Here is a 72,089-nt window from a genome sequence, read left to right on the forward strand (position 1 = left end):
TATTTGTTGCATACCACATTACAGTAGCCAGAGTGATGTTTGTGGCATCGGTTGCATAAAGGATTTTGTCCTTTATAACCAAAGCTTAAACCACTACCCGCACCTTGCGTGATTTCTTGTTTCTTAAAAGATTGTTGTTGGTTACCTCGATCATAATTTCCATTCCACTTTCTTTTGTTACCTGATACCTTCACATCAGTATTGGATACTTTCTTATCCATGATGACCCGATCCATTAGCTCGTTTGCCATGGTTATAGCTTCATGAATTGTCTTAGGTTTCGATGCTGTAACATTTGCCTTGACCTTTTTGGGCAAACCATCTTTGTACATTTCAATCTTCCGTTCTTCGGTTGGAACCAATTCAGGACATAGCAAAACTAATTCCATGAATCGCTGATTGTAGTTGGTGATTTCAGTACCAATAACCTTCAGACTTCGTAATTCATCTTCCAACTTCCTAACCTCATTCCTTGGACAATATTCGTTGATTAACATTGTTTTGAATTCTTCCCATGGAGTATCATAAGCTACATCTCCTCCTACAGCCTTCACAAAATTTTTCCACCACGTGAGTGCACTATCTTGTAAAGTGCACGATGCATACTTGGTCATGTCCTTTTCAACACAACCACTGATTTTAAACACAGTCTCCATCTTTTCTATCCACCGGGTTAAACTGATCGGTCCTTCCGTTCCACTGAATGATGAGGGCTTGCAAGCTTGAAAAGTCTTGTAGGTGCATCCTACACGAGGATTTGGGTTAACTGAAGGAGCTCTTGCAGCTTCGACCCATAACATTCTGTCGTTCACTCGCTGGTTGATGAATTCCTCGACTTCTTGTTCCGTCATTCGATTCAATCGCGCTATTTCCTAATGAAAGAAAATAATTATTCACATGGAATATTATAGATGTAGTGTATATTTACAGTACATTATAGCTTATTAATAATATGAACCAGGTATTATTATAAAAGCCTTTTCTTCTTATTAGCGTTTTATAATTATATCTAGGGTAGTACCTACCCGTTAATGTCCATACTTAATAGCTTAGTACAGAACCAATTACTACCATCTAAATATTACTTAGCCATGGAAAATTATTGCATTTCATACTTCACTATTTTACATATGCTTATCTTACATCGAACATTAAGCAAACCACACTAATAATATTATACAAAACATTATATGATCCCATGGTTTAATACGGCAGCGCATCGTTTGGTCTATTTTCTAGGACGTTTAGGTTCAAAGAATCGCTTAACGCTTATCCTGGCTGTCTGCCTATATTTTGGCTGTGGGGCTGAAGAACTAGATGCCGGGATAGAAAGAATAGGAATAGCGGGAATAGGGGTGGTAGTGTCTAGTGGAGTTGGTGCCACATCATCCTTACTAAACTCGGGATTTGAATTTTCTAATTCATTAGCCTTTCGTTTCTTTCCTAGTTCGAACTTGTCTTTTGTAATTTCCTGTATTTCTTCCTCGGGTTCACTTTCCTCCTCGGGTTCACTTTCCTCCTCGGGTTCACTTTCCGGGTTCCCTATAGTTGGTTCATCCGGAATTTGTGAGTCTTCCCCAAAGATATTATTTTCGTCATCGGATAGGTTAATGACTGAAACGCCATCTGAAGATTATGATTCGGAGTCGCTGAATGTGATAATAAGTTTCGAGCCCGACATCTATCACATAACAACTAACCCATTAGTACTACATAATATTTACATATAAATTTTAACCAACAATGATAAGCAATGGTTTTTAAATCAGACCCGGTCAAAGTCCAGACTTACTAATGTATCCTAACGACTTATCAGTTAGACACACTAATGCAAACCTGGTTCGCTAAGACCACCGCTCTGATACCACATGTCATAACCCGTCCTTAACCGTAAGAACGTGTTAGATAACGTATGATTTCATTGCGAGGTATTGACCTCTATATGCGACATTTTTAAAAGAAAAACTGCATATATTATACATTACAAACCATGATTCTTATTTTTGATACAAGCTCTGGACGAAATAAAGATGATTATCGTTTAGCGATAATCTTCGACTTACAAACTTTACAAATGATGATAACAACACGATTTCTAGCATATTTTACAACACAAGTTCTTGGATATGCAGTCTTATTTTTGACACAAATATGCGTACGCAAGATCCTGCTCAAATTCAACATAATGCAGCGGAAGCTTTTAGAAATCACCTGAGAATAGACATGTTTTAAAACGTCAACATAAAGTTGGTGAGATATAGGTTTAATGCCGGCAGAAATATATATATATAGACCACAAGATTTCATATATAAATGTTTTAATAAAAATATTCTAAGTGGTTGAGCACTTGGTAACCATACTTAACATTTAATCACGTCGCATATTCCCTTTATTATGAAATCTTACTACACCGTACCAAGTGTAGTCACAAAACGAAGTACTGTGCAACCGTTGAATACTGGTCGTCCAGTCGGGTTGGGGTTGTCAGGCCCGATAGATCTATCAACAGGATTCGCGTTTACAATACCGCTGTAAATAACAGTTACCAAGCTACAGGGAAGTATGCCAGTGGTACAACTCAACGTAGAATATATTTTTCAGTTACTTGTGTCCATATTGTAAAACATAAAATACATGTATTCTCATCCCGAAATATTTAGAGTTTAAAAGTGGGACTATATACTCACTTTCGTCTTGAAGATATATATATATAATTTGACTTGGTCTCCGGTTGATATCACGAACCTATCCATATATAATATATCAATACCTTTTCTTTTTAAACAAACGTCACATATATATACTTGTTATACTTTTAATACTTTGAATAATTCCTTAGTCCGTAGTTAGCAGTTCGTTGTTAGTAATTCAATTTTAATGGTTCATTTTTAGATGTTTAATATACCCGCAATGAAATAAATAAAACCCCCATCGTATATGTATTGGTCGAGATTAATCTTGACCCACGGTACCGGTGTTGTCAAATGACGTGTTGCGTACATAAAGTACCGGTGTTGTCAAATGACGTGTTGCGTACAAACATGGGATCTTATGATTAATCTTCTCGTAATGTTTACGGGTGATCCTGAACCATATAAAATTGAATTATAAGTACATATATATAAAATATCATGTTATCTTAGAAATATGTGATTTTATTTAATTTTTCCCAATTAATCCCGAAGTTAAACAAGTCTTGGATAACCAATTTTGTTTCGGTCATAGTTTCTTCGTTACAAATCCGTTTTCGTTGATTCAACTTGCCATCTCCTTGGATCGAGTTCCTCTTTAAGACTATGAACTGTAAATACCTTAGTTTGTATTCAAAATCACACGGCATAGGTGAAACTTTAGTGAAACCTATGAAGTTAAACATTTTCCTTTATTTAAACAACCTTAAATGATTATTTTTCTAAAAATACTTATACTTTGAATTAAATCATGAAATTTTTATGTGTTATCATATTCATAGTAAAAATTATTTTTCCAGAAAATAAACCTCCAATTCAAAGTTTAAGATGGTTTTTAATTATCCAACCTAAAACAGCCCCCGGTTGCACTCCGACGTCGTAAAAACAGTTTTTAAGGTGTTCTTTGAAAAACCAAGTTATACCTTGTTAAATTAGAATATATTTATGATATATTACAGGTCTTGAAGTATTTTAAAAGTTAAGTTAGAAGGATCTATTTAGTTTGCAAACAAGTTTGAAAACATTCAAACTATGTTCTTGTTGTTAAAATTTTATACCACAAAATAAGATAGCTATATATATATGAATCGAATAAGGTTATGAACATAGTTACTACCTCAAGTTCCTTGGACAAGATTGCTGTAAAAGAGGAGTAAGAAGCTAGAATCAAAAGGGTGATGGAAGTGGATGAAAGATTGGAAGTAAGTTTGTGTTCTTGGAAGGATTTCTTGAAGTGTTTTTGTATGGTTTTCTTATGGTGTTTAAGTAAGGTTTTTATGGCTAGATCTTTAAGGTTTCTTGCTGGATTGTTATGGAGTTCAAAGGTTAAGAAAGAGTGTGTGTTTAGCTTAAGAAATTTGAAGTTAAAATGAATGAAAATGATGATACATATATACTACATAAAAACGTGTTTCATAAGGATACATGGACAAAATTTTAGTTTGTATTTTTGTAATTAGTCTTACAATCATTCAAAAGCAATTACCTTATACCTAGGGTAGTAACAAGGGCTGGTTAGGTGGTGATTTGATGTGTATATACCAATAGTAAATACGTATAGAAGCTAGGTATGATACGAGTACAAATACTCTAGGTATACGTATAGAAATTTTGTGAAAAATGGAATGAGGATTCAAATATAGCTATCTTTTGTGAATACACTTATATGATTTTATGTATTTAAGTCTTTAAAAGTGATTAAATACATTACTTATACGATATATGTATAAACATTATATGTTATAAGTATTTATGTCAAATAACGTTACGTATGGTTATCGTTTTGAAAACTTAAGTTAGTAGTTTCAAAATATACTTATAACTTATTGTTATTAATACAAAATAAGATATTAAAACATTCTTAGATCATGTTAAATATGTATATATACATATATATACACAAACGTATAATTATCATATATTGTACAGTTCGTGATATCATCGGTCAAACTAGACGGTCAAACGTTGTGTAAAACTCTTTTCGAAAACATAAGTCTCAACAATTTGGATTGCTTATCATGTTGGTAAGGTTTAATTTATGTCAATATTAATCTTATAAGTATAGAGCGATCGAAAAAGTGCGGGTCGTTACAGTCTTCCTCTTTTAGCATTTGAAGTTCTTCTGTTGTTGGTTTATATTCATTAGCCATGAGTGTGGCTAACATTTCAGCTTCATCAATTGGTTCAGTTCCTTCTCCTAAAGAACATTCTCCTGTTCCTTGTAATTCTGGAAATTCTTCTAACAATTCTGCATGTGAATCTATAGTTTGAATATAATAACATGTATCATCTGCAGATTGCGGTCATTGCATGGCTCTATCAACAGAAAAGGTAACACTCTCGTCCTCTATACTTAAGGTCAGTTTCTTACCGAACACGTCTATTATTGAATGGTCTTCCTAATATGAGAGGAACTCGAGAATCTTCTTCCATGTCTAGAATAACAAAATCTACTGGAAATACTAAAGTACCAACTTTAACTAGCATGTTCTCCATTATCCCTCTAGGATATTTTACTGATCGATCGGCTAGTTGTATGCTTATTCGTGTTAGTTTCAATTCTCCAAGGTCTAGTTTAGTGTATAGTGAATACGGCATTAAATTTATACTAGCACCTAAATCTGCCAATGCTTCTATTGAACTAAGACTACCCATAAAACATGAAATTGTTAAACTTCCTGGATCTGATAATTTTTCTGGTATCTTATTCAACAGCACTGTTGAACAATTAGCATTTATTGTAACAGCGCAGAGTTCTTCCATTTTCTTTCTATTTGTGATTAGATCTTTCAAGAATTTAGCATATATTGGCATTCCTGATATCACATCAATAAAAGGAAGATTTACATTTATTTGTTTAAACATATCCAAGAATTTGGATTGCTCGGCTTCAAGTCTTTCTTTTCTCATTTTACTCGGGTAAGGAAGTGGTGGTTGGTATGGTTTAACATAAGGCTTTGCCTTAACTTTATTATCTTCATTAACCTTTTCAACTACCGGTTCTGTTTCCTTCACTTACTCAGGATGTGGTGCTTGTGTAGTAGGAATAGCGTCATCAGAAATTTCAGGCATTTCAAGTGGTTTAAGTGTAATACCACTTCTCGTGGTAATGGCTTTAGCTGTTTCATTCTGGGGGTTAGCATTTGTATCGCTAGGTAGACTTCCCGGTTTTCTTTCACCTATTAACCTTGCTAGGTTACTCACTTCTTGTTCCAGATTTTGAATAGAAGCTTGTTGATTTCTAAATGCTTGGGCATTTTGTTCATTCGTTTGTTTCTGAGATGTGAAAAATTGCGTTTGAGATTCAACTAGCTTTGACATCATGTCTTCTAGATTTGGCTTTTTATCATCGGTTTGTGGTGGTTTATTTTGAAAAATAGGTCTTTGCTGATTATAAGTATTATTGGATACTTGTTGATTGTTAGGACCTTGTTGGTTGTTGTATGGAACATTTCGGTTATAATTCTGATTTTGATTGTAGATTGGTCTTGGCGGTTGATAATTATTCTGATAATTATTTCCAGGCCTTTGGTTCATGTATGAAACATTCTCTCTTTGTTCCATTGTTTGTTCAATACTGAGACAATCTTTTGTCAAATGTGGTCCTCCACACTGCTCACAACTAATTCGTATTGAGTGAATATCCTTAGTCATCTTTTCCATTCGTCTTTCGACAGCATCTATCTTTGCGGAAATGGAATCAAAGTCATGGCTAGAATCGGCTCTAGCCGCTTTAGATGATCTAACGATGTCTTTTTCTTGGTACCACTCATGTGAGTAGGAAGCAGTGTTATCAATAATTTTGTAAGCTTCAGTTGCAGTTTTCTTCATAATGGAACCACCAGCTACTATATCGATGTCTTTTCATGTAGTGATGTCGCATCCTTGGTAGAATATTTGTACTATTTGATAAGTGTCTAAACCATGTTGCGGACATCCTCTCAATAACTTTCCAAATCTTGTCCACGCCTCATATAGAGTTTCATTTGACTTTTGCGCGAACATAACAATTTCTTCTTGAAGTCTTACGGCTTTAGATGCCGAAAAGAATTGTTTAAGAAATTTTTCAACTAAGACGTCCCATGTATCAATCGCCCCTTCAGGTAACGATTCTAACCAATATTTGGCTTCTCCCTTTAAAGTCCAGGGAAATAACATGAGATAGATTTGTTCATCCTCAACTTCTCGGATTTTAAATAGAGTACAGATCCTATTAAAGGTACGAAGATGTTCGTTTGGATCTTCCTTCGGCGCACCACTAAATTGGCATTGATTAGTTACCATGTGTAGGATTTGTCCTTTGATTTCATAATCTGGCGCATTAATGTCTGGTTGAGTAATTGCGTGACCTTGGCCAGTGCGTTTAGCTCTCATTCGGTCTTCCATACTTAGAGGTTCCAGATTTTCCATGATTGAATTTGTTGAATCTGAATCACTAAAGGATTCTAACTTAAAGGGTTCTTCCTCGACAATTTCTGGATGAGTGATTTGTGGTTGAGGAGGAATGATTAGTGGTTCAGGATCTCTGAATTGTCCTTGAATATCCTCCGGATTCTCAATTGTGAGGTCGGGTTCAAAAAATGGATTATCGGAAATTTGAATTGGAGTACTTGGTCGACTAGATGACGATTCTAAAGAAAAATCAACGGCGACAATATTGGCTAAATGTCTTGACCGAGTTACAGGTGGTGAACGTATGAAAGGTGGTGAACGTTTTGCTCGGTGCATTCACTGAATATCCTATTAGTTATAAAAATAAAAATTATATAAGTTATCAAATTAATAGACTTTTCTGATTTTGCCCACGTTTCGAATAGCCAATAGATACAGCAGGTAGCCAGGACCCTTTAAATCGGAAGCCCACAACTCGCCACTAACAAATCCAACTATTACTACAAACCAGAAAATTTTGGATGTCTATCAATTTAACTGCTTAAAATAATTTTTTCGTTTTGAAATTGTAGAGAAGAAATAGAAAATTCTATGTCCTAAAAACTAGAGCGTCGAGAAATAAGAAAGAAAAAGTGCGCGTCGAAAAATGTCGAAAAATAAAAGGTCGAAAAATAAAAATAAGAAAATAAAGCGTCGAAACTTAAAAATCTAAAAACTAAGAATTAAAAGTTACGTCTAAAGGTATTAAAGCTTAAAGGAATTCTATATCCAAAACGGAAATAACTTAAAAAGACACTAAAACTTAAAACGGCGTCGCAAAATTCTAAAGCACCTAAATCTTAGTCTAAAGAAAAAGCACTTAAGGGATTTTACGTCAAAGCCTAAAAATTTAGAAATATAAAATACTACGGCAAAATACTAGATTTAAAACTAAGTACGAACGATAAATTACAAATTACGAATTAAACGATAAAAATATACAAAATATAAAAATAAGCTTAAAGTTATAAAAATACAATTTTTATAAAAATATTATTTTTGTATTTTTTTTATAAAAGTATCAATTTTAAAACTAATTTAAACTAAATATTACAAATTAATTAAAACTAAAACTAAATATTAATAAATAAACCCTAATTAAGTAATTAGTTAATATTAATTATTATTAACCCTAACCCTAATCCGTACGTACTAGGATCAGAGCTGTCCAGTCACACCATGCAGTCGCATGGGTTATACGTATTAGGGTCATGCGATCGCATGGCCCAATATTTAAGATCAGATTTGAGCTTTGATCAGGTTCGACCCAGTTTTAGATTTTAAATTACTTTTTTTTCTGTTTTTAATTTATAAAATAAATAAAAACTTAAATAATTTTTTTTTTAGAAAACTAAAATAGAAATAGAAAAACTTTATAATTTTTATATATTTTAAACAAACTTTTAATAATATATATATATATCGTTTTTCTTTTTCTTTTTTTGTATTTTTAATATTTAAAACGTATTTTTACAAAAAGAAATTAAAACTTAATAAAAATCTTTTTTTTTATAGTGTTTCACTTTCGGATCCCCAGCAGCGGCGCCAAAAATACTTTATGTGTGCAGGGTAGTGTACGAAATAGTTATATTTTTATTACGAAATATTACTAAATACGATACAATTTTACACAAGTTATTTATTTATTTATAGAGTGGATATACCTAAATCTTGCTACAACACTTATAGGCACTGTACCTAATCGTACAGTAGTGTAGTTTTTAGTAAGTCCGGTTCGTCCACAGGGAACTAGCCAAGTTTAGCGCTATATTTTTTTTAAAACTATATTTGTATAAATATATAAATATACAAATATTATTATTATTATTATTATTATTATAAAAATTGGGTTTTTACCGTTTAATGACCGGTTTGTCGATTTTAAAACTTAAGTCGCAATTAAAACCTAATGTAAATTAATAAAAATAACTTAATTTAAAGCGTAAAGTAAATGACGATAATTAAAATGCAATAATTTAAAGTGCGATAAATAAAATGACGATAAATAAAACTGCGATAATTAAAAAGTACGATAATTAAAAGTGCGATAAATAAAATGACAGTAAATAAAAGTGCGATGAAATATGAAATAAAGGAATCATGCTTATTTAAACTTCCGTAATCATGATGTTTGACGTGTTGATTTTAGTTTATTACCATGGATTAATTGTCCTTTGTCCTGGATTATTCGATATGTCCATCTAGTTTTTGTCCATAACAGTCCATCAGTCATAAATATAAAGTGTGAGTGTCCTCGTCAAATTATCCTTATATCCGAAGTCTAATATTCCAACTAATTGGGGACTTAAACTGTAATAAGGTTTTAATACTTTATTATCAATTACACCAAGTGTCCTTGCATGTAATCCACCCCTGTTTTAATGAGTCCATTGACTATTAATTCATTCCTGTGTCCGGTTAAATGAACGATTATTAGTACTTTTAAATATCCCGCCCATCGTGTCCGATCGAGTGTAAATGGTTATTTATAATTACGTACAATTGTAAATCTTTATATTAAATTAACGAACCATCATTCAATTAAACAAATATAAAGCCCATTAATAGCCCATAGTCCAATTTCTACAAGTGTTAATCTTTTGTTCAAACCCTAATTATGGTACAAAGCCCAATAACCCCGTCTTTAATATTTAGCCCAATATCATGATTACTTCGATTTAAATAAGCATAATAATAACTTAGCTACGAGACATTAATTTAAAAAGGTTGAACATAACTTACAATGATTAATAATAGCGTAGCGTTACACGGACAGAATTTCGACTTACACACTTACAACATTCGCTAACATAACCTTATATTATTAATCTTAAATTAAAATTAAAATTAATATATATATATATATATATATATATATATATATATATATATATATATATATATATATATATATATATATATATATATATATATATATATGTGTGTGTGTGTGAGAGATTGATAAAGGATGTATATTTTTCGTACAGAATTCGTCGCCTTTTATAGATGTGGCCAGCATTTCAGGGCCATGCGATTGCATGGGCTTCCTTTGCATTTGCCATGCGATCGCATGGAGTCTAGGGACAGCTCACATAACTTTTGTTTTCTTGTTTGCCGATGGTTTTAATATATAATATATATATATATATATATATATATATATATATAATTTTAAGAATTAATTATATATTATATTATATTCATGTGCATAGTTGACTTGTAATTTTTAGTCCGTTGCGTCGCGTGTTGAGAGTTGACTCTGGTCCCGGTTCCGGATTTTCGAACGTCCTTGCGTACTATTTAATATCTTGTACTTTGCGTTTTGCGGCTCGTACTCTTGTAATTTTTAGACGTTTCTCATCAATAATTTGAACCACTTTGATTGTACTTTGTACTTTTTAGCTTTTTGGTCGTTTGCATCTTCAAATCGTCGAATCCGTCTTTTGTCTTCACCTTTTATTATTTAAACGAATATCACTTGTAGATAGAACAATTGCAACTAAAAGATTGTCTTTCTTGAGAGATAATGCTATGAAATATATGTTTGTTTTTAGCATTATCAAGGGGGATTGTTGGAAAATTTGGTTAAATAAAGTGTGTTTTAATGAACTTTAGACACATTTTTATAAACGATAAAGCATTATATATTAGTAACTATTTAGTGGATTTTGTAGTCCTTGACAAGGACTTTAAAACGAGCTAAGGTGTGTCAAAAGGGGATAAGAGGTGAATGAGATGTCGTATATCAAAGTTGGGTGTTTAAAGCACAAAAGCTGAGTGAAGTGGATTTGATCCCACATCGACCCAAAGAACAATTTTTGGGTTGTATATAAGGTTTTCACTCCTGGCTATGTTAAGATCTTGTGTGTACATTTTACTCCTTTGCCTACGCACGCGCAGGGGGTGCAGTTTATGGATTTCAGGCAAGAAAATTCTCTGAAACAATGTGTGGCCCCGCGACCTGCGAACACGAATGCAGCTCCAAAAATCTTGGCTTGCGCGAGCCGGTTTTTGGAATACGTTTTTTTTTTTTTACTTTCTAGTTAAGAAAAATGTTTTTTCATTTTGTACAAGAAAACTATTTACTTGATCACCAAGAATGAATCATTTCCTTTTTGGTGATAGTTGTAAATCGTTTCTTTTTTTCTAACTAGGATTACGTTTGCACTATAGATACTAAGCCTATGGTATTGGAAATGCACGCACAAAACCAAAATCTTCTTTACACACACACATAAAAAAACGCAGCCACCATTCACCTACGGATTTGAGGTTCTTAAATTCGTCTTTCAACATTCATCTTGTTACAACAACGGTCTCCCCGTTTCCGATCTCTTTTCAGGCAAGTGCTCAAGTCCGGCAGTACACTGCTTAGAACCAGTGTATCTTGAGAACAGACGTCGTATCTGTTTAAGGAGATTGTGTCAAACACAAGCCCGGTTCAACCCTTTCAATTATGTTTGATCGTTTATTTTCAGTTTAATTACATGAATATATTGTATGTTATAGTTTTATGATTATTTGTGTTTTCGTGCCCCGTTGAGTATCGATAAAAAATTAGAGAGTGTTAGGATGATTTTTTTTTGGGGGGAGGGGGGGGGGGGACGGGTGAGAGTTCAAAATTATCGTGGGTCAAATGGAACGATTGTCTTTTATCTTATGATGAGGGGGTTGAATATCGGGTCACTCCGGGGGGAAAATCTTTCACTTTTGGGAAAGTAGTTTTGGCGGGCAAAAAAGGAGCCAAACTCACTTTGGGTTTCAATTATAAAAAGTATTTATGGTGCTAATGGGCTACTTCCTCCTACGGGTCTCAATGGGCCGCAAGGAGTAAGTAGCGTGTGGTCAAACATTGTTCGTGCACGTATTATGATCGAGAAGATGGACATCAACTTTGCCGGTTCGTTTACAAAATCAATTGGAGACGGTGCAGAAACAGATTTTTGGAACGATGCGTGGCTTTGTGAGCTCCCTTTAAAGCATAAGTTCGCGCGGCTGTTTCACTTGGAAGTAGATCCAAATGTACGAGTACAAGATAGAGTCACTTAGATTAATCATGAAGTAATTTTCAACGGGGATTGGTGGCGAACACCATCGGGTCGAACTCTAAATGGCCTCGATGCTGTTAGGGAGCTATTAAATGCGTAAGTGAAAAAAGATGTAACGACCCGCCAAAATCGCTATTGGCGCAGTACGTTAATAACCGGTTTCATCGCGAGGTATTGACCTCTATAGGATACGTTTTGTAAACATTGCATTCTTTTGAAAAGGCACACCATAAATGAATATATAAATCTAAAGTTTTCGACATCTGATGATTTATACGTCTAGACAATCACTGTAAATAATAGTTTACAATACTACATCTGTTGACAATACAGTCAAAATAACATACATGGTGATGATTTTGTGAATGCCAAGTTTTCTCGAATAAAGCATGTATGACTCCATGCACATAGCTTGTATAACGTATAAGAAAACAGCGGAAGACTTCTAGGGACCTGAGAATAAACATGCTAAAAGTGTCAACACAAAGGTTGGTGAGTTCATAGTTTTAATATTTCGCATAATCTGTATATAAAGGTAGACTACAAGATTTCAGTTGTTTCATCCAAAACGTTTATCAAAATATTATACGAAATTGAGCACCCTGATAACTAAACTTAACGTATATATAATAAGTACCCCTGTTTCAACATACATGCAACCAACATGTACAATACACGCAAACCAACGTGCACTAAACTCAAATAGCATATGTCCACTTTATAGTTCATGCTAGGGTCTCTATACCTGGAACGGACGGGGATGTCAAGTCCTATTGATCCATATACAACTACTCGCGCCCACCAGTTCTTATAACCGGCAGTTACTAGTTACCAAAGCTAAGGATTTTTGGTTCAAACTCAGTGTAAAATTAAGTATGTACTTGTGTCCATTGCGTATAAAATAAAGTGCATGTATTTTCAGTCCAAAAATATTTAAAGCATTTAAAAAGGGATCTATACTATTGATGACCACTAACATGTTTTTAATAAGAAATAATTGTGCCGTTGGTCCCTCAATTTTACCCCAAAAAGCTAACAGCGTCCCTCAAGTTTTTTTTTTTTTGGCTCACGGCGTCCCTTCATTATCACATTTTAAGATACCGCGTCCCTCCGTCAACTTTCTGCTAAAAAAGTCCGTTAAGTCATGCCATGTGCCTTGCATGTGAGGGTAAATTCGTCTTTTTACACTTTTCTTCACTAAAATAGAGGGACCACCAGCACAAAAAATGAAAAATCTTGTAATTTATCTATTTTTAATTTAAAAAATATTTGATTTATTATTATTCTTCAAACCCCCAAATATAAATAATTATTATTCTTCATATATTTAACAACCAAACAAAATTAAACATATAAATCATATAATTATACATATAAAAAATCAACAAATCAAACAATCTTAAATATCTAAACAGAAAACGTCATCTTCCTATAAAATAAAAACAAAAAGCGAAAAAAAACCCACTCGAGCAGAATTAAACATATAGGGAGTAATAATCTTTCTTTTACAAATCATAACAAAGGAACAAAAACAACCTGTGAAAGGCTCAAAGTTACACTTTTGTCTTAAATTAAAATTAACCGACGACGGTGGCGGTGCGGCAGTGGTTGTTCTATATGATGAAGATGAATCGGAACACATATCGAAACTCAAATCGATGACCTAGATCGAAACCCAAAACGAAACCCAAATGATTGTTGTTGGGACTGTATGATGAAGATGAAGATGAATCGGAACCTAAAACGAACTGATCACTTGAAGTTGGTTTTCTTCACCGTTAGTGGCGGAGGACAGAACCGTGGTGGTGATAATCGATTAAACGATGCCCGGTGGTGGTGGTAAAGTGTACACCAAAGATTGGGTTTGAGTTTTTGATTTAGAAGGTTGTTATGATTTTGATTAGACTTTTTATTTAGAAGGTTGTTCCACCGCCACTTCGCTACCGGCTGTACCCACCGTCGATGATGCTGTAGCCGCCATTGTTGTCTTCACTCTTAACTTACCGATTCGATTTGATCCAACACAGGCTGCTTCTTTTGGTTGATCAAATAGTTCCGACTTCTGAGTTTTGACTGTTATTGTGTTCCTCTTTTATATTGCCTCATACAAATACAAATATTTCATTTTTATAAATTAAAATATTTTATAAATTAAAAATATATAATTTATAAGATTTTTCATTTTTTGCGGCGGTGGTCCCTCGATTTTAGTGAAGAAAAGAGTAAAAAGATGAATTTACCCTCACATGCAAGGCACATGGCATGACTTAATGGACTTTTTTAACAGAAAGTTGACGGAGGGACACGGTATCTTAAAATGTGATAATGAAGGGACGTTGTGAGCTAAAAAAATTGAGGGGCGCTGTTAGCTTTTTGGCGTAAAATGGAGGGACCAACTGCACAATTATTTCTTTTAATAATTACATTTCAATTCAAACTTGCATATAATACGCGTATAAATGCCCCATAAGTACGAGTAGAATATTTGATGAAAACGAATCAGAATACGTATGTTGCTATCTTTAATAAGTATAAGTATGTTAAAGTATGTATTCATAGCTTTCAAGAGTGTATTTATGCATTCATAATACATTATATATAAATACATTTTAATATTGGTTTTACTACGTCGATAAATATTATATATATATATATATATATATATATATATATATATATATATATATATATATAGTTTGAAAACTTATAAGTTTGTAATATGAAAACGTAGGTGTAATACTTTGTTAATATACTTCATGAGATACTTAATTATTGTATTTTCAAGTTAGGTATATATATATATATATATATATATATATATATATATATATATATATATACATACATATATATACATACATATATATTTAATACACGTAATAACGTTCGTGAATCATCAGAATGTTCGAAAGGGGTGAATAGCTTCATAAAACCTTTCAAAAAATTTGAGACTCATAACAACAAGTTTGCTTATCAAGTCGGAAACATTATATCATGTAAATATGAGGTTTAAATTAAGTCAGAAATTTTCGGGTCATCACACAAGATAAGGTGTGATGGCCCGTCCAAATCCATTTGGACGAATACATCATTCATCAATTTCATAGTGAGGTACTGACCTCTACATGATACGTTTTGTAAACATTGCATTGTTTTAAAAAGGCACACCATAAATGAATATCAAATTCCAAGGTTTTTGACGTCTGATGATTTCTACATATATACAATCACCGTAAATAATAGTTTACAATACTACATCCATTGACAATGCAGTCAAAATAAGATACATGGTGATGATTTTGTGAATGTAACATTTTCTCGAATAAAGCATGTATGACTCCATGCACATAGCTTGTATAACATATAAGCAAACAACGGAAGACTTCTAGGAACCTGAAAATAAACATGCTTAAAAGTGTCAACACAAAGGTTGGTGGGTTCATAGTTTTAATGTTGCGCATAATCTGTATATAAAGGTGGATCACAAGATTTCAGTTGTTTCATCCAAAAACGTTTATCAAAATATTCTACAAGATTGAGCACCCTTGTAACTAAACTTTAACGTATATATAATAAGTACCTCTGTTTTAACATACATGCAACCAACATGTACAATACACGCAAACCAACGTGTACTAACCTCAAATAGCATACGTCTGTTTTATAGTTCAGGCTAGGGTTTCTATACCTGGAACAGACGGGGATGTCAAGCCCTATGGATCCATATACCACTATTCGCGTCCACCAGTTCTTATAAACGGCAGTTACTAGTTACTAAAGCTAAGGGATTTTCGGTTCAAACTCGGTGTAGAATTTAGTATGTACTTGTATCCATTGCATTTAAAATAAAGTGCATGTATTCTCAGCCCAAAAATATAGATTGCAAAAGCAATTAAAAACGAAGCAAATGAAACTCACCTTAGCAGTGCATAAGGTCATTCACTGAAACTCGGAATGCAAAATAATCGTAGATATCAACCTAGAGAACATATGTTGGTCAATACATGTCTAACAAGCTAGGTCGGGTCATAGTGTATCACAATCCTAATGCTCGAGACCGTCATACAAAAGTTAACAAAAGTCATCTCAAAAAGTCAACCTGACCCAATATGATCTTTAAATCTATACATGTTTATTATATTAACATAGTATAAGTCTTGATAGTTGAACGAATTAAAGTTTATCAAACTCAAAACATTATTTATTTCAGAAGTTATATTATATTTGAATGATCATGGCAATTGAATATATTTTAACATTTCATATAGTTTCCCAATACTTGTAAAATCATATTATAGTGTTTATAAAGCTTTAAAACATGATAATACAGTCAACTTTGACAATTGATCAACAAAACAAAACGTGCTTTATATAGAAATTCATTTACTCGGTTAGTAATATCTAAAAATCCAATTTATCAATTTCAATTAACGTTAACCATATCTTTTAATTCGTTTATCGAAATCACGCGATTTCTAACTGAAAAGTTATTAATTTTTCGATAGCTTTTCAAAGACATGCATATCATATACTTAATATCAGTAGCATACGTATCAAATTCGTGATTCATCATACACTATCTATCGAAAAAATTAAAGCATACTAGCATGCATAAACATATATACTCGAGCATCAGACAGGGATACACTATTAATATATAAAAGATAAGATATGAATGCTCACTTATCAATATTGTGATTCAATATTGCAGGAAAGTACGTAGACGCAACGGAGATGATAAACACTAGGTTTGACTTACGAACAATACCCATGAACATTACCCATAACCTCCATAGCTATAACACATAGTTTCCTTAGCTCTGTCCCGCTCAAAAAGCTCGTTTGAAAATAATTCGCTCATGACCTCGTCGTAGTATTTTATGTATAATAATACTAATAATAATACTCCTAACTATAAGATTAATAATAATATTAATTTTAATAATAATAATACAAATAATAATATAAATAATAAATATAAAATATAATACGGAGTAATATAGATATTGATATGTGTGTGAGAACCAAACAGAATTCGATCGCGTTTTATAGACATTTCCTGAATCTGATGCCCATGCAAACGCATGGGCTTCCAGTGCAAATGCCATGCGATCGCATGGCCTGCATGGACAGCTCATTTTTGTTTGTTTTCTTGCTTGTCGACATATTATTATATATATATATATATATATATAATTTATATTAATTATATATATATTATATTATATTCATGTGCATAGTTGACTTGTAATTTTAGGTTCGATAACTTGTACGTTGACGTTCGACTTATGTCCCGTTTCCAGTTGTTTCGAACGTCCTTTCGTACGTTTAGAAAACTTGTACTTTACGTTTTATGATTCGTACCTTTGTCAAAATATAGTCTTAAATTATCAATAAACTATACTCGTATTACTTAAAGTGTATCTTGAACTTTCGAGTGTTTTGGTCATTTGCTTCATTAAATCATTTTCTCGTTATTTATCAAAGTATATTTAATAATATTGTTTTAAATCAAAACGTTTTATGACCAAGTTAATATTATATTTTATCACTTTATAAAATATATATTCAAATTACGTCAAAAACATTTTAACAATCAATTCTTATTATATCTAAAAATGTTTTCGCACGTTTGAAATTAAATCAATAGAATATTATGAAAATTAGTTCTCCACTAACTTTTGTCTAAATCTCATTATTTGACACTTTGTTCTCACTCATAGATTACTTTACCATTTTCTGTATGCTGTTAAAATGAAACAATTTCTTAAATCAACGTGGACCTCACAACAGAGGCTCGTAATCATATCACAATGTATCTGATAATTCAATCATTTGATATTATCTTTTAATTCCTTCGATGAATATGTTAAACATATATTAAAACAAATACGTTCATGTAAAGTATTATACATCTAATACTTTGTTAACGTTTTCAATTATTATAACTATATATTGTATATACATATCTATATGTACATAAATGTTCATGAATCATCGAGTATAGTCAAAAGGGTAATTGAATATATGAACATAGTTCCAAAATTTTTGAGACTCAACATTACAGACTTTGCTTATCTTATCGAAATCATATAAAGATTAAGTTTAAATTTGGTTGAAAATTTTCGGGTCGTCACAGTACCTACCCGTTAAAGAAATTTCGTGTGATGACCCGGAAATTTCTGACCAAATTTAAACTTAATCTTTAACGTTTTCGACACGATAAGCAAAGTCTGTAAAGATGAATCTCAAAATTTTAAACTATTCAAATACCATTCGATTGTTCTCAATGATTCGCAAACATTTATATGTAAATAGATACATACTATAACTTAAAAACTTAACAAAGTGTTGAGTATATGATACTGTGCATTAAACTTATTGGTTTGATTATCCGATTGATATATTTAACTACGGAGTTAAAAGATTATGCCAAACGATTGAATTAAAAGATATTTATTGAGTCCCTTAAGGATTATGATATTATTATGGGTCTCTGTTGTGAGGTCCACGTTGATTTGGGATCTACGGTTATTTGGTAACCAACATATGTTCTCTAGGTCGAGATCTACGGTTATTTGGTAATCCGAGTTTCGGTCACATTTTGGTGAACGACTTTATATGCTGCTAAGGTGAGTTTCATTTGCTCCCTTTTTAATTGCTTTTGCAATCTATATTTTTGGGCTGAGAATACATGCAATTTATTTTAAACGCAATGGATACAAGTACATACTAAATTCTACACTGAGTTTAAACCAAAAATCCCTTATCTTTGGTAACTAGTAACTGCCAGTTATAAGAACTGGTGGGCGCGAGTAGTAGTATATGGATCCATAGGGCTTGACATCCCCGTCTGTTCCAGGTATAGAAACCCTAGCCTGAACTATAAAACAGACGTATGCTATTTGAGTGTATAGTACATGTTGGTTGCATGTTAAACACATGGGTACTTATTATATAGACGTTAAAGCTTAGTTACCAGGGTGCTCAATCTTATAGAATAATTTGATAAACGTTTCTGGATGAAACAACTGAAATCTTGTGGTCCACCTTTACATACAGATTATACGAAACAATAAAACTATGAACTCACCAACCTTTGTGTTGACACTTGTTAGCATGTTTATTCTCAAGTTTCCTAGAAGTCTTCCGCTGTTTGCTTATATGTTAGACAAGCTATGTGCATGGAGTCTTACATGACATTTTTCAAGGAAACGTTGCATTCACCAAATCATCACCATGTATCTTATTTTGACTGCATTGTCAACGGAAGTATCATTGTAAATTATTATATTACGGTGATTGTCTATATGTAGAAATCATCAGATGTCGAAAAACTTTGATTTAAATATTCATTTATGGTGTGCCTTTTCAAAAGAATGCAATGTTTACAAAACGCATCATATAGAGGTCAAATACCTCGCAATGAAATCGATGAATGAGGTGTTCATCCATATGGATTTGGAGCGATCGCCACAGTTGGTATCAGAGCGTTGGTCCTAGTGAACCAGGTCTTGCATGAGTGTGTCTAACTGATAGTTGTTAGGATGCATTAGTAAGTCTGGACTTCGACCGTGTCTGCATGTTAAAAGTTTTGCTTATCATTTCTTGTCGGAAATTACATGCTTATCATTCTTAAGTCTAGACATGTTTTCCTACATTTATTGCATAAATAGTGTATAGACAAAAATTCATATCTTAGCGTATATGTTACTGTAAACTTTTCCTGACATCTTCCGAAAATTTCTCCGTAATTTATGGAATTTGGTATTATATATACATATGTAAATTATGTATTGAAAAATACCAAACTAAATTCTATAATCTAATTCATATCAAAAATCATCTCCCTAATTATACAAGATGGATACCGTATCTAGTTCAAATTCCTTAAACTCCGACAGCTATTCTGATATGGATATTCACATGAATTCCGAAGACAGTGTAACCGGAATGGATCAACCAATCAGCCATCACCTAATTTGGATGAATTGGGGATGAGTTTGTAGCCTGCTTAGTCATTGGAGACAAGAAGAAGGCGATCCCTTCCATCCACCACATTGCCCTCTTGGCGAAGAACCTGAAGCACTTACCGGCGAACCTATTCGAGACACCATTTTCTCTCTCATTTCTAGAGTGTCTCGTCACGATTATATATTATCTCAAATTCTAGATCTTATTCATCCACTCGTCCGAACCGATAATCACCCCGGTGTTATAGAAGAAGTCAATGAGCTTCGCGCTCGGGTAGTGGCTTTGAAAAATATGGTGCAAAGGTTACAAGCACCAGCAGCATCACCGGCATCAGCAGTACCACCATCATCAACACCGACAGTACCATTACCACCACCAATAACAACCTCCGCATCCCACACCTCAACATCACAATCTGTACCTCGAACAACAACGTCATAGATACAAAGGAATACCAACAACAACAAATGATGAAGTATTGATTCATAACTTCATCAATGAAATATTCTTCAGAGAATATGTAGTTTCTAAAAGTTTTAGAGATTATATATTCTAGTCCAAGTCGAAAATTAGATGAGATTAATATTATGTTAACTCATTAAATCCATGATTACGTCTAGAGAAAATATATATGTAGGTATATTTTCATAAAGATTGTAGTTAAGAAAATTCTTTTGTACAAACTGTTAATAGTGAGAATATTTTAACGGGTAGGCAATACCCGAGAGATATATAAATTCACAATTAATATGTTACATTCTTCGATTCTGATTCAGCAAATCATCAACTATACTCAATACTTTCACAACAATATATATATATATATATATATATATATATATATATATATATATATATATATATATATATATATATATATATATATATATATATATTTTTTTTTTTTATAAAAATCAAAACAACCATTCTCATCCAAATTTGATTACATATTTTGATTTTGACAAATCAAAATCCAAGTCAAGATTTAACAAAAGACATCATTCTTAGATTTCTACATCTTTCAAAGCTATACTTTGACTTCAAAACTGTGAAAGATCCTTTAGCATTGTTATTACCGAAAATAATCTTGCAATTTTTTTTCAAACTATCCAGTTTTACCACACTTTCAACCAGTTAACTTCGACTTTTCAGATTAGCCTTATTATAACCTTGACATATACGTTCTTGTTACTGGGGAACCTTTCATATTCCACCACATTAGCAGTAAATTTACCAACAACTTTATTAATCCTTGACCTTTCGAAAAATCCTTATACTCATTGAAACCCTATCATGTACTCATCCACATCTTGTAACAATAATTGCCATACCAACCACCGGGAATTAGCAATCAGTATTTTGAATCTCGCAGCATTTTCTACGACAACAGTTATATATAGATAACATCTATCTTCTAGACTTACATACTTCGAATGTGAAGTTTCTGAAAAACACCCCAAACTACGAAACTAGTTCTCCGAATTTTGGAAAAATGCCGATGAAGCAACAAAAATTGTAAACGACCTTAACAGTCAAAAGTTTGATGATAAAGAATAGTATGGTGGTAAAGCTGAGAAAAAGAGAAGGTTTGGAACTGGAAAACGGATTGAGCAGGCCATAAAGGAGGCTGTGGACAAATCACAAAAACAAAATCTACCTTCAAAGAATACAAATGATTCAGTGTCTGCTGAACTCCTTAGCAAATACCTTGCTCCTTACTCTAAAACCTTTGCGGACAATATTCTTCATCATCATCATCTTATATTAAATATTCTAAGATATCATCGTATCTTCCATTATAAATATCCTCCATATTTCTGAAGATATTTTTTTATAACCATTCTTATATGAAATCATTCATCTCTTAGCGCTATCTGTGTTACATCATAAAAGAAACTATTTTAGTTTCTAAAATCTGAAAAATTCAAAAAATAGATGTTTTGAAGTAATGTTGGGAATTGAAGCATGAGTTAGTATAATATAATGACACTTGATCAACGTGATTATATTACAGTAAGTCATGCTGAGTTTCTAATGGAATGTGATAAAGGTTCACAGATCACACCCTCATCATGAACCATGTTACATAACTCTTTCATTCTATTTAATCTCTAAATATATCAAGAAAATACTTTTCTTGATGATTCAGTCTTTTCCAGATATTATGATAATTTGACAAATCAAGATCGTGCCATTACAATTTCTTTCTTAGAACATTAACTATGTTCATTCTGAAATGTATACCTACGAATTCTGGACCATTATTCGCTTGACTTGAAGGCGGGAAGGAAAAATGAAAGCATGGAGCTCCTAAATATAAGGGAAAATATAAATCCTAAAAACAACACATATATTACAAACCGTGTATATCAATACGTATATCAATATAAAGACACGAAAGAATGAAAAATACTATAACCCCAAGGTAGTGGTAGAAGAAAATAACTTCCTCTGGTGGTAGATGAAAAAGAAGAATGACAGATATGAAAGTTAGGAGTATATCAAGAATCAGAACTGGATGAAGTATTTTCACAATCTATTAAGAAGTATGAAATAAGGAAGAAGATTATAGGAGTGGTGAAAATAAATGAAACGGAAGAGGTCAATTTATAGCAAAATATCAAACATAGCAATCGAGGCAGATTACGCATTTAATCAAAGGAAATCTTAATTTCCTTAAATTTCAAAGAATCAAATCTTATTTAGATTATGAAGATTTTCTATTCCTTAAATTCCGAAAATCAATCGTTACTATGTCAAAAGATAAGACGCATCTCTATTCTCCATTTCACTCTATTACGATAACTTCCCTCATACGCTTCGAGTAATTGGATTGTTTTATCCATATTATTCAACGGTGATAAAAATTCTATTTATCAACTCATATTCGTCATGAAAACTTTTTTATTGTTAGCCATGACGACCTCACTCAAATTTTGGGACGAAATTTCTTTAACGGGGAGGTACTGTGATGACCCGGAAATTTCTGACCAAATTTAAACTTAACCTTTAACGTTTTCGACACGATAAGCAAAGTCTGTAAAGATGAATCTCAAAATTTTAAACTATTCAAATACCATTCGATTGTTCTCAACGATTTGCAAACAATTATATGTAAATAGATACATACTATAACTTGAAAACTTAACAAAGTGTTGAGTATATGATACTGTGCATTAAACTTATTGGTTTGATTATCCGATTGATATATTTAACTACGGAGTTAAAATATTATGCCAAACGATTGAATTAAAAGATATTTATTGAGTCCCTTAAGGATTATGATATTATTATAGGTCTCTGTTGTGAGGTCCACGTTGATTTGGGAAATCATTCATTTTTAACGGTATTCGGAATAAATGGTAAAGTGTTCGTTTAATTAACGTAATTTGGACACATACAATAATAAAGAATATTAACTGTTAGAATTAAATCTATGAATAACTTGCAATGTGTATTTTAAAACGTTTTTATTAATATTGAAAATATATATTTAACAATACGATAAAATATAATATTAACTTGGTCATAAAACGATTTGTTGTTATATATATATATATATATATATATATATATATATATATATATATATATATATATATATATATATATATATATATATATATATATATATATATATATATATATTAACAAATAGCGAGACGATGATTTATAGAAGTAAATGACCAAAACACTCAAATGTATAAGTTATATTTCGAGTGATAAAATTTGGGGATAATTTAAGGCTATATTTTGACAAAGGTACGTATCCCAAAATGTAAAATACAAGTTTTCTCAGCGTACGAAGGGACATTCGAAAAACCGGAACCGGGACATAAGTCGCGTGATGACGTACGACTTATTGGAACAAAAGTTACAAGTTAACTATGCACGTAAATATAATATAATATATAAATAATTATATAAATTAAATATATTATATACATTATATAAAAATATGTCGACGAGCTAAAAGTTAAATAAATGTGAGCTGGATCAGAGGGCCATGCGATCGCATGGCCTTGATGCCCAAAAACCATGCGATCGCATGGTGGGCTGGGACAGAAATATTACTATAAATTGATCGAGGTTTGGTTCAGTTTAAATCATAATATATCTCTCGTCTCAATCTCTCTATTATATTTATATTATTATTATTATTATTATTATTATTATTATTATTATTATTATTATTATTATTATTATTATTAAGATTAATATTATTATTAATCTTAATATTATTAGTAGTAATATTATTAATTAGTATTATACACAAAATACTACGACGAAGTCATGAGCGTGTCACTTTCAAAACAAGTTTTCGAGCGGGATAGAGCTAAGGAAATTATGGGTTATAGCTAAGGAGGTTATGGGTAATATTCATGGGTATTGTTCGCAAATCAAACCTAGTGTTTATCATCTCCGTTACGTCTACATACTTTCCTACAATATTGAATCTCAATATTGATACGTAAGCACTCATATTTTATCTTTTATATATTAATTGTGTATCCGTGTCTAGTGCTCGAGTATATATATTTATACATACGTGTATGCTAAATTTCGTTGTTAAACAGTTTATAATAGATCACGAATTAAATACATATATTACTGGTAAAAGGTATATGATATACATGTTTTTGAAAAGCTGGCAAAAAATCAATAACTTTTCATTTAGATATCCATTAGTTTCGATAAACGGATTAAAAGATATGATCAACTGAATTATAATTGACGTTAATTGGAATTGCTTTTGAATCTGTAATTAATATTTAAACAACTTGTTTATAAGATTGATAAATTAAATTTTTGAATATTACCAATCGAGTAAATGAATCCTTATATAAGGTACGTCTCGTTTTGTTGAAATATTATCAAAATTGACTTTTTGAAACGACTTTGGATAACTTTTGTATGTCGATCTCGAGCATTAGGATTGTGATACACTATGACCTGACCTAGCTTGATAAACATTTATTGACCAACATATGTTCTCTAGGTTGAGATCTACAGTTATTTGGTAATCCGAGTTTCGGTCACATTTTGGTGAACGTCTTTATATGCTGCTAAGGTGAGTTTCATTTGCTCCCTTTTTAATTGCTTTTGCAATCTATATTTTTGGGCTGAGAATACATGCAATTTATTTTAAACGCAATGGATACAAGTACATACTAAATTCTACACTGAGTTTAAATCGAAAATCCCTTAGCTTTGGTAACTAGTAACTGCCAGTTATAAGAACTGGTGGGCGCGAGTAGTAGTATATGGATCCATAGGGCTTGACATCCCCGTCTGTTCCAGGTATAGAAACCCTAGCCTGAACTATAAAACAGACGTATGCTATTTGAGTGTATAGTACATGTTGGTTGCATGTTAAACACAGGGGTACTTATTATATAGACGTTAAAGCTTAGTTACCAGGGTGCTCAATCTTATAGAATAATTTGATAAATGTTTCTGGATGAAACAACTGAAATCTTGTGGTCCACCTTTACATACAGATTATACGAAACAATAAAACTATGAACTCACCAACCTTTGTGTTGACACTTGTTAGCATGTTTATTCTCAGGTTTCCTAGAAGTCTTCCGCTGTTTGCTTATATGTTAGACAAGCTATGTGCATGGAGTCTTACATGACATATTTTTCAAGGAAACGTTGCATTCACTAAATCATCACCATGTATCTTATTTTGACTGCATTGTCAATGGAAGTATCATTATAAATTATTATATTACGGTGATTGTCTATATGTAGAAATCATCAGATGTCGAAAACCTTTGATTTAAATATTCATTTATGGTGTGCCTTTTCAAAAGAATGCAATGTTTACAAAACGCATCATATAGAGGTCAAATACCTCGCAATGAAATCGATGAATGACGTGTTCGTCCATATGGATTTGGAGCGATCATCACATTTCGTCCTGAAATTTGATTGGGATCATCATGGCTGACAATAAGTATGTTTTCATGACTCATATGAGTTGAAAATTAGAGTTTTATCATCATTGAGTAATATGAATAAAACAATTCGTTTATGTGAAGAGTACGAGTGAAGCTATCGCAAAAGAGTGAAGTGAGTAAATGCAGGTTCGTCTTACCGGTGACGTAGTCACTGTGGATTTCCGAATTTCAATTTAAAGATAATCCTTGAAATCTATAAAAGATTTGATTCTCCGGTAATCAAGGAAATTATGATCCTCTTTGATTAAATGCGGTAATCTGCCTCGATTGCTATGTCTGATATTTTGCTATAAATTGACCTCTCCCGTTTCATTTATATTCACCACTCCTATAATCTTCTTCCTTATTTCATACATCCTAATAGATTGTAAAAATGCTAAATCCAGTCCTGATTCTTGACATTTTCCTGGCTATCGTATCCTTCATTCTTCTTTTTCATTTGCCACTAGAGGAAGTTATTTTCTTCTACTATTACCTTGGGGTTATAATGTTTTTAATTCTTCCATGTCTCTACGTTGCAATACGTGTTGATATACAAGGTCTGTAATTTATGTGTTGTTGTCAAGCTTTATATTTTCCCTTATATTTAGAAGCTCTATGCTTTTGTTTCTTCTTCCCGACTTCAAGTCAAACGAATAATGGTCCAGAATTCGTAGGTATGGAGTTTCAAATGATCATAATATACAAAGTAGAATGGAAAGGTAATAGCACGATTTGATTTGTCAAATTACCAGAATATTCGGAAAAGACCGAATCATCAAGATAATATTTTCTTGATAGTTTAGAGGTTAAATAGAATGAAAGAGTTATGTAACATGGTTTATGATGAGGGTATGATCTGTGTACCTTTATCACGTTCCATTAGAAACTCAGCATGACTTACTGTAATATAATCACGTTGATCAAGTGTCATTATATTATACTAACTCATGCTTCATGTGACGACCCAGAAATTTCTGACTAAATTTAAACTTAAATCTTATAATGATTTCGACACGATAAGCAAAGTTTGTAATATTTAATATTAAAATTTGTAAACTATTTTCATGTAATCATTTACCTTTGGATTGTGCCCGATGATTCACGAACAATGGTGTGAAAATAAATATGTATATATATATATATATATATATATATATATATATATATATATATATATAAGTGAAAATATATATAATAATTTGAAATTATAAAATAAACATTAGAAGTAAATATGCAAAATAGAATACAAAATAATTAAGTGTAAATTTAAAATAAATCTATATATATAAACATATATGATTTGATGATTAATTATTATATATATATATATATATATATATTGTAATATATATATATATATATATATATATTGTAATATATATATATATATATATATAATTTATAAATAATAAATATTCAATAAAGGTTATTATATAACATATGATTATTAAATAATAAATAATGCAAGTTAAAATATAGCTACAAATGATAATATTAATATTAAAATCTGTATTATTAATATTATATATATATATATATATATATATATATATATATATATATATATATATATATATATATAGAATTCGATACATTTGATTTGTTATATCAATACTAATATTATTGTTATTATTATTATTTTTATTTAACAGTATTACTATTAAAATTAGTATTATTATTAATAACATTATTATTATTATGACAGTAAGGTATGATAAAAAGGTTATAAGAATAATTAAAGTTATAATTCAAATATTATTAGTATTATTATAATTGTCAGTATTAATATTATTACTTTTATAATTATTATTATCATCATTATTAAGAATCATTATTAATATAATAATTATCATTAGTATTAATTATTATTAAACCTATTAATTTTTTTTGAGATCATTAGTTTTATTAATAATATTGCCATATTATTATTATTTATCTTTGTTAATAAATATTATTATTATTATTAATATTATTATTATTATTATTATTATTATTATATTACTAATTAAAATACTGAAAATAAATCAGATAAGAGTGAGTTTGTTTAACATCACTATCATTTTGCTTCTCTTATCTCAGAATCGGTCCCAGATAGGAATCAACACACAGTGAAAAACAAAAATCGTTAGCAATCAGATCAACTTTCTAGTTATTTTATGTTTTATTTATTTATTTATTTTTTTTGTCTGATTGTCTGATTGAGAAACTAAATACCACGTACTTGTATATAATCGATCAGTTCATGTTAAACACAGTCATTCCAACTCTTTCTCACTATCCATATCATCTATCAATTATTAACTGATTCGAATTGTTGAAGTTAAACAGAAAAGAAATATGTAACAAGCTCGTTCCTCTATTCTTCATTCTTTCTACCTAAAATTCGAATTCTTGTTTTAATTAAAAATCTATAAATGCAGTGTGGTTCTAAAACATGTCGTGAATGTATGTGTAAAATCTCAGTTTCCAATTTTACAAATCAAACACGAATTTTTGAAGTCAAAGTTCTTGAGCAAAACGTCAAACGGGCGTTCAATGATCGAATTAAAGGTTTATAGTATGGTTCTGTGGTAATTAAGAATCCAGGGAGTTTCTATAACGGTTTTACAACACATTTCATGAAGAAAGCATAATCTAAAACTATCTGAATTTCAAAATCACATTTCAAGTTCATCATTTTCAGTCGGGTTCTGCTACTGCTATATTTTTATTTTTTTATTTTTTTCTTTCTTCTTTTCCATCTGTTCTGTCATTAAAAAAATCACACAATCGATCATTTTATTTCAATTACAATTCATAAATCAAAAACGTATTTAGTTGGGTGGATTAATGATTTATCAGTCGCTTATTTGAGAAGAATAAGTAGCAGGAAAATAAAATAAGTTAAATAAATATAACGAGGTAAATAAATCAGAAAAGCGAGCACGGAGGAATGGTTAGGGTGTATCGATTTAAGCGAGAGGTCTTGAGTTCGAGCCCGGTTCGGGGTATATTTTTTTTAGAAAGGCTTGGAAGGTAGTTTTTTCAATACCAAATCATTATTATTATTATGGTTAATATTATTATGTATTATAATTATTATTATTATAATTAATTATCATTTATTATTATTATCATGATTATTATGATTATTGTTATTATTAGTAGTAGTATAATTATAATTATTATAATTATTATTATTATTATTATTATTATTATTATTATTATTATTATTATTATTATTATTATTATTATTATTATTATTATTATTACCATGCTAATATAAATATTATTATTATGAGTACTAGGAATTATCAATACTATTATTATTACCATTGTTATTAGTATTAGTATTATCATTAAAATTAGCATTTTTAAATTATACTTATTAACAAAAGTATTTTTATTTAAATTATCATTTTCCTTATTATTACAAGTATTATCATTCTTACTAACATTATAATCATTATGTATTATTATTATCATTATTATCATTATCAATAATATTATCAAAGCATTATAAGTATTATTATTATTAATATTATCATGAGTATTATTATTATGTATTATTAATATTATCATTATTATTAGTATTATCAGATTATTATAAGTATTATTATCAATATTATGAGTATCGTTATTATTACTATTAAAACTATTATCCTAACTATTATTAACAGTAACATTACCATAATTATTATTTTTATCAGTATTGTTATTTTTTCTATTATTATTATAATCAAATACAACTTTTATTTACCATTAATAATATTATTTTACTAAATAAATATTATGTATATAAAAATATATTTATAGGTGATATTACATAAAAGTACGTATTAATCATATTAACGAATTTTATACGAATATTCATATATAACAATTCAGGTACTTTTAATATAAAACTAACCGAATATATATTAATATAACTATCTAAACACTAATCATTTTTGTATACACAAATTAAATAAATATAATATATAACATAAGTTATAATATATGAATTTGTTCAATTGCGATTATATATATTAATAAATATACAAATGATATAGGTTCGTGAATCCGAGGCCAACCCTGCATTGTTCAGTTTCGTCGAATGAATATTTTTACTACAAAATATTGGATTGTGAGTTTCATTTGCTCCCTTTTTAAATGCTTTTGCAATATATATTTTTGGGACTGAGAATACATGCGTTGCTTTTATAAATGCTTTACGAAATAGACACAAGTAATCGAAACTACATTCTATGGTTGGATTATCAAACCGAATATGCCCCTTTTTAGCTTGGTAGCCTAAGAATTGGTGTTTATGTTAATTGCCACCAATTGACGCGAATACTAAAGATAGATCTATCGGGCCCAACGAGCCCCATCCGAGTTACGGATGTTTTAGTACTTCGAATTTATCATGTACGATGTGAGTCCCGGAATGATGGGGATATTCTATATGCATCTTGTTAAGGTCGGTTACCAGGTGTTCAATCCATATGAATGAATTTTAATTCGCGGGTTACGCGTGTCAATATATGAAATATTGTGGTCTATTAAAATGATGGAAATGATCGATTATGATAAACTAATGAACTCACCAACCTTTTGGTTGACACTTTAAAGCATGTTTATTCTCAGGTATGAAAGAAATCTTTCGCTGTGCATTTGCTCATTTTAGAGATATTACTTGGAGTCATTCATGGCATATTTCAAAAGACGTTGCATTCGAGTCGTTGAGTTCATCAAGAATATTATTAAGTCATTTATAGTTGGATATATTATGAAATGGTATGCATGCTGTCAACTTTTGATGTGATGAAAGTCTGTCTTTTAAAAACGAATGCAATGTTTGTAAAATGTATCATATAGAGGTCAAGTACCTCGTGATGTAACCAAATGTAATGTATTCGTCCTGATGGATTAGGACGGGTCATGACAGTTGGTATCAGAGCGGTGGTCTTAGCGAACTAGGTCTTGCATTAGTGTGTCTAACTGCTTCTATTGCATAGACAGTGTATAGATAAATTTATATCTTAGAATATCTATTATTGTTACCTTTGCCTGACAGCTTCCGTAGATTCCTCCGTAACTTATGAGATTTTAGTATTATATATGCATATGTAAATTATGTATTGCAGGGTACTAATCTACATCCTATAATCTATTTCTTATCGAAAATCATTCATCTGATCGTACGAGATGAATCCCTCAACCAGTTCGAGTCTCTCAGATTCCGATAGCTATTTCGATAGTTATTCTGACAGCTATTCTGACATGGATGTTCACCTAAGCTCCGAAAGCAGCGTCACCGGAATGAATCAACCAATCAGCCATCATCAATTCTGGACGAATTGGGGATGGGTTCGTAGTCGCCTTAATCAATGGAGACGAGAAGAAGGCGATCCTTTCCATCAATCAAATTCACCTCTTGGCGAAGAACCTGAAGCACTTACTGGCGAACCAATTCGAAACACCATTTTCACACTCATTTCCAGAGTATCTCGCCACGATTATATTCTATCTAAAATTCTAAACCTTATTCATTCGCTCGTTCCGACCGACAATCATCCCGAAATAATATAAGAAGTCAACGAACTTCGCGCTCGAATAATCAATTTGGAGAATATGGTGCAAAATTTACCAGCTTCAACAACATCACCGTCATCAACAATACCATCAGTAACATCACCAGTACCATTAACAATCCATGCCTCAACATCTCATTCTGTACCTCGAAGTATAATCATCGTTCTACGTATCGTTCTATATCAATTATCTTCGTTCTTCATGACGATTATGTAATCTCTAATGTTTTAGAGATTATGTATTCTAGTTCTAATGATAAATCAAATGAGATTAATATCATATTAACTCATTAAATCCATGATTACATCTGAAGAAAATATATGTGTATATATGTTTTCATAAAGATTGTAATTAAAAATTCTTTGTACAAACTGTTAATGGTGAAAATATTTTAAAGGGTAGGTAATACCCGAGGAATATTTAGATTTCACATTAATAAGTTACACTGTACATTCTTCGAATCTGATTCAACAGTCATTTACTATCCTACTTACATCCACCGATATACGTATCCGTTCACAGCAGAATAACCATTTTCATTCAATTTTATATTTGGATTTTGACTTATCAGAATCCAACAAGTGGCATAATGAAGAACACATTTGACGAAATAAAAATTTGTTAGAAACAAACAAATTAACTATGAGAAATTCTATTAAGAATCCACGCTAAGAAAGTCCCAGCTAACTGTTCCTAACTAACTATTAATTCCTTATTACATTTATTTATCGCAAGTTGATTATCGCAATTTAATTCTCGCAATTTTATTTATCATCATTTAATTTCTGTTATTTATTTTACGCACTTTATTTATCGTCATTTAATTTCTGTTATTTACGCATTTAAATATCGGGACACGTATACAAAGTTTTGACATATCATATCGACGCATCTATATATATTATTTGGAATAACCATAGACACTCTATATGCAGTAATGCTTGAGTTAGCTATACAGGGTTGAGGTTGATTCTACAATAATATATATACTTTGAGTTGTGATCGAGTCTGATACATGTATACAATGGGTCACGATACGTATTAATTAATTCGAATATTATATATATATATATATATATATATATATATATATATGAATTATTGAATTACTAACTATGGACTACCAACTGTGGACTACCAACATTGGACAATTAAAATGAATTAAAATATTGATTATAACATATGAAACTAAACAATTCTTTAATTTTGCCACTTGATTTCATCTTAAACTTCATTTATATCTTGATGATTCCAATCTGCGTTCAAACCTTTCATGATTCTTGAAAACACCTCAATCGAGAGGATAAACCAACCGCACTTCATCTATGAAAGAAAAGATTGATGCATATAGTTATGCACCTGAAAACACTCGGAACCTCAGTAAACGTTTAACACGCATCTGTGCTAGCTCCTTTGGCATTGTTATTATCAAAAATAACTTTGTAATCCCTTTCCAAAATAGCCAATTTTGTCACAGCTTCAGCAAAGTAATATTCGACTTTTTATTCAAATGAACTCTATTATAACTTTGATATATAAGCTTGTCTTTCGTCGTCGTTATCAGGGAACCATTTATATTCTACTACACTAGCAGTAAACTTACCAGAAACTTCATTACTCATTGACTTAAGTCTCTCCGAAGAATCATTATAATTGTTCATTAAAACTCTAACGTATACTCATCTGCATCTTGTAACGAGAATTGCCATGCCCATTACCGAGAATCAGCAATCAGTATCTTGAAATCTTTCAGCATGTCTACATCAACAGTTATATAAATACATATAACATTTGTCTCTTAGGATTGTGATCTTCCATTCTGAAATTCTGAAAAGCACCCAGTCTACGAATCAATACTCCAAAGTTTGAAAAAGTGGAATGAAGCAGCGGAAATGGTATACAACCATAAACAACCTTAACAGTCGAAAGTATGATGATAAAGAATAGAGTGTTGGAAACGCTCAATAGAAAATTAGTACCAAAAAGCGGATTATGCGAAATTAGGAAGGAGGCTGTGGACAAATCATAAGGACTAAACTTGTACATAAAGAATCCTGATGATTCTGATTCTGATGAAATCTTTAGCGAATATCTTGCTCCGGATTCATGTTAAAATCTTGCGGAAAAATATTTCTTCATCAACCTTCGAACTTAGAAATTCCAAAATATCATCATAAATATCTTCGATATTTTTGAGGATATTTTCATAAATATTCTTGTCCAAAATTATTTATCTCTTTGCGATATCAATGTTACATCAGAAAGGAAACTAGTTTAGTTTCTAAATTCTGCAAAAATTCAAATTTAAAATATGAATGTTTTTGGAGTAGTGTTGGGAACTGAAGCATGGGTTAGTATAATATAATGACACTTGATCAACGTGATTATATTACAGTAAGTCATGCTGAGTTTCTAAATAGAACGTGATGATTCACAGATCATAACGTCATCATGTGCCATGTTACACGACTCTTGTAATCTATTTAACCTCTAAAATATCAAGAAAATATTTCTTGATGATTCGGTCTTTTCCAGGATATTCTGGAAATCTGACAAATCAAATCGAGCTATTACGTTCTTTCTTGTTTATAACATTAAGTTCATTCGAAACTCCATATTTACGAATTCTGGACCGTTACTCGCTTTACTAGAGGTCGAGAAGATAATAAAAAGGCAAAGAGCTCCAAAATATAAGAGAAAATATAAAGCCCAATAACAACACGGAGGTTACAAACCGTAGATATTAATACGAATAGCAATATAAAGATACAGTATAATTAAGAATAGTATCACCCCAAGGTAATAGTAGAAGTAAACAGATTTTTCTAGTGGAAGATTGAAAAGAATGATGACAGAAATGATAATTAGAAAAATATCAAGGATTAGAACTGGACTAAGCATTTTCACAATCTTTTAGATGTATGAACTAAGAAAGAAAGTATAGGAATGGTGATAATAATGGAACGGAAGAATTTAATTTATACAGGAAATATCAGACAGAGTAAATCGAGACAGATCACCATATTTAATTATAGAGATCTTAATTTCCTTACTCGCCGAAGAACCAAATCTTTTAGATTTGGAAGATTTTCTTTAAATCCCATGAATTCCGGAATTCAACCCTAACTCAGTCAAAAGTTAAGACGAATCTTTACTTTTCCTATTTCAATCTTTTATGATAGCTTCATTCGTACTCTTCGAATAATCGAATTGTTTTATCCACATTACTCAATGATGATAAAACTCTATTTATCAACTCATATTCGTCATGAAAACATTTTTATTGTTAGCCATGATGACCTCACTCAAATTTTGGGACGAAATTACTTTAACGGGAAGGTACTGTGACGACCCGGAAATTTCTGACTAAATTTAAACTTAAATCTTATTATGATTTCGACACGATAAGCAAAGTTTGTAATGTTGAATATTGAAATTTGTAAACTATTTTCATGTAATCATTTACCTTTGGACTGTGCTCGACGATTCACGAATAATGGTGTGAAAATAAATATGTATATATATATATATATATATATAAGTGAATATATATATAATAATTTAAAATTATAAAATAAACATTAGAAGTAAATATGCAAAATAGAATACAAAATAATTAAGTGTAAATTTAAAATAATTATTATATGTATATTGTATATATATATATATATATATATATATATATATATATATATATATATATATATATATATATATAATTTATAAATAATAAATATTTAATAAAGGTTATCATATAACATATGAATATTAAATAATAAATAATGCAAGTTAAAATATAGCTATAAATGATAATATTAATATTAAAATCTATATTATTAATATTATATATATATATATATATATATATATATATATATATATATGGAATTCGATACATTTGATTTGTTATATCAATACTAATATTATCGTTATTATTATTATTTTTATTTAACATTATTACTATTAAAATTAGTATTATTATTAATAACATTATTATTATTATGACTATAAGGTATGATAAAAAGGTTATAAGAATAATTAAAGTTATAATTTAGTTGTAATTCAAATATTATTAGTATTATTATAATTGTCAGTATTAATATTATTACTTTTATAATTATTATTATCATCATTATTAAGAATCATTATTAATATAATAATTATCATTAGTATTAATTATTATTAAACCTATTAATTTTTTTTGAGATCATTAGTTTTATTAATAATATTGCCATATTATTATTATTTATCTTTGTTAATAAATATTATTATTATTATTAATATTATTATTATTATTATTATTATTATTATTATATTACTAATTAAAATACTGAAAATAAATCAGATAAGAGTGAGTTTGTTTAACATCACTATCATTTTGCTTCTCTTATCTCAGAATCGGTCCCAGATAGGAATCAACACACAGTGAAAAACAAAAATCGTTAGCAATCAGATCAACTTTCTAGTTATTTTATGTTTTATTTATTTATTTATTTTTTTTGTCTGATTGTCTGATTGAGAAACTAAATACCACGTACTTGTATATAATCGATCAGTTCATGTTAAACACAGTCATTCCAACTCTTTCTCACTATCCATATCATCTATCAATTATTAACTGATTCGAATTGTTGAAGTTAAACAGAAAAGAAATATGTAACAAGCTCGTTCCTCTATTCTTCATTCTTTCTACCTAAAATTCGAATTCTTGTTTTAATTAAAAATCTATAAATGCAGTGTGGTTCTAAAACATGTCGTGAATGTATGTGTAAAATCTCAGTTTCCAATTTTACAAATCAAACACGAATTTTTGAAGTCAAAGTTCTTGAGCAAAACGTCAAACGGGCGTTCAATGATCGAATTAAAGGTTTATAGTATGGTTCTGTGGTAATTAAGAATCCAGGGAGTTTCTATAACGGTTTTACAACACATTTCATGAAGAAAGCATAATCTAAAACTATCTGAATTTCAAAATCACATTTCAAGTTCATCATTTTCAGTCGGGTTCTGCTACTGCTATATTTTTATTTTTTTATTTTTTTCTTTCTTCTTTTCCATCTGTTCTGTCATTAAAAAAATCACACAATCGATCATTTTATTTCAATTACAATTCATAAATCAAAAACGTATTTAGTTGGGTGGATTAATGATTTATCAGTCGCTTATTTGAGAAGAATAAGTAGCAGGAAAATAAAATAAGTTAAATAAATATAACGAGGTAAATAAATCAGAAAAGCGAGCACGGAGGAATGGTTAGGGTGTATCGATTTAAGCGAGAGGTCTTGAGTTCGAGCCCGGTTCGGGGTATATTTTTTTTAGAAAGGCTTGGAAGGTAGTTTTTTCAATACCAAATCATTATTATTATTATGGTTAATATTATTATGTATTATAATTATTATTATTATAATTAATTATCATTTATTATTATTATCATGATTATTATGATTATTGTTATTATTAGTAGTAGTATAATAATAATAATAATTATTATTATTATTATTATTACCATACTAATATAAATATTATTATTATGAGTACTAGGAATTATCATTACTATTATTATTACCATTGTTATTATTATTAGTATTATCATTAAAATTAGCATTTTTTAATTATACTTATTAACAAAAGTATTTTTATTTAAATTATCATTTTCCTTATTATTACAAGTATTATCATTCTTACTAACATTATAATCATTATGTATTATTATTATCATTATTATCATTATCAATAATGTTATCAAAGCATTATAAGTATTATTATTATTATTAATATTATCATGAGTATTATTATTATGTATTATTAATATTATCATTATTATTAGTATTATCAGATTATTATAAGTATTATTATCAATATTATGAGTATCGTTATTATTACTATTAAAACTATTATCCTAACTATTATTAACAGTAACATTACCATAATTATTATTGTTATCAGTATTGTTATTTTTTCTATTATTATTATAATCAAATACAACTTTTATTTACCATTAATAATATTATTTTACTAAATAAATATTATGTATATAAAAATATATTTATAGGTGATATTACATAAAAGTACGTATTAATCATATTAACGAATTTTATACGAATATTCATATATAACAAATCAGGTACTTTTAATATAAAACTAACCGAATATATATTAATATAACTATCTAAACACTAATCATTTTTGTATACACAAATTAAATATATATAATATATAACATAAGTTATAATATATGAATTTGTTCAATTGCGATTATATATATTAATAAATATACAAATAATATAGGTTCGTGAATCCGAGGCCAACCCTGCATTGTTCAGTTTCGTCGAATGAATATTTTTACTACAAAATATTGGATTGTGAGTTTCATTTGCTCCCTTTTTAAATGCTTTTGCAATATATATTTTTGGGACTGAGAATACATGCGTTGCTTTTATAAATGCTTTACGAAATAGACACAAGTAATCGAAACTACATTCTATGGTTGGATTATCAAACCGAATATGCCCCTTTTTAGCTTGGTAGCCTAAGAATTGGTGTTTATGATAATTGCCACCAATTGACGCGAATCCTAAAGATAGATCTATCGGGCCCAACGAGCCCCATCCGAGTTACGAATGCTTTAGTACTTCGAATTTATCATGTCCGATGTGAGTCCCGGAATGATGGGGATATTCTATATGCATCTTGTTAAGGTCGGTTACCAGGTGTTCAATCCATATGAATGAATTTTAATTCGCGGGTTACGCGTGTCAATATATGAAATCTTGTTGTCTATTAAAATGATGGAAATGATCGATTATGATAAACTAATGAACTCACCAACCTTTTGGTTGACACTTTAAAGCATGTTTATTCTCAGGTATGAAAGAAATCTTTCGCTGCGCATTTGCTCATTTTAGAGATATTACTTGGAGTCATTCATGGCATATTTCAAAAGACGCTGCATTCTGAGTTCATCAAGAATATTATTAAGTCATTTATAGTTAGATATATTATGAAATGGTATGCCTGCTGTCAACTTTTGATGTGATGAAAGTCTGTCTTTTAAAAACGAATGCAATGTTTGTAAAATGTATCATATAGAGGTCAAGTACCTCACGATGTAACCAAATGTAATGTATTTGTCCTGATAGATTAGGACGGGTCATGAGACTTCAATTCCCAACACTACTTCAAAAACATTCATACTTTAAACTCGAAGGTTTCAAAATTTAGAAACTAAAACAGTTTTCTTTATGATATGATACAGATAACGCGAGGAGATAAACGATTTCAGATAAGAATGGTTATGAAAATATTTTCAGAAATATTGAGGATCTTTATAATGAAAGATACGATGATATCTTAGAATTTCTAATATCGAAAGATGATAAAGAAGATTTGTCCGTAAAGATTTAGAGTCAGGAGCAAGGTATTCGTTAATGACTTCAGCAGATACTGAATCATTTGGATTCTTTGAAGGCAGGTTTAGTCTTTGTGATTTGTCCACAGTCTCTTTCATGGTTTACTCAATCCGTTTTTTAGTTCCAAACCTTCTATTTTTCTGAGCTTTGCCAACACATTTTTCTTTATCATCAAACTTTTGACTGTTAAGGTCGTTTACAGTTTTTGCTGGTTCATCAACATTTTTCCAAAATTCGGAGAACTAGTTCGCAGTTTAGGGTGTTTTCATAAACTTCACATTCGAAGTGTGTAAGTCTAAGAGATAGACGTAATATGTACATATATAACTGTTGGCGTAGAATTGCTGGAAAATTCGAGAATAATGATTGAAGCTTTTTAGTATGACAATTACCGTTACAATATGCAGATGAGTACATGATAGGGTTTCAATGAATATAATGATTTTTCGGAAAGTTAAAGATCAATGATGTTGCTAGTAAGTTTACTGCTAATGTGGTGGAATATAAACGGTTCTCCAGTAACGATGACGAAGGGAAAACTTATATATCAAGGTTATAATGAGGCTTATTCGAATGAAAAAACGAAGTTGATTTGCTGGAGGTGTGACAAAACTGACTACTTTGAAAAGGAATTGCAAAGTTATTTTCCATAATAATAATGTCAAAGGATCTAGCTCAGTTTTGAATTCAAAGTATGGTTTTGTAAGATGTGAAAATCTAATAGTGATATCTTCTGTTAAATCTTGACTTGGATTCTGATCTGTCAAAAATCAGAATGTGTAATCGAATTTGTATGAAAATGGTTGTTATGATTCTTATGGAAGAATATATATCGCTGTGAATGTAGTAAGTATAGTTAATGATTCTTGAATCAAAATTGAAGAATGTACAGTGTAACATATTAATTGTGAACTTATATATTTCCTGGGTATTACCTACCCGTTAAAAATTTCACAAGTAATATTTTGTACAGAAGAATTTTACTACAGTCTTTATGAAAATATATATGTATATTTTCTTCGGATGTAATACGGATTTAATGAGTTAATATCATATTAAGCTCATTTGATTTTCGGCTGGATTAGAAATGAATAATCTCTAAAACATTAAAGATTTCATAATCTTCGCGTAGTATTTCACTAATGTAATCAATACTTCATTATTCAGTTTTATTGATATTTCCTCAGTGAATCATGTTGGTGTTCATGGAACTCTTGCTAACTTCGCAAGGTACGAATGATGTTTTCTAGAAAGTTTCGAGTACATCGAAATGAAAGTGTAAAATCAAACGTGTAATTGAATAATACACTTAGTTTATTATGAAAAGGAATTCATTAATTTTGAAACAGAGATTGTAGTTAATGATGGTTATGTCGTTAATGAAGGATGTACATCATTGCATATTAGTAATATGAACTAACCGAGTAGTACCTACCAGTTAAGATTCACACGTAATAGCTTAGTACGAAAAGATTTATTTTGATTTCAAAATTCATATATATTAACTATACATATAATTTCTTCAGGGGAAATGAGTTAATACTTCATAACTCGTTGATACAATATATGCGTTGTTGATTTGTGATGATGTTGGTGATTATGGAATTGACGGAACTGGTAGTGCTACAGGTTTTGCCGGTGTTGGTGATACTGACGATACTGTTGATGCTGTTGGTAAAACAAGTCTAGCTTGTAAATCGTGCACCATTCCGGTCAGGGTTTCTACTCTTCCTTCTATCGTTTCGGTCTACTCATCTGATTTATGGTTACGGCTGGAATAGATAATCTCCAAGACTTTAGAGATTACATAATCACCATAGAATATTTCTCCAATGAAGTTATGAATCAATACTTCATCGGTTATTGTTGTTGGTACTCCTTGGTATCTATGGTGAGTATGACGTTGATGCTCAAGGTACAAATTGTGATGTTGAGGTGTGAGATACGGAGGTTGTTGTTGTTGGTGGTAATGGTACTGTTGGTGTTGATGATGGTGGTACTGCTGATGCCGGTGATGCTGCTGGTGCTTGTAACCTTTGCACCATATTCTCTAAAGTCACTACCCGAGCACGAAGCTCGTTGACTTATCCTACTACACCGGGATGATTGGCGGTTCGGACGAGCGGATGAATAAGATCTAGAATTTGAGATAGTATATAATCATGACGAGATACTCTGGAAATGAGAGAGAAAATGGTATTACGAACAGGTTCGCCGGTAAGTGCTTCAGGTTCTTCGCCAAGAGGGGAATGTGGTAGATGGAAGGGATCGCCTTCTTCTTGGCTCCAATGATTAAGTAGACTACTAACCCATCCCCAATTCATCCAGAATAGATGATGGCTAATTGGTTGATCCATTCCGGTCACACTGCTTTCAGAGCTTGAGTGGAAATCCATATTAGAATAGTTGTCGGAATCTAAGGAATTTGAAATAGATACGTGATCCATCTTGTATAACCAGGGAATTGATTTTTGATATGAAATAGATTATAGGACTTAGATTGGTATTCTTCAACACATAATTTACATATGTATATATAATACCAAAATCCCATAAATTACGGAGAAATTTTCGGAAGATGTCAGGAAAAGTTTACAGTAACAGATACACTAAGATATGAATTAGCAGATACGCTAAGATATGAATTTTGTCGATACACTATCTATGCAATAAATGTAGTAAGACATGTCTAGACTTAGGAATGATAGGCAAGTAATTTTCGACAATAAATGGTAAGCAAAACTCGAAAAAAAACAAATACGGTCATAGTCCAGACTCACTAATGCATCCTAACATTTACCAGTTAAACACACTAATGCAAATTCTAGTTTCCTATAACCTCAAGCTCTGATACCAACTGTGATGGCCCATCCAAATCCATTTGAACGAATACATCATTCATCAATTTCACAGTGAGGTACTGACCTCTACATGGTACGTTTTGTAAACATTGCATTCTTTTGAAAAGGCACACCATAAATGAATATCAAATTCCAAGGTTTTTGACGTCTGATGATTTCTAGATATAGATAATTACCGTAAATAATAGTTTACAATACTACATCCGTTGACAATGCAGTCAAAATAAGATACATGGTGATGATTTTGTGAATGCAACGTTTTCTCGAATAAAGCATGTATGACTCCATGCACATAGCTTGTATAACATATAAGCAAACAGCGGAAGACTTCTAGGAACCTAAGAATAAACATGCTTAAAAGTGTCAACACAAAGGTTGGCGAGTTCATAGTTTTAATGTTGCGCATAATCTGTATATAAAGTTGGATCACAAGATTTCAGCTGTTTCGTCCAGAAACATTTATCAAAATATTCTACAAGTTTGAGCACCCTGGTAACTAAACTTTAACGTATATATAATAAGTACCCCTGTTTTAAAATACATGCAACCAACATGTACAATACACGTAAACCAACGTGTACTAACCTCAAATAGCATACGTCTGTTTTATAGTTCAGGCTAGGGTTTCTATACCTGGAATAGACGGGGATGTCAAGCCCTATGGATCCATATACCACTATTCGCGCCCACCAGTTCTTATAACCGGCAGTTACTAGTTACCAAAGTTAAGGGATTTTTGGTTCAAACTCGGTGTAGAATTTAGTATGTACTTGTATCCATTGCGTTTAAAATAAAGTGCATGTATTCTCAGCCCAAAAATATAGATTGCAAAAGCAATTAAAAAGGGAGCAAATGAAACTCACCTTAGCAGCACATAAGGTCATTCACCGAAATGTGACCGAAACTCGGAATGCAAAATTGTGATGACCCGGAAATTTCTGACCAAATTTAAACTTAATCTTTAACGTTTCCGACACGATAAGCAAAGTCTATAAAACTGAATCTCAAAATTATTGAACTATTCAATTACCCTGTTTGTCCGACGATTCACAAACGTCATAACATGTGTTATATAAACATAAGAGTTTTCAATATATACGGAATCATGTGAATAATATTTATATATGAAATGATAAAAATTTACTATTAAACGATGCTTTTCAAATTAAAAATTTTACGTATTAAGTCGTTTTATTTTTATGATATAATTTTTGTAATTTTTTTAAGAAACGAAGTTAAATTAAAAATGTACAATTTGTAAAGCACAACGTACAACAACGTGTAGCTTAAATTGTTGAATCGAAATTAATTCATTTACTATTCATATGACTAGTAAATGAAACGAAATTAATTAATTTACTATTTACATTAAAGCGACATTATTGAAATTATTAATTATAAGTTACATAAAATACCCCTGAAGTATTTTAAAAATACGACTTTTAAAATCTTAGTCGATTTGATTTTATTATTATATTATTATATTCTACTTTATTATATTATTATATTATTATTTTATTATTATATTACTACTTTATTGTATTATTATATTATTATAATTATAAACGTACGATTCCTTTTATTATTATATTATTATTTTATTACTTTATTATATTATTATATTATTATAATTAAACACGTTTGATTCCTTTTATTATTATAATATTATTTTCTAATTATATATATCGATCGATCGATCGATTGCAGAAACACACACATATATGTACATATATATTTATTTCATATATTTTTATTCCGTAATAATTCTAGTGCAATATTCAAATTAAGTATTAGTAGTATACATAAAATACTACGATGGAGTTATGCTCGGGTGATTTTCAAAACGGATTTTATGAGCGGGATAGAGCTAAGGAAAATTATGGGTTATAGCTTTGGAGGTTATGGGTAATGTTCATGGGCATTGTTCGCAAGTCAAACCTAGTGTTTATCATCTCTGTTGCGTCTACGTACTTTCCTGCAATATTGAATCACAATACTGATACGTGAGCATTCATATCTTATCTTTTATATATTAATAGTGTATACATGTCTAGTGCTCGAGTATATATGTTTATGCATGCCTGTATGCTAAATTTCGTCATTAAACAGTTTATAATGAATCACGAATTAAATACATATATTACTGATAAAAGGTATATGATATGCATGTTTTTGGAAAGCTGGCGAAAAATCAATAACTTTTCATTTAGAAATCGCGTAATTTCGGTGAACGAATTAAAAGATATGATCAACTGAATTATGATTGACATTAATTGAAAAAGCTCTTGAATCTGCAATTGATATTTAAACAACTTGTTTGTAAGATTGATAAATTAGATTTTTGAATATTACCAGCCGAGTAAATGAATCCTTATATAAGGCACGTCTCGTTTTGTTGAACAATTGTCAAAATTGACTGTTTTATCGTGTTTTAAAGCCTTATAAAAACTATAGTCTAATTTTACAAGAATTGGAAAACTATGTGAAATGTTAAAATATTTCGATTGCCATGATCATTCAACTATAGTATTAAGTCAGATTGACTTTTTGAAATGACTTTTGATAAACTTTTGTATGTTGATCTCGAGCATTAGGATTGTGATACACTATGACCTGACCTAGCTTGATAGACATTTATTGACCAACATATGTTTTCTAGGTTGAGATCTACGGTTATTTGGTAATCCGAGTTTCAGTCACATTTTGGTGAACGACTTTATATGCTGCTAAGGTGAGTTTCATTGCTCCCTTTTTAATTGCTTTTGCAATCTATATTTTTGGACTGAGAATACATGCACTTTATTTTAAACGCAATGGATATAAGTACATACTAAATTCTACACCGAGTTTGAATCGAAAATCCCTTAGCTTTGGTAACTAGTAACTGCCAGTTATAAGAATTGGTGGGCGCGAGTAGTAGTATATGGATCCATAGGGCTTGACATCCCCGTCTGTTCCAGGTATAGAAACACTAGCCTGAACTATAAAACAGACGTATGCTATTTGAGATTAGTACACGTTAGTTTGCGTGTATTGTACATGTTGGTTGCATGTATGTTAAAACAGGGGTACTTATTAAAACGTTAAAGTTTAGTTACCAGGGTGCTCAATCTTGTAGAATATTTTGATAAACATTTCTGGATAAAACAACTGAAATCTTGTGATCCACCTTTATATACAGATTATGTGCAATACTTAAACTATGAACTCACCAACCTTTGTGTTGACACTTGTTAGCATTTTTATTCTCAGGTTTCCTAGAAGTCTTTCGCTGTTTGCTTATATGTTAGACAAGCTATGTGCATGGAGTCTTACATGACATATTTTTCAAGGAAACGTTGCATTCACCAAATCATCACCATGTATCTTATTTTGACTGCATTGTCAATGAAAGTATTATTGTAAACTATTATTTACGATGATTGTCTATATGTAGAAATCATCAGATGTCAAAAACCTTTGATTTAAATATTCATTTATGGTGTGCCTTTTCAAAAAAATGCAATGTTTACAAAACGTATCTTATAGAGGTCAAATACCTCGCAATGGAATCGATGAATGACGTGTTCGTCCATATGGATTTGGAGCGATCGTCACAGTTGGTATCAGAGCGTTGGTCCTAGCGAACCAGGTCTTGCATGAGTGTGTCTAACTGATAGTTGTTAGGATGCATTAGTAAGTCTGGACTTCGACCGTTTCTGCATGTTAAAAGTTTTGCTTATAATTTCTTGTCAGAAATTACCTGCTTATCATTCTTAAGTCTAGACATGTTTTCCTGCATTTATTGTATAAATAGTGTATAGATAAAAATTCATATCTTAGCGTATCTGTTACTGTAAACTTTTCCTGACATCTTCCGAAAATTTCTCCGTAATTTAAGGGATTTTGGTATTATATATACATATGTAAATTATGTATTGAAGAATATCAATCTAAATTCTATAATCTATTTCATATCAAAAATCATCTCTCTAATTATACAAGATGGATCCCGTATCTAGTTCAAATTCCTTAAACTCCGACAGCTATTCCGATATGGATATTCACCTGAATTCCGAAGACAGTGTAACTGGAATGGATCAACCAATCAGCCATCACCTATTCTGGATGAATTGGGGATGGGTTCGTAGCTTACTTAATCATTGGAGACAAGAAGAAGGCGATCCCTTCCATCCACCACATTGCCCTCTTGGCGAAGAACCTGAAGCACTTACCGGTGAACCTGTTCGTAATACCATTTTCTCTTTCATCTCCAGAATATCTCGTCATGATCATATACTCTCTCAAATTTTGGATCTTATTCATCTGCTCATCCGAACTGCCAATCATCCCGGTGTAGTAGAAGAAGTCAACGAGCTTCGCGCTCGGGTAGTGGCTTTGGAGAATATGGTGCAAAGGTTACAAGCACCAGCAGAATCACCGGCATCAACAATACCACCGACAACAACACCAACAGTACCATTACCACCACCAACAACATCCGCACCGCAAGCCTCAACATCACAATATGTACCTTGAACATCAACGTCATACGCACTATAGATACCAAGGAGTACCAACAACAATAACCGATGAAGTATTGATTCATAACTTCATTGGAGAAATATTCTGCGGTGAATATGTAATCTCTAAAGTCTTAGAGATAATCTATTCCAGCCGTAACTGTAAATCAGATAAGTGACCGAAATGATAGAAGTAAGAGTAGAAACCCTGATCAGAATGGTGCACGATTTACAAGCTAGACTTGTTTTACCAACAGCATCAATAGTACCCTTAACCTCACCAGCACAGTCAGTGCTGTCAACATCGCCTCTAACATCACAAGATCCGCCAGTTCAAGAAAGCACCGTAGACATCATTACGAGTCAACAACGAGTATATTGTATCAATGAGTTATGAAGTAATAACTCAATTCCTCTAAAGAATTTATAGGTATATCTTATATATATAAATTTTAAAACCATCATAAATCTTTTCGTACTAAGCTATTATGTATGAATTGAAAAAGGGTAAATACTACTCGGTTAATTCATATTACTAATATGCTATGATGTACATCCTTCCTTAACAACTTAACCATTGTTAACTACAATCTCTGTTTCAACCCAATGAATTCCATTTCATAATAAACCAAGTGTATTAATCAATTACATAATTGATTTTACATTTTCAATTTCGATATACTCGAAACTTTCCAAAAAAAATCATCTGTGCCTTGTAAGGTTCACAAAAATTTCACGAGCACCAACATCCTTCACCGAGGAATATCAATAAGAATAAATAATGAAGTATTAATTTCATTAGTGAAAAACTCCGTAAAGATTATGTAATCTTTAATGTTTTAGAGATTAATCATTTCTAAGTCAAGCCGAAAATCAAATGAGCTTAATATGATATTAACTCATTAAATTCGTATTACATCTGAAGAAATATACATACATATATTTTCATAAATACTGTAATGAAAATTCTTTTGTACAAAATATTACTTGTGAAATCTTTAACGGGTAGGTAATTCCCGGGAAATATATAAGTTCACAATTAATATGTTATAATGTACATTCTTCAACTTTGATTTAAAAAATTATTAACTATGCTCACAGCGATATACAATCGTTTCCATACAAATTCAATTACATATTCTGATATTGACGGATCAGAATCCAAGACAAGATTTAACGGGTGACATCATTCTTAGATCTCTACATCTTTCAAAGCTATACTTTGACTTTAAAAATGTGAAAGATCCTTTAGCATTGTTATTACCGAAAATAATCTTGCAATTCCTTTTCAAAGTATCCAGTTTTACCACACTTCCAACCAGTCAACTTTGACTTTTCAGATTAAGCCTTATTGTAACCTTGATATACACTTTTTTTATGTTCCACCACATTAGCAGTAAATTTATCAACGACTTCATTAATCTTTGACCTTCCGAAAAATCATTATACTCATTGAAACCCTATCATGTACTCATCCACATCTTGTACCAATAATTGCCATACCAACTACCTGGAATTAGCAATCAGTATTTCGAATTTCGCAGCAATTCTACGCCAACAGTTATATATATACATATAATGTCTATCTCCTAGACTTACTTACTTCGAATGTGAAGTTTCTGAAAAACACCCCAAACTGCGAAACTAGTTCTCCGAACTTTGGAAAAATGCTGATGAAGCAAAAAAACTGTGAACGACTTTAACAGTCAAAAGTTTGATGATAAAGAATAGTATGGTGGTAAAGCTGAGAAAAGAGAATGTTTGGAACTGGAAAACGGATTAAGCAGACCATGAAAGAGGCTGTGGACAAATCACAAAGACGAAATCTACCTTCAAAGAATCCAAATGATTCACTGTCTGCTGAAATCCTTAGCAAATACCTTGCTCCTTACTCTAAAACCTTTGCGGACAATATTCTTCATCATCATCTTATCTTAAATATTCTAAGATATCATCGTATCTTCCATTATAAATATCCTCCATATTTCTGAAGATATTTTCATAACTATTCTTATTTGAAATCATTCATCTCTTCGCGCTATCTGTGTTACATCATAAAAGAAACTATTTTAGTTTCTAAAATCTGAAAAATTCGAAAAATGGATGTTTTGAAGTAATGTTGGGAATTGAAGCATGAGTTAGTATAATATAATGACACTTGATCAACGTGATTATATTACAGTAAGTCATGCTGAGTTTCTAATAGAACGTGATAAAGGTTCACAGATCCCACCCTTATCATGAACCATGTTACATAACTCTTTCATTCTATTTAATCTCTAAACATATCAAGAAAATATTTATCTTGATGATTCGGTCTTTTTTAGATATTCTGGTAATTTGATAAATCAAATCGTGCTATTACCTTTCCTTTCTACTTTGTATATTATGATCATTCGAAACTCCATACCTACGAATTCTGGATAATTATTCGCTTGACTTGAAGTCGGGAAGGAAAAACGAAAGCATGGAGCTCCTAAATATAAGGGAAAATATAAAGCCTGACAATAACACATATATTACAAACCGTGTATCTCAATGCGTATAGCAATATAAAGACACGGGAGAATGAAAAATACTATAACCCCAAGGTAGTGGTAGAAGAAAATAACTTCCTCTGGTGGTAGATGAAAAAGAAGAATGACAGATATGAAAGTTAGGAGTATATCAAGAATCAGAACTGGATGAAGCATTTCACAATCTTTGGAAGTATGAAATGAGGAAGAAGATGTAGGAGTGATGAAAATAATAAAACGGAAGTGGTCAATTTATAGCTAAATATCGGACACAGCAATAGAGGCAGATTACGCATTTAATCAAAGAAAATCCTAATTTCCCCAATTTCCAAAGAATCAAATCTTATTTAGATTATGAATCCATATACTACTACTCACGCCCTATGGAACAGACGGGGATGTCAAGCCCTATGGATCCATATACTACTACTCACGCCCACCAGTTCTTATAACTGGCAGTTACTAGTTACCAAAGCTAAGGGATTTTCGGTTCAAACTCGGTGTAGAATTTAGTATGTACTTGTATCCATTGCGTTTAAAATAAAGTGCATGTATTCTCAGCCCAAAAATATAGATTGCAAAAGCAATTAAAAAGGGTGCAAATGAAACTCACCTTAGCAGCACATAAGGTCATTCACCGAAATGTGACCGAAACTCGGAATGCAAAATTGTGATGACCCGAAAATTTCTGACCAAATTTAAACTTAATCTTTAACGTTTCCGACACGATAAGCAAAGTCTATAAAACTGAATCTCAAAATTCTTGAACTATTCAATTACCCTGTTTGTCCGACGATTCACAAACGTCATAACATGTATTATATAAACATAAGAGTTTTCAATATATACGGAATCATGCGAATAATATTTATATATGAAATGATAAAAATTTACTATTAAACGATGCTTTTCAAATTAAAAATTTTTCGTATTAAGTCGTTTTATTTTTATGATATAATTTTTGTAATTTTTTTAAGAAACGAAGTTAAATTAAAAATGTACAATTTGTAAAGCACAACGTACAACAATGTGTAGCTTAAATAGTTGAATCGAAATTAATTCATTTACTATTCATATGAATAGTAAATAAAACGAAATTAATTAATTTACTATTCACATAAAAGCGACATGATTGAAATTATTAATTATAAGTTACATAAAATACCTCTGAAGTATTTTAAAAATACGACTTTTAAAATCTTAATCGATTCGATTTTATTATTATATTATTATATTATTATATTCTACTTTATTATATTATTATATTATTATTTTATTATTTTATTACTACTTTATTATACTATTATATTATTATAATTATAAACGTACGATTCCTTTTATTATTATATTATTATTTTATTACTTTATTATATTATTATATTATTATAATTAAACACGTTTGATTCCTTTTATTATTATAATATTATTTTCTAACTATATATCGATCGATCGATCGATTGCAGAAACACACACATATATATACATATATATTTATTTCATATATTTTTATTCCGTAATAATTCTAGTGCAATATTCAAATTAAGTATTAGTAGTATACATAAAATACTACGACGGAGTTATGCTCGGGTGATTTTCAAAACGGATTTTATGAGCGGGATAGAGCTAAGGAAAATTATGGGTTATAGCTTTGGAGGTTATGGGTAATGTTCATGGGTATTGTTCGCAAGTCAAACCTAGTGTTTATCATCTCTGTTGCGTCTACGTACTTTCCTGCAATATTGAATCACAATATTGATACGTGATCATTCATATCTTATCTTTTATATATTAATAGTGTATACATGTCTAGTGCTCGAGTATATATGTTTATGCATGCCTGTATGCTAAATTTCATCGTTAAATAGTTTATAGTGAATCACGAATTAAATACATATATTACTGATAAAAGGTATATGATATGCATATTTTTGGAAAGCTGGTGAAAAATCAATAACTTTTCATTTAGAAATCGCGTAATTTCAGTGAGCGAATTAAAAGATATGATCAACAGAATTATGATTGACATTAATTGAAATTGCTCTTGAATCTGCAATTGATATTTAAACAACTTGTTTGTAAGATTGATAAATTAGATTTTTGAATATTACCAGCCGAGTAAATGAATCCTTATATAAGGCACGTCTCGTTTTGTTGAACAATTGTCAAAATTGACTGTTTTATCATGTTTTAAAGCCTTATAAAAACTATAGTCTAATTTTACAAGAATTGAGAAACTATGTGAAATGTTAAAATGTTTCGATTGCCATGATCATTCAACTATAGTATTAAGTCAGATTGACTTTTTGAAATGACTTTTGATAAACTTTTGTATGTTGATCTCGAGCATTAGGATTGTAATACACTATGACCTGACCTAGCTTGATAGACATTTATTGACCAACATATGTTCTCTAGGTTGAGATCTACGGTTATTTGGTAATCCGAGTTTCAGTCACATTTTGGTGAACGACTTTATATGCTGCTAAGGTGAGTTTCATTGCTCCCTTTTTAATTGCTTTTGCAATCTATATTTTTGGACTGAGAATACATGCACTTTATTTTAAACGCAATGGATACAAGTACATACTAAATTCTACACCAAGTTTGAACCGAAAATCCCTTAGCTTTGGTAACTAGTAACTGCCAGTTATAAGAACTGGTGGACGCGAGTAGTAGTATATAGATCCATAGGGCTTGACATCCCCGTCTGTTCCAGGTATAGAAACCATAGCCTGAACTATAAAACAGACGTATGCTATTTGAGGTTAGTACACGTTAGTTTGCGTGTATTGTACATGTTGGTTGCATGTATGTTAAAACAGGGGTACTTATTAAAACGTTAAAGTTTAGTTACCAGGTTGCTCAATCTTGTAAAATATTTTGATAAACGTTTCTGGATGAAACAACTGAAATCATGTGATCCACCTTTATATACAGATTATGTGCAACACTAAAACTATGAACTCACCAACCTTTGTGTTAACACTTGTTAGCATGTTTATTCTCAGGTTTCCTAGAAGTCTTTCGCTGTTTGCTTATATGTTAGACAAGCTATGTGCATGGAGTCTTACATGACATATTTTTCAAGGAAACGTTGCATTCACCAAATCATCACCATGTATCTTATTTTGACTGCATTGTCAACGAAAGTATTATTGTAAACTATTATTTACGATGATTGTCTATATGTAGAAATCATCAGATGTCGAAAACCTTTGATTTAAATATTCATTTATGGTGTGCCTTTTCAAAAGAATGCAATGTTTACAAAACGTATCATATAGAGGTCAAATACCTCGCAATGAAATCGATGAATGACGTGTTCGTCCATATGGATTTGGAGCGATCGTCACAAAAATAACTGTAGATCTCAACCTAGAGAACATATGTTGGTCAATACATGTCTAACAAGCTAGGTCGGTTCATAGTGTATCATAATCCTAATGCTCGAGACCGTCATACAAAAGTTAACAAAAGTCATCTCAAAAATTCAACCTGACCCAATATGATCTTTAAATCTATACATGTTTATTATATTAACATAGTATAAGTCTTGATAGTTGAATGAATTATAGTTTATCAAACTCAAAACATTATTTATTTCAGGAGTTATATTATATTTGAATGATCATGGCAATTGAATATATTTTAACATTTCATATAGTTTCCCAATACTTGTAAAATCAGATTATAGTGTTTATAAAGCTTTAAAACATGATAAGACAGTCAACTTTGACAATTGATCAACAAAACAAAACGTGCTTTATATAGAAATTCATTTACTCGATTAGTAATATCTAAAAATCCAATTTATCAATTTCAATTAACGTTAACCATAATTCAGTTGACCATATCTTTTAATTCGTTTATCAAAATCACGTGATTTCTAAATGAAAAGTTATTAATTTTTCGATAGCTTTCCAACGACATGCATTAGGGGTGGTCAGTATTTGGTTTGAAACTGTGGAACCCAAAAACCGAACTAAAACCAAACCGGAAAAAAACCAAATCGAATTTGAAAAACGGTTTTTGGATCGAGTCAAATCGAAACCGAATTTGAATTCGGTTTTCGGTTCGGTTTTCGGTTTTGAATATTATGAATTTGGTTTAACCGAAAACCGAATTCAAAACTGAATTCAATATTTTTATTTAATTAATTCGTATATTTATGTTTTAATGTCATTATAATTTGGGATCCAGTCAATAAAATATGTTCTCACCTATATGAAGATTTGGTAGCTCACATTATAATTATGTTATTCAAATTATTATGTTCATTTTTCTTAATAACATAAGCAGTAAACGTCGTAATTAAACTATAAATATTAATAAATCATCAAATTCTTGGTAATTTAATAGTGCGTCATTGTTTTAAGATATAAATAACTAAGACATCAGTAACGCCACAATTAAACTACCACCATTCTCAATTTTTTCATAATATTCGGTTTTAACTGAAAACCGAACCGAATCCGAATTCGAATTCGGTTTTCGGTTTTGCCCAAAAAAATTTCAAAACCGAATACACCGAACCGAACAAACCGAAAACCGAACCGATGAACACCCCTAACATGCATATCATATACTTTATATCAGTAGCATATGTATCAAATTCGTGATTCATCATACACTATCTATCGACAAAATTAAAGCATACTAGCATGCATAAACATATATACTCGAGCACTAGACAGGGATACACTATTAATATATAAAAGATAAGATATGAATACTCACTTATCAATATTGTGATTCAATATTGCAGGAAAGTACGTAGACGCAACAGAGATGATAAACACTAGGTTTTACTTGCGAACAATACCCATGAACATTACCCATAACCTCCATAGCTATAACCCATAGTTTTCTTAGCTCTATCCCTCTCGAAAAGCTCGTTTGAAAATAATTCACTCATGACCTCATCGTAGTATTTTATGTATAATAATACTAATAATAATACTCCAATGTGACGCCCCGTACAAAACCATCGTATACGATTCGTCAACAACAGGATCTTTACACGGTCAAATACTACATGCTGTTTGAAAACCAGTTTTGCATTCATACAAAAATAGCGTTTACAAAAGATAACGTGACACAAAGGTCGTTACAAAGTCATTATTTGAAAATAACATAAGTTACGAATGCAAGATAAAAGTTCCATGATTGAGACATCTATAAGTAATGCAGCAGAAATCTAACACAGCAGGTCCATAACAACAAGTCTATAACACCAAGACAGCAAGTCTAACAGCGGAAGCAACATCGTCTAAGCACCTGAGAAATACACGCTTAAAAGTCAACACGAATGTTGGTGAGCTATAGTTTATTTGTAATTAGTAATGTAGACCACGAGATTTCAGTGCTTCAACAAGCAGTTTAAATCAATAATTCGAATCAGTATGATAAAGTATATGCTTATCCGTGGGCACCCGGTAACTAACTTAACGTAATAATAATACCCCCTAAAAGTACACTTGGCGAGTGCGTATGTCCTCGAAGTATCAAACACCCGTTAAATGCTAGCGCGACTAGCCCGAGTGGGGATGTCAAACCCTATGGATCCATATCTAATATTCGCGTTCACCGGTTCAAAAACCAATGATTAAACGTTACCATGCTAAGGGGAAAGTTTATGCCGTTATATAACGCACACATATGTAAAGTTTAAGTACTCATGTCTAGTATGTAAAGCATAAAAAATGCATGTATTCTCAGTCCCAAAAATAGTGTAAGTAAAAAGGGAAGCTATAACTCACAGTGAATAAGCAGTAAAAGTCGATACAAAACGTATGCATGTAGTAAGTCGGTCCGAAAGGTCGTCAACCTAAGTCAAAGGTCACTAGGTCAGTATTTTGTCCCAAAAGGTTAACAGTGAATAAATTAAGTTTAAGTGTCATCATCGACATCATCATTATCATCATCATTCATCAACACTAAGGTAAGTTTAACAAGAATAGAGATCGAAACAAAAGGATGACTTCGGACAGATGTTACGACCTCTATACAAATCGAAAAGATGCGTAGTCAGTGTTTATGGCTCCGTATGTGAGTCTTCTAACCGCTGACCAATTCTCAGAACCTAACTCGTCTTTGTTTGATCGTGGCGATGGTTTTAGTGCGAGTAGGTCAGAAATTTCAGCACAACGTTACAAGGGCGTAGTGACTTTCGGAAGGCCATAAATCCTAAACCGTATATCGGATTAAGTCGAGACCTAAACGAAAAGTCATCTACTCGAAATAAAATATCTGAAAATTAATTTTCCAGAAGCCCAGGTGTCAGATCAGACCCCAAAAAACAGCAAACAAGTGCTCCGGTGAGGTTCTTGTTGCTTGATGCTCATCACGGTTCTCATCCTTGATGCTTGTAAGCTTCAAGTGTACAACTCTTTGATGTTTTAGCATCACTTTGACCAAGGTTCAACTATCAACACACAACTAAGAGTAAAATCTATCATTCTACAAGTTTTGAACATCAAGATTGCCTCTTTATTGCATAAATTCAATAAAGCTTCAACCTTTGTCCATTTTACACAAGTTCATGCATCTATATCATATGTGATGATGAAGACTTGATCTTTATCATCACAAAAAACATAAAAAGGTTCCAAGTAAGGTAGATCTACAATAATAACTTAGATCTCAAGTATTAAGAAAACCCTAAGCTAGAAAGCTTGGATCTTTACAAGATTAATGAGACCATAAGCTAGAAAGCTAAGATCTTTAATAAAATAATGAAAGTAATGAGACCATAAGCTAAAAAACTAAGATCTTTAACATAATAATGAAACCCTAAGCTAAAAAGCTTGGAGCTTTAGTGTTCTTGAAGATCTTGAAGCATAAAGCTTGGATCTTTAAGATACATGAAGATTACAAACACAAGTTTGAATCTTTATAACAAAATAATAAGATTAAAGCTAAAAAGATTTAGATCTACAAAATAAGTGAAGATTCAAAGCTAGAAAGCTTGAATCTTCCATGTTCTTGAAGGATTCAAACCCAATTTTGAATCTTTTAAGATATAACAAGATCAAAAGCTAAAAGCTAGATCCATAAAATGATGATGATGATGTCGTGTAGATGAAGGGATGAAAAAGAAGAAAAATCAAAAACTTACACTTTTTAGAGTGAGAAAGACTAGAGAGAGAATTAGAGAGTAAGTGTGTGTAAATTTCAAATGAGATCAAGTGTGAAATGAGTGAAATAAGGCTTGTATTTATAGGTGGTGAGGAGGTGGGAGGGGTGTTTAGGCCGTGGGTTATGGTGGGGGACAAGGGGGACACATTTTTGCTTTTTGGTTAATGGTTGTCTAAAGTTGGTGCTTATGTTAGGATCTCATGCAACATTAAGGATAATGCTTAACAAAAATGCTAGTATGTTCTCTCTAATAAATGAGCATTTGTCTTTCATTAATATGGGTCACTAACTTATTTAAATTGGGTTAATTAAATAGTCCACTAGCTAGTGTGTAGTGACCCGAACTTTTCCATATTTATATATATTAATTGAGATTGATATTTACATGATTAATTGTTTCCAACATGTTAAGCAATTAAACTTGTTAAGACTTGATTAATTGAAATATGTTTCATATTGACAATTGACCACCCAAGTTGACCGGCGATTCACGAACGTTAAAACTTGTAAAAACGACATGACGATATATATATGGATATACATATGGTTAACATGAGATTATGATAAGTAAGTATCTCCATAAGTATATTAACAATGAGTTATATACATATAAACAAGACTACTAACTTAAGGATTTCGAAACGAGACATATATTTAACGATTATCGTTGTAACGACATTTAAATGTATATATATCATATTAAGATATATTAATATATCATAATATCATGATAATATAATAATTTAACATCTCATTAGATATAATAAACAATGGGTTAACAACATTAATTGAGATCGTTAACTTAAAGGTTTCAAAACAACACTTACATGTAACGACTAACGATGACTTAACGACTCAGTTAAAATGTATATACATGTAGTGTATTTAGATGTATTAAAATACTTTTGGAAGACTTCAAGACATATATCAAAACACTCATACTTAACGAAAATGGTTACAGTTACTTTTCCATTCTTTTCTTTCATCAAGAATTCTAGTCGTATTCTTACCCGTATTATACACAGCTTCAAAACGTACTTACTATGAGTATATACCAATAGGAACTAGCATGGGATTCCACTCTTGATTATGTCATGTATGACTAATCAATTTTAACTTCTACCATGAGCTAGTCAACTAACTAGAACTCTTTTTAACCCCACCACCACTCACCAATTACCACTCATCATTCACTCCATTTCACTTCCAATTCTCTTTCTAATTCTCTCTCAACACACACACACACACACACACACTATTATGAACGTATTTTTCCAGTAGTTAATCATCATCTTCATCAAAAATCACTTCAAGAATCAAGCTATAATCATCATAGGAAGAACACTTCAAGAACACTTCAAAAATCCCTTCAAGTTTACTAATTTACTTCCAAGCTTTCTAATCCATTCCAAGTAATCATCTAAGATCAAGAAACCTTTGTTATATACAGTAGGTTATCTTTCTTATTCAAGGTAATATTCATATTCAAACTTTGATTCAATTTCTATAACTATAAACTATCTTAATTCGAGTAAAAATCTTACTTGAACTTGTTTTTGTGTCATGATCCTACTTCAAGAACTTTCAAGCCATCCAAGATCCTTTGAAGCTAGATCATTTCTTGTCACTTCCAGTAGGTTTACCTACTAAACTTGAGGTAGTAATGATGTTCATAACATCATTCGATTTATATATATAAAACTATCTTATTCGAAGGTTTAAACTCGTAATCACTAGAACATAGTTTAGTTAATTCTAAACTTGTTCGCAAACAAAAGTTAATCCTTCTAACTTGACTTTTAAAATTAACTACACACATGTTCTATATCTATATGATATGCTAACTTAATGATTTAAAACCTGGAAACACGAAAAACACCGTAAAACCGGATTTACGCCGTCGTAGTAACACCGCGGGCTGTTTTGGGTTAGTTAATTAAAAACTAAGATAAACTTTGATTTAAAAGTTGTTATTCTGAGAAAATTATTTTTATTATGAACATGAAACTATATCCAAAAATTATGGTTAAACTCAAAGTGGAAGTATGTTTTCTAAAATGGTCATCTAGACGTCGTTCTTTCGACTGAAATGACTACCTTTACAAAAACGACTTGTAACTTATTTTTCCGACTATAAACCTATAATTTTCTGTTTATATTCATAAAATATAGTTCAATATGAAACCATAGCAATTTGATTCACTCAAAACGGATTTAAAATGAAGAAGTTATGGGTAAAACAAGATTGGATAATTTTTCTCATTTTAGCTACGTGAAAATTGGTAACAAATCTATTCCAACCATAACTTAATCAACTTGTATTTTATATTATGTAATCTTGAGATACCATAGACACGTATACAATGTTTTGACCTATCATGTCGACACATCTATATATATTTCGGAACAATCATAGACACTCTATATGTGAATGTTGGAGTTAGCTATACAGGGTTGAGGTTGATTCCAAAATATATATAGTTTGAGTTGTGATCAATACTGAGATACGTATACACTGGGTCGTGGATTGATTCAAGATAATATTTATCGATTTATTTCTGTACATCTAACTGTAGACAACTAGTTGTAGGTTACTAACTAGGACAGCTGACTTAATAAACTTAAAACATCAAAATATATTAAAAGTGTTGTAAATATATTTTAAACATACTTTGATATATATGTATATATTGTTATAGGTTCGTGAATCAACCAGTGGCCAAGTCTTACTTCCCGACGAAGTAAAAATCTGTGAAAGTGAGTTATAGTCCCACTTTTAAAATCTAATATTTTTGGGATGAGAATACATGCAGGTTTTATAAATGATTTACAAAATAGACACAAGTACGTGAAACTACATTCTATGGTTGAATTATCGAAATCGAATATGCCCCTTTTTATTAAGTCTGGTAATCTAAGAATTAGGGAACAGACACCCTAATTGACGTGAATCCTAAAGATAGATCTATTGGGCCTAACAAACCCCATCCAAAGTACCGGATGCTTTAGTACTTCGAAATTTATATCATATCCGAAGGGTGTCCCGGAATGATGGGGATATTCTTATATATATGCATCTTGTTAATGTCGGTTACCAGGTGTTCACCATATGAATGATTTTTATCTCTATGTATGGGATGTGTATTGAAATATGAAATCTTGTGGTCTATTGTTACGATTTGATACATATAGGTTAAACCTATAACTCACCAACATTTTTGTTGACATTTAAAGCATGTTTATTCTCGGGTGAATACTAAGAGCTTCCGCTGTTGCATACTAAAATAAGGAAAAAATTTGGAGTCCATGTTTGTATGATATTGTGTAAAAACTGCATTCAAGAAATTGATTTCGATGTAACATATTTGTATTGTAAACCATTATGTAATGGTCGTGTGTAAACAGGATATTTTAGATTATCATTATTTGATAATCTACGTAAAGCTTTTAAACCTTTATTTATGAAATAAAGGTTATGGTTTGTTTTAAAAATGAATGCAGTCTTTGAAAAACGTCTCATATAGAGGTCAAAACCTCGCAACGAAATCAATTAATATGGAACGTTTTTAATCAATAAGAACGGGACATTTCAGTTGGTATCCGAGCGTTGGTCTTAGAGAACCAGAAAATTTGCATTAGTGTGTCTTATCGAGTTTGTTAGGATGCATTAGTGAGTCTGGACTTCGACCGTGTTTTCTTTAAAAATGATTGCTTAACATTTTTGTTGGAAACTATATATTTTTAACATATGAATATTATGTGATATATTAATCTCTTAACGTGTTTGATATTATGTGATAGATGTCTACCTCTAGAACAAGTCCCATTGACTCACCTAATAATAATAAAGAGTCAAATGTAAATTGGAATGATTCGTGGACTGATTCACAAGTTCCCGAAGAGGAACCAAAAGAAGAGTCGGAACCGGAAGAAGAATCGGAACCGGAAGAAGAAATAGAACCGGTGGGGGAAATAATAAAACGGTTAAGTAAAAGAGAATCCTCAACCAACCGACCAAGGTTAATTATGGTCAATGGTGTTTCCGCCAAGGAAGCAAAATATTGGGAGGATTACCAATTCTCCGATGAATCGGATTCTGACGAGAATTCCGATGATGTTATAGAAATTACCCCAACTGAATTTAAAAAGGCAAAAGAAAATAATAAGGGAAAGGGCATAAAAATAGATAAATCTAATTCCAACCCCGATGAACTTTATATGTATCGTCAACCCCCGAAGTCCTTAAGTTGTAACAATGACCCGGGAACCTCTAAACCACCAGGTTTTTCTAAACCAATGTGGACAACGACGACTCGTATTAGGGGAACATCATATATCCCTAGAAACTTGGCAAAACGAACCAAAACCAAACAAGAAGAAACGAGCGAGTCGGAATAAGATAGTTGTATTCATGTGGTGTAATATATGTAATATAGTGTGCTTATGCTTTATGATATATGTAAAAATTGCTTGTATTAATAAGTATTTTTTTTATGAATCTAACTCTTGTCTATTTTACAGTATAAAAACACAAAATGGATAGACAACCCAATATTTTAAGAGACTTAACCGGAGACATGATTGATGAAATCTTGTCTAGAGTCGGTCAGAATTCCTCGGCACAACTATTTAAGGCGAGATCAGTTTGTAAGACATTCGAAGAACATTCCAAGAATGCCTTGGTTTATAAAAGGCTTTCGTTCGAAAGATGGGGGATATCACATTGGGAAATCCATAAGTTACGATGTGTTTACTTTGACGCATATATTGCGGGGAACCCAAATGCTATTTTACGCAACGGGTTAAGAAATTATTTTGACTCAGTATATCCGAATATAGGACTTCGTGATTTAGAAAAAGCGGTTAACATGCAACATAAAGAAGCATGTTATGCTTACGGGTTAGTAATGTTCACTTCTCACCAAAGTGAGAATAAGAACATCTGGCTACAACTATTAAACAAAACGTTCCCACAAGTGACGGAGTCAGTAATTGGGGTAAGAAATGAGGTTTTTAGGTTATTACGAGACTGTTGGTCATTACGTAACCCTCGTACCTTTGACGACATTACAACACGCTGTCTTATCAACGGCCATAACGGTTATGTTCCACAAGACCAAGGATGGGAAGTAGTCCTAGTAAAACCAGAATGCATGACTTGTTTCTGGACGTATGAATTACGTGTCTTTATTGCCTTTGCTGAACGACTTGTGTACTAGCTAGAATTATCGTCACAACTATCTTGTATCAAAGTTATTGTGTGCTATATTTCATGCTTTATGTAAAATAAGCGGTATTGTAAGTTTGTAAAATATTGTATAAAAGTTTGAACGCGAAATATTATTACAATCAGTTTTTCATATAGAATTGTAGTAGTTGAATTGTATATTAGCTACTAGGTATGAACTTAACGGGTAGGTACTACCCGAATTTAAACTTATAAAATGCTAATATGAAGAAAAAGCTTTTATAAATGAGTTCATATTATGCTATGAAATACTATTAACTACTCTTAATATTCTGTATGATTAACTTGTTCCATTTGACTATTTTGAAGGAAATGGCACCGACTACTCGACACACCGTAAATATGAATGAAGAGGAATTACGTACTTTTCTAGCTTCAAACATAGCCGCAGTACAGGCTGCGCTACATACCAACAATAACCTTGGATCTGGCAGTACAGGAAATCGTGTAGGATGCACCTACAAAGAATTCACTGCCTGCAAACCTTTGGAATTTGATGGAACCGAAGGACCGATCGGATTGAAACGGTGGACCGAGAAGGTCGAATCGGTGTTTGCCATAAGTAAGTGTACTGAAGAGGACAAAGTGAAGTACGCTACGCATACCTTCACAGGTTCTGCGTTAACATGGTAGAATACCTATCTAGAGCAAGTGGGACAAGATGATGCGTACGCACTACCGTGGTCAGCATTCAAGCACTTGATGAACGAGAAGTACCGTCCCAGAACCGAGGTCAATAAGCTCAAGACAGAACTTAGAGGGTTACGAACCCAAGGATTTGATATTACCACGTACGAAAGACGATTCACAGAATTGTGCCTATTGTGTCCGGGAGCATTCGAAGATGAGGAAGAGAAGATCGACGCGTTTGTGAAAGGATTACCGGAAAGAATCCAAGAAGATATAAGTTCACACGAGCCCGCCTCCATACAACAGGCATGTAGAATGGCTCACAAACTAGTGAACCAGATTGAAGAAAGAATTAAAGAACAGACTGCTGAAGAGGCCAATGTGAAGCAAGTCAAAAGAAAGTGGGAGGAAAACGGTGATAAGAATCACCAATACAACAACAAAAGCAATTACAACAATAATCGCAACAATTATCCCAACAATCGCAACATCAATCGCAACTACAAAAAACGGCCCAACAACAACAGCAACAACAACAACAACAGCAACTACAACAATCATCCCAACAACAATAATAACCGCAACAACAACAACAATCAGAAGCAGCTATGCCAAAGGTGTGAAAAGTATCACTCGGGGTTCTGCACCAAATTTTGCAACAAGTGTAAAAGAAATGGTCATAGCGCGGTGAAGTGTGAGGTCTACGGACCAGGGGTTAATAGAACGAAAGGAACAAATGGTGTTGGAACGAGTAATGGCGGAGCAAGTAGTGTCGGAGCAAGTTATGCCAATGTAGTTTGTTATAAATGTGGAAAACCGGGCCACATTATTAGAAATTGCCCGAACCAGGAGAACACGAATGGACAAGGCCGCGGAAGAGTTTTCAATATTAATGCGGCAGAGGCACAGGAAGACCCGGAGCTTGTTACGGGTACGTTTCTTATTGACAATAAATCTGCTTACGTTTTATTTGATTCGGGTGCGGATAGAAGCTATATGAGTAGAGATTTTTGTGCTAAATTAAGTTGTCCATTGACGCCTTTGGATAGTAAATTTTTACTCGAATTAGCAAATGGTAAATTAATTTCAGCAGGTAATATATGTCGGAATCGAGAAATTAAACTGGTTAGCGAAACATTTAAGATTGATTTGATACCAGTAGAGTTAGGGAGTTTTGATATGATAATCGGTATGGACTGGTTGAAAGAAGTGAAAGCAGAGATCGTTTGTTACAAAAATGCAATTCGCATTATACGAGAAAAAGGAAAACCCTTAATGGTGTACGGAGAAAAGGGCAACACGAAGCTACATATTATTAGTAATTTGAAGGCACAAAAACTAATAAGAAAAGGTTGCTATGCTGTTCTAGCACACGTCGAGAAAGTACAAACTGAAGAAAAGAGCATCAATGATGTTCCCATTGCAAAAGAATTTCCCGATGTATTTCCGAAAGAATTACCGGGATTACCCCCACAGCGATCCGTTGAATTTCAAATAGATCTTGTACCAGGAGCTGCACCAATAGCTCGTGCTCCTTACAGACTAGCACCCAGCGAGATGAAAGAACTGCAAAGCCAATTACAAGAACTTTTAGAGCATGGTTTCATTTGACCAAGCACATCACCGTGGGGAGCTCCTGTTTTGTTTGTCAAGAAGAAAGATGGTACATTCAGGTTATGTATCGACTACCGAGAGTTGAACAAACTTACCATCAAGAACCGCTACCCACTACCGAGAATCGACGACTTATTTGATCAACTACAAGGCTCGTCTATTTATTCAAAGATTGACTTACGTTCCGGGTATCATCAAATGCGGGTGAAAGAAGATGATATTCCAAAGACTGCTTTCAGAACACGTTACGGTCATTATGTAGTGACCCGAACTTTTCCATGTTTATATATATTAATTGAGATTGATATTTACATGATTAAATGTTTCCAACATGTTAAGCAATCAAACTTGTTAAGACTTGATTAATTGAAATATGTTTCATATAGACAATTGACCACCCAAGTTGACCGGCGATTCACGAACGTTAAAACTTGTAAAAACGACATGACGATATATATATGGACATACATATGGTTAACATGAGATTATGATAAGTAAGTATCTCCATAAGTATATTAACAATGAGTTATATACATATAAACAAGACTACTAACTTAAGGATTTCGAAACGAGACATATATGTAACGATTATCGTTGTAACGACATTTAAATGTATATATATCATATTAAGATATATTAATATATCATAATATCATGATAATATAATAATTTAACATCTCATTAGATATAATAAACAATGGGTTAACAACATTAATTGAGATCGTTAACTTAAAGGTTTCAAAACAACACTTACATGTAACGACTAACGATGACTTAACGACTCAGTTAAAATGTATATACATGTAGTGTATTTAGATGTATTAAAATACTTTTGGAAGACTTCAAGACATATATCCAAACACTCATACTTAACGAAAATGGTTACAGTTACTTTTCCATTCTTTTCTTTCATCAAGAATTCTAGTCGTATTCTTACCCGTATTATACACAGCTTCAAAACGTACTTACTATGAGTATATACCAATAGGAACTAGCATGGGATTCCACTCTTGATTATGTCATGTATGACTAATCAATTTTAACTTCTACCATGAGCTAGTCAACTAACTAGAACTCCTTTTAACCCCACTCACCACTCACCAATTACCACTCATCATTCACTCCATTTCACTTCCAATTCTCTTTCTAATTCTCTCTCAACACACACACACACACACACTATTATGAACGTATTTTTCCAGTAGTTAATCATCATCTTCATCAAAAATCACTTCAAGAATCAAGCTATAATCATCATAGGAAGAACACTTCAAGAACACTTCAAAAATCCCTTCAAGTTTACTAATTTACTTCCAAGCTTTCTAATCCATTCCAAGTAATCATCTAAGATCAAGAAACCTTTGTTATATACAGTAGGTTATCTTTCTTATTCAAGGTAATATTCATATTCAAACTTTGATTCAATTTCTATAACTATAAACTATCTTAATTCGAGTAAAAATCTTACTTGAACTTGTTTTTGTGTCATGATCCTACTTCAAGAACTTTCAAGCCATCCAAGATCCTTTGAAGCTAGATCATTTCTTGTCACTTCCAGTAGGTTTACCTACTAAACTTGAGGTAGTAATGATGTTCATAACATCATTCGATTCATATATATAAAACTATCTTATTCGAAGGTTTAAACTCGTAATCACTAGAACATAGTTTAGTTAATTCTAAACTTGTTCGCAAACAAAAGTTAATCCTTCTAACTTGACTTTTAAAATTAACTACACACATGTTCTATATCTATATGATATGCTAACTTAATGATTTAAAACCTGGAAACATGAAAAACACCGTAAAACCGGATTTACGCCGTCGTAGTAACACCGCGGGCTGTTTTGGGTTAGTTAATTAAAAACTATGATAACCTTTGATTTAAAAGTTGTTATTCTGAGAAAATGATTTTTATTATGAACATGAAACTATATCCAAAAATTATGGTTAAACTCAAAGTGGAAGTATGTTTTCTAAAATGGTCAACTAGACGTCGTTCTTTCGACTGAAATGACTACCTTTACAAAAACGACTTGTAACTTATTTTTCCGACTATAAACCTATACTTTTCTGTTTAGATTCATAAAATAGAGTTCAATATGAAACCATAGCAATTTGATTCACTCAAAACGGATTTAAAATGAAGAAGTTATGGGTAAAACAAGATTGGATAATTTTTCTCATTTTAGCTACGTGAAAATTGGTAACAAATCTATTCCAACCATAACTTAATCAACTTGTATTGTATATTATGTAATCTTGAGATACCATAGACACGTATACAATGTTTCGACCTATCATGTCGACACATCTATATATATTTCGGAACAACCATAGACACTCTATATGTGAATGTTGGAGTTAGCTATACAGGGTTGAGGTTGATTCCAAAATATACATAGTTTGAGTTGTGATCAATACTGAGATACGTATACACTGGGTCGTGGATTGATTCAAGATAATATTTATCGATTTATTTCTGTACATCTAACTGTGGACAACTAGTTGTAGGTTACTAACGAGGACAGCTGACTTAATAAACTTAAAACATCAAAATATATTAAAAGTGTTGTAAATATATTTTAAACATACTTTGATATATATGTATATATTGTTATAGGTTCGTGAATCAACCAGTGGCCAAGTCTTACTTCCCGACGAAGTAAAAATCTGTGAAAGTGAGTTATAGTCCCACTTTTAAAATCTAATATTTTTGGGATGAGAATACATGCAGGTTTTATAAATGATTTACAAAATAGACACAAGTACGTGAAACTACATTCTATGGTTGAATTATCGAAATCGAATATGCCCCTTTTTATTAAGTCTGGTAATCTAAGAATTAGGGAACAGACACCCTAATTGACGCGAATCCTAAAGATAGATCTATTGGGCCTAACAAACCCCATCCAAAGTACCGGATGCTTTAGTACTTCGAAATTTATATCATATCCGAAGGGTGTCCCGGAATGATGGGGATATTCTTATATATATGCATCTTGTTAATGTCGGTTACCAGGTGTTCACCATATGAATGATTTTTATCTCTATGTATGGGATGTGTATTGAAATATGAAATCTTGTGGTCTGTTGTTACGATTTGATACATATAGGTTAAACCTATAACTCACCAACATTCTTGTTGACGTTTAAAGCATGTTTATTCTCAGGTGAATACTAAGAGCTTCCGCTGTTGCATACTAAAATAAGGACAAGATTTGGAGTCCATGTTTGTATGATATTGTGTAAAAACTGCATTCAAGAAACTGATTTCGATGTAACATATTTGTATTGTAAACCATTATGTAATTGTCGTGTGTAAACGGGATATTTTAGATTATCATTATTTGATAATCTACGTAAAGCTTTTAAACCTTTATTTATGAAATAAAGGTTATGGTTTGTTTTAAAAATGAATGCAGTCTTTGAAAAACGTCTCATATAGAGGTCAAAACCTCGCAACGAAATCAATTAATATGGAACGTTTTTAATCAATAAGAACGGGACATTTCACATTACGAGTTTATGGTCATGCCGTTTGGTTTAACTAATGCACCAGCTGTGTTCATGGACCTTATGAACCGAGTGTGTAGACCATACCTTGACAAGTTTGTCATTGTTTTCATTGATGACATACTTATTTACTCAAAGAATGACCAAGAACACGGTGAACATTTGAGAAAGGTGTTAGAAGTATTGAGGAAGGAAGAATTGTACGCTAAGTTTTCAAAGTGTGCATTTTGGTTGGAAGAAGTTCAATTCCTCGGTCACATAGTGAACAAAGAAGGTATTAAGGTGGATCCGACAAAGATAGAAACTGTTGAAAAGTGGGAAACCCCGAAAACTCCGAAACACATACGCCAGTTTTTAGGACTAGCTGGTTACTACAGAAGGTTCATCCAAGACTTTTCCAGAATAGCAAAACCCTTGACTGCATTAACGCATAAAGGGAAGAAATTTGAATGGAATGATGAACAAGAGATAGCGTTTCAGTTATTGAAGAAAAAGCTAACTACGGCACCTATATTGTCATTGCCTGAAGGGAATGATGATTTTGTGATTTATTGTGACGCATCAAAGCAAGGTCTCGGTTGTGTATTAATGCAACGAACGAAGGTGATTGCTTATGCGTCTAGATAATTGAAGATTCACGAACAAAATTATACGACGCATGATTTGGAATTAGGTGCGGTTGTTTTTGCATTAAAGACTTGGAGGCACTACTTATATGGGGTCAAAAGTATTATATATACCGACCACAAAAGTCTTCAACACATATTTAATCAGAAACAACTGAATATGAGGCAGCGTAGGTGGATTGAATTATTGAATGATTACGACTTTGAGATTCGTTACCACCAGGGGAAGGCAAATGTGGTAGCCGATGCCTTGAGCAGGAAGGACAGAGAACCCATTCGAGTAAAATCTATGAATATAATGATTCATAATAACATTACTACTCAAATAAAGGAGGCGCAACAAGGAGTTTTAAAAGAGGGAAATTTAAAGGATGAAATACCCAAAGGATCGGAGAAACATCTTAATATTCGGGAAGACGGAACCCGGTATAGGGCTGAAAGGATTTGGGTACCAAAATTTGGAGATATGAGAGAAATGGTACTTAGAGAAGCTCATAAAACCAGATACTCAATACATCCTGGAACGGGGAAGATGTACAAGGATCTCAGGAAATATTTTTGGTGGCCGGGTATGAAAGCCGATGTTGCTAAATACGTAGGAGAATGTTTGACGTGCTCTAAGGTCAAAGCTGAGCATCAGAAACCATCAGGTCTACTTCAACAACCCGAAATCCCGGAATGGAAATGGGAAAACATTACCATGGATTTCATCACTAAATTGCCAAGGACTGCAAGTGGTTTTGATACTATTTGGGTAATAGTTGATCGTCTCACCAAATCAGCACATTTCCTGCCAATAAGAGAAGATGACAAGATGGAGAAGTTAGCACGACTGTATTTGAAGGAAGTCGTCTCCATACATGGAATACCAATCTCTATTATCTCTGATAGGGATGGCAGATTTATTTCAAGATTCTGGCAGACATTACAGCAAGCATTAGGAACTCGTCTAGACATGAGTACTGCCTATCATCCACAAACTGATGGGCAGAGTGAAAGGACGATACAAACGCTTGAAGACATGCTACGAGCATGTGTTATTGATTTCGGAAACAGTTGGAATCAACATCTACCATTAGCAGAATTTTCCTACAACAACAGCTACCATTCAAGCATTGAGATGGCGCCGTTTGAAGCACTTTATGGTAGAAAGTGCAGGTCTTCGATTTGTTGGAGTGAAGTGGGGGATAGACAGATTACGGGTCCAGAGATTATACAAGAAACTACCGAGAAGATCATCCAAATTCAACAACGGTTGAAAACCGCCCAAAGTCGACAAAAGAGCTACGCTGATATTAAAAGAAAAGATATAGAATTTGAAATTGGAGAGATGGTCATGCTTAAAGTTGCACCTTGGAAAGGCGTTGTTCGATTTGGTAAACGAGGGAAATTAAATCCAAGGTATATTGGACCATTCAAGATTATTGATCGTGTCGGAACAGTAGCTTACCGACTTGAGTTACCTCAACAACTCGCGGCTGTACATAACACTTTCCACGTCTCAAATTTGAAGAAATGTTTTGCTAAAGAAGATCTCACTATTCCGTTAGATGAAATCCAAGTCAACGAAAAACTCCAATTCATCGAAGAACCCGTCGAAATAATGGATCGTGAAGTTAAAAGACTTAAGCAAAACAAGATACCAATTGTTAAGGTTCGATGGAATGCTCGTAAAGGACCTGAGTTCACCTGGGAGCGTGAAGATTAGATGAAGAAGAAATACTCGCATCTATTTCCAGAATATTCGTCAACACCTTCAACAGCTTAAAATTTCGGGACGAAATTTATTTAACGGGTAGGTACTGTAGTGACCCGAACTTTTCCATGTTTATATATATTAATTGAGATTGATATTTACATGATTAATTGTTTCCAACATGTTAAGCAATCAAACTTGTTAAGACTTGATTAATTGAAATATGTTTCATATAGACAATTGACCACCCAAGTTGACCGGCGATTCACGAACGTTAAAACTTGTAAAAACGACATGACGATATATATATGGATATACATATGGTTAACATGAGATTATGATAAGTAATTATCTCCATAAGTATATTAACAATGAGTTATATACATATAAACAAGACTACTAACTTAAGGATTTCGAAACGAGACATATATGTAACGATTATCGTTGTAACGACATTTAAATGTATATATATCATATTAAGATATATTAATATATCATAATATCATGATAATGTAATAATTTAACATCTCATTAGATATAATAAACAATGGGTTAACAACATTAATTGAGATCGTTAACTTAAAGGTTTCAAAACAACACTTACATGTAACGACTAACGATGACTTAACAACTCAGTTAAAATGTATATACATGTAGTGTATTTAGATGTATTAAAATACTTTTGAAAGACTTCAAGACATATATCCAAACACTCATACTTAACGAAAATGGTTACAGTTACTTTTCCATTCTTTTCTTTCATCAAGAATTCTAGTCGTATTCTTACCCGTATTATACACAGCTTCAAAACGTACTTACTATGAGTATATACCAATAGGAACTAGCATGGGATTCCACTCTTGATTATGTCATGTATGACTAATCAATTTTAACTTCTACCATGAGCTAGTCAACTAACTAGAACTCCTTTTAACCCCACTCACCACTCACCAATTACCACTCATCATTCACTCCATTTCACTTCCAATTCTCTTTCTAATTCTCTCTCAACACACACACACACACTATTATGAACGTATTTTTCCAGTAGTTAAACATCATCTTCATCAAAAATCACTTCAAGAATCAAGCTATAATCATCATAGGAAGAACACTTCAAGAACACTTCAAAACTCCCTTCAAGTTTACTAATTTACTTCCAAGCTTTCTAATCCATTCCAAGTAATCATCTAAGATCAAGAAACCTTTGTTATATATAGTAGGTTATCTTTCTTATTCAAGGTAATATTCATATTCAAACTTTGATTCAATTTCTATAACTATAAACTATCTTAATTCGAGTAAAAATCTTACTTGAACTTGTTTTTGTGTCATTATCCTACTTCAAGAACTTTCAAGCCATCCAAGATCCTTTGAAGCTAGATCATTTCTTGTTACTTCCAGTAGGTTTACCTACTAAACTTGAGGTAGTAATGATGTTCATAACATCATTTGATTCATATATATAAAACTATCTTATTCGAAGGTTTAAACTCGTAATCACTAGAACATAGTTTAGTTAATTCTAAACTTGTTCGCAAACAAAAGTTAATCCTTCTAACTTGACTTTTAAAATTAACTACACACATGTTCTATATCTATATGATATGCTAACTTAATGATTTAAAACCTGAAAACACGAAAAACACCGTAAAATCGGATTTACGCCGTCGTAGTAACACCGCGGGCTGTTTTGGGTTAGTTAATTAAAAACTATGATAAACTTTGATTTAAAAGTTGTTATTCTGAGAAAATGATTTTTATTATGAACATGAAACTATATCCAAAAATTATGGTTAAACTCAAAGTGGAAGTATGTTTTCTAAAATGGTCATCTAAACGTCGTTCTTTCGACTGAAATGACTACCTTTACAAAAACGACTTGTAACTTATTTTTCCGACTATAAACCTATACTTTTCTGTTTAGATTCATAAAATAGAGTTCAATATGAAACCATAGCAATTTGATTCACTCAAAACGGATTTAAAATGAAGAAGTTATGGGTAAAACAAGATTGGATAATTTTTCTCATTTTAGCTACGTGAAAATTGGTAACAAATCTATTCCAACCATAACTTAATCAACTTGTATTGTATATTATGTAATCTTGAGATACCATAGACACGTATACAATGTTTCGACCTATCATGTCGACACATCTATATATATTTCGGAACAACCATAGACACTCTATATGTGAATGTTGGAGTTAGCTATACAGGGTTGAGGTTGATTCCAAAATATATATAGTTTGAGTTGTGATCAATACTGAGATACGTATACACTGGGTCGTGGATTGATTCAAGATAATATTTATCGATTTATTTATGTACATCTAACTGTGGACAACTAGTTGTAGGTTACTAACGAGGACAGCTGACTTAATAAACTTAAAACATCAAAATATATTAAAAGTGTTGTAAATATATTTTAAACATACTTTGATATATATGTATATATTGTTATAGGTTCGTGAATCAACCAGTGGCCAAGTCTTACTTCCCGACGAAGTAAAAATCTGTGAAAGTGAGTTATAGTCCCACTTTTAAAATCTAATATTTTTGGGATGAGAATACATGCAGGTTTTATAAATGATTTACAAAATAGACACAAGTACGTGAAACTACATTCTATGGTTGAATTATCGAAATCGAATATGCCCCTTTTTATTAAGTCTGGTAATCT

Source organism: Rutidosis leptorrhynchoides, chromosome 5, assembly GCF_046630445.1.
Source record: "Rutidosis leptorrhynchoides isolate AG116_Rl617_1_P2 chromosome 5, CSIRO_AGI_Rlap_v1, whole genome shotgun sequence".
Classification (NCBI taxonomy): Eukaryota; Viridiplantae; Streptophyta; class Magnoliopsida; order Asterales; family Asteraceae; genus Rutidosis; species Rutidosis leptorrhynchoides.